Source organism: Gadus chalcogrammus, chromosome 3, assembly GCF_026213295.1.
Source record: "Gadus chalcogrammus isolate NIFS_2021 chromosome 3, NIFS_Gcha_1.0, whole genome shotgun sequence".
Classification (NCBI taxonomy): domain Eukaryota; kingdom Metazoa; phylum Chordata; class Actinopteri; order Gadiformes; family Gadidae; genus Gadus; species Gadus chalcogrammus.
The window spans coordinates 6038620-6110544 of NC_079414.1; the positions used below are offsets into that span (position 1 = coordinate 6038620).

General features: G+C 42.5%; 2 protein-coding genes and 5 long non-coding RNA genes across 13 annotated transcripts; 2 read left to right on the forward strand and 5 right to left on the reverse strand.

The window, feature by feature from the left end:
* Window positions 1–17615: 17615 nt before the first annotated feature.
* Window positions 17616–20569, forward strand: LOC130379053 (uncharacterized). Its single transcript, XR_008895082.1, has 4 exons — window positions 17616–17908; window positions 19018–19109; window positions 19473–19511; window positions 20042–20569. It is a non-coding gene; the product is annotated as an uncharacterized LOC130379053 (long non-coding RNA).
* An 848-nt stretch (window positions 20570–21417) lies between these two features.
* Window positions 21418–24217, forward strand: LOC130379054 (uncharacterized). Of its 2 annotated transcripts, XR_008895084.1 has the most exons (4): window positions 21418–22158; window positions 22267–22359; window positions 22518–22603; window positions 23965–24217. It is a non-coding gene; the product is annotated as an uncharacterized LOC130379054 (long non-coding RNA). The 2 variants fall into 2 exon arrangements; XR_008895083.1 differs by lacking the exon at window positions 23965–24217 and having other exon boundaries at window positions 22518–23654.
* A 1105-nt stretch (window positions 24218–25322) lies between these two features.
* On the reverse strand, window positions 25323–28574 carry LOC130379055 (uncharacterized). The gene is made up of 4 exons (XR_008895085.1): window positions 28226–28574; window positions 28025–28075; window positions 27562–27609; window positions 25323–26618 (listed from the first exon to the last, which is right to left on the reverse strand). It is a non-coding gene; the product is annotated as an uncharacterized LOC130379055 (long non-coding RNA).
* Window positions 28575–28837: 263 nt separating this feature from the next.
* On the reverse strand, window positions 28838–30536 carry LOC130378496 (uncharacterized). Its single transcript, XM_056585238.1, has 2 exons — window positions 29153–30536; window positions 28838–29058 (listed from the first exon to the last, which is right to left on the reverse strand). Exons 1-2 carry the CDS (start codon window positions 30531–30533, stop codon window positions 28838–28840), a joined length of 1602 nt encoding a protein of 533 aa, XP_056441213.1. The 5' UTR covers window positions 30534–30536.
* A 65-nt stretch (window positions 30537–30601) lies between these two features.
* On the reverse strand, window positions 30602–31545 carry LOC130379057 (uncharacterized). The gene is made up of 3 exons (XR_008895088.1): window positions 31489–31545; window positions 31335–31378; window positions 30602–31207 (listed from the first exon to the last, which is right to left on the reverse strand). It is a non-coding gene; the product is annotated as an uncharacterized LOC130379057 (long non-coding RNA).
* Window positions 31546–39560: 8015 nt separating this feature from the next.
* LOC130379056 (uncharacterized) lies at window positions 39561–44064 on the reverse strand. 2 transcript variants are annotated; one of them, XR_008895087.1, is made up of 3 exons: window positions 44009–44064; window positions 41996–43312; window positions 39561–39936 (listed from the first exon to the last, which is right to left on the reverse strand). It is a non-coding gene; the product is annotated as an uncharacterized LOC130379056 (long non-coding RNA). The 2 variants fall into 2 exon arrangements; XR_008895086.1 differs by lacking the exon at window positions 44009–44064 and having other exon boundaries at window positions 41996–42137; window positions 43193–43744.
* Window positions 44065–45565: 1501 nt separating this feature from the next.
* LOC130379052 (uncharacterized) lies at window positions 45566–57097 on the reverse strand. 5 transcript variants are annotated; one of them, XM_056585637.1, is made up of 9 exons: window positions 56132–57097; window positions 54138–54308; window positions 52979–53157; window positions 49975–52158; window positions 49789–49866; window positions 49426–49491; window positions 49017–49073; window positions 47687–47770; window positions 45566–47147 (listed from the first exon to the last, which is right to left on the reverse strand). In XM_056585637.1, the coding sequence occupies exons 4-9, from the start codon at window positions 51188–51190 to the stop codon at window positions 46924–46926; spliced, it is 1725 nt and encodes a 574-aa protein (XP_056441612.1). In that variant the 5' UTR covers window positions 51191–52158; window positions 52979–53157; window positions 54138–54308; window positions 56132–57097; the 3' UTR covers window positions 45566–46923. The 5 variants fall into 5 exon arrangements, with proteins under 5 accessions (XP_056441612.1, XP_056441611.1, XP_056441614.1 ...); XM_056585636.1 differs by having other exon boundaries at window positions 53083–54308; XM_056585639.1 differs by having other exon boundaries at window positions 50425–52158; window positions 52979–54308.
* Between the last annotated feature and the right edge of the window lie 14828 nt (window positions 57098–71925).

A 71925-nucleotide genomic window follows, 5' to 3' on the forward strand; every position in this document is an offset into this window, starting at 1 on the left:
CCGATCTACGCTCTTTGTAGACAGCATTCCTTTAAGCCCTCTGCTAAGCAAGACGGGTTGGGGAGCTGTGTGCCCTCTCTGTCAGTGGCGATTGACTCAGGTGGAGGGAAGGTGGCACCAGTGTGTCACTGTGGCCAATTCCGGCTTTTCTGCCAAAGGTTGTTAATAGGCAGTCCATCAATCAGGTTTTGGAGGTGGATGTGTTTCAGCCCGCCTCTGCCTCACAGGCAGAGCAGGAGAGGTTGCTCACTTTGTGCCCAGTGAGGGCCTTGAGAGCTTACCTGACCCATACACGGCCACTAAGGGGAGCACACTCCCAACTTTTCGTCTGCTTTGGGGCAGCAAAGAGAGGCTTACCTCTTTCGAAGCAGAGGCTGTCCCATTGGTTGGTAGAAGTTATTTCCCATGCCTACAGAGCAAGCGGGATGCAAGTCCCGCCTGGTATAAGGGCTCATTCAACCAGAAGTATGGCAACGTCCTGAGTTGCCCTCAGGGGAGTGCCAGCTGACGACATCTGTGCAGCGGCCTCATGGTCTATGCCATGCACGTTCACAAGGTTTTATAGGGTGGATGTAACTCGCCCGGCTTCGGTCGGCAATGCCGCCCTCATGTCCATGACTGAGCGAGGTTTTAAAATATTTCTTAAAATAATTTTAACAATACGTTCCTCACAACCATTTTGGTATTAGTCATCCCTTTTTAGACCGTAGTGACGGTCAGAGTGAGGTCGATACTGATCGTAAGTTACGGATGTAACTATGGATCTGTGAGACCGAGGGATGACAGTCACTATCTTCTGTTGCTTAGAACAGCCTGAGGCGATCAAGGTAGGAGGACGAACCGGTAGCAATCCATGCTATTTACAATCGCGGGAAGTTCTGCTTCTGGAGGTCATGGGCATGACGATTTTGACATATGGTGTCGGTGATAGGCAGAACGATGTACTCATTCCTTTTTAGACCGTAGTGATGTCATCCCTCGGTCTCACAGATCCATAGTTACATCCGTAACTTACGTTGTTATAGTTTGTTCATATATTTTGACCACCTTCTTGTTCATGTATTGAATAACGGATATATGAGTGCAAGTTACAGGAATAAAAATCTCCTATTCAGGGAGATTCTGAATGGCTCCACATGTTTGAAATACATATTGAGTCATTTTGGTTATTTCTTCAACAGAATATAGCCTACACTCATTCTAGTCTCTCAAAACCCCTATTAAGCATGAAAAATGCCACAAGCAGCTTATTTCAAAACAATGTTAATACTGCATTTACCACTAACAATCAAACTAATGTCTGCCATGTTTGATTTTCAGTGGTAGCAGAGTCCATATAAACCAAACTCTTTCGCGAGACCTGACAATTTTTGTAATAATTAAGAAACTAAATGTCACATACAATCCTCAAATACACAATCACAATCAAATACATTTTGGTGTGAGACTGGGTTGCATAAGCAAAGTGAGGAATAAATGAAAGACATGTATATGTAGAGAGAAGGGTTAGAGAAACTGAGTAGGAAACACTGAGTAAGATTTACCTTGATTTCATCCAATTCGCTCCTTCCAGCAGGGGACACCCTTTGTTCCACAGCGTCCCCCCCTTACCCCCGGGGAGCAGGGGCGCTTCATAGAAGACACACATGACACACAAGGATGAAGAAGAAAAAAGCACACACACACACACACACACACACACACACACACACACACACACACACACACACACACACACACACACACACACACACACACACACACACACACATCCTGTCAGAGAGTATGTTCATAAGTGCTGAATTATAAATCATGCTGCCACTGTGTGAGTTGTGCCTGGGATGGAGTTTCACAGTAAAACACTGAAACACTGGGAAACAGTTTCATCATGTGAACCAGAATACAGAGAGAGGAAGAGATAGTGGTATGATGTACTGATAGGACAGCCGTTCGACCTCGTAACGCCTCTCATTCAACACTGAGCACATGTACACGGGACCAGAGGAATTGAATAGCACATGTCTTATTTAATCTCTTGAGGAAAAAAGGAATTATGGACATAAATGTAACACTCTTAAATGAGATACAGAAAGGACATGATCAGCTGCCAAATTTGATGTTGCTACATTGAGAGAGCTGTCATTAGTTTAAGCTTGTACTTTTACTTATAATTTTGAGTTCATGAATAATAAAGAAATACATGTGTTAAGTTAATCTTTATTTTGTAAATACTAAGTGTCATTATACATGCTATGGTTTATTACAATGCTTTGTAATAAACCATAGTATGTATAGTGGGCAAGTATTTGCCCACGATTTAATTCTCCATTCAACATAATCTACAGCTGTTTGCCTAATCGACTCATCTAAATTTAGGAGGTTGACGCTATTATGTCATTACAATGAAATTATATCGATTAAACCAGTCTCGTCAGATAATTTTTCACTGGAGATGGTGGTGAAGGCAACGACTCCCATGACCCCACACTTCTACACTACAACGTCATCCAACCAACACTTTCCTTATTGGTTTGATTGGGAGACCCCTAGTGGCATAACAATTGCATTTTATTCCTTTCACACATTTGTATGATTATAATTTTGTAACTTATTGAATGTCCTGATGATGAGATAAATAATTACCGCCAGAAATGGAACGCTGTTACTACTACCATTCCACCACTACTACCAAGGCGACATAGCCTTCCATTATGTGTCATCATACCCCATACAGCATAGTTGTAACACTGTAGCAACTAGCCCTGCCAGTTGAAAATCTTAATCAAATCTATGCTGCTTTATAGTCAACAAGATGGTGATTCAAATGATATGCATTTGGCTTGACTTACACTGATAACACAGTCATGGATAGATATGATTGACTGTCAACTAGGTTAAATACTGATAACACGTTCTGGACAATAAAAAGCATTATTAAGTCCTCTTTACAATTCTCTCGTGACTTTCATCTCAACTGAAAAGCTCCCAAGTGTGCTAATCATAAACAAATGTGTGAATACGCTTATAATAGAGCATTGGAGGAAAAAGGGGGCTGTTTTGTCAGCTCTGTTGCTATCTGTGTGTAGACAGGTGACAAGTGTTTTAATTACATCATTGCAGAGTAGCTTTGTGGCTTTCAGCGTGTGCGTGTGTGTGTGTGTTTGAATATACACAAGACACTTTGTACTTACTTTTTTTTGTCAACTGCTGTATCCCTGCCAAAAATTAAAACAAAGTGGTCTTTATCCTCTGGCATGGTAGAGACCAGAGCTGGTGGCAGGATTTATTGAAAAAAAATAAAGAATTGGAGAAGGAGAGAGGGGGGCATTAGACAGGGCAGGGGAGGAGATGAGAGGGTGAGGGACTGAAGTGAGATGAATATGTTATTGTGTGGGGGGAGGGGGGGTGCATTGGTGGGTGGTGAGTGTGTAGAGGTTGAGTTGATGGAGAGAGTAAGCGAGAAAATGAGAAGACAGGAGAGATATGTGTGGAAATGGGTGGGGGGGGGCGGGTCGAAGGTGAGGAGGAGAGCTGCTGTCGTTGTGGGGAAAAGGCAATGAAAATTTCAGAATTGGAAGGTGGGAGAGCAAGGGGACCTCTAACTGCTACTATGGTTACAACTGTAATGTGAAAGATGAAAACAGAAAGTAAAAGTTTTGAGAGAGAGAGAGAGAGAGACCATTCATCCAGGCCCCTATGTAGAGGGACGCTAGCTGAATCCATGATGGCTCCATCAGAGAAGGTGACTCCAATTTGCCTAACACTTGTCTGACTCAGAAAATGACATGAAATACACACACACACACACACACACACACACACACACACACACACACACACACACACACACACACACATGTATGTATGTATGTATGTATGCATGTATGAAAACATATATCCAGCCTTGTTTGTTGCTAAAATGTCAGCTAATGGTATTAAAAAAAAAAGCATACACTTGCAGGTTTGCAGGGATCACAGAGGTGACATGCAGTTGAGGGCCACAGTTTCATAACTCAGTTTCATTGGGCTCTGGGTGTTCAGTGTTACTTAGAGAATCGTTGCATTTTACAAGGGCAACGATCCGTTGTATTATCAAACCACACACACAAACACACACACACACACAAACACACACCCACACACACACACACACACACAAAAACACACACACACACACACACACACACACACACACACACACACACACACACACACACACACATACACACACACACATAAAGAAATAAAGAAACATAATGTATGGGCCAGTCATAGAAAATAAAATCCCTGCTCTTCAACTCTGTAAGACAAGGCAGTGTAACTCTGAGGTATTTTGACCATTAATGCTGTCTGTGTGTGTTAATGTCTGAGGACATGCGTACCTATCTTTGGGTCGGTATTCCAGTGTGCACATGTGTGTGTGTGTTTGTGTGCATGTGCATGTGTGTGTGCACATCTGGGTGACCTTGTCAAGAGTGCTCCTATTTAATCATCTCGGGGATATCTCAAACGTTCCGTTAAAATTCAACATGAAAGGTAACCTTCTCTATTTTTGCTCCACATCCATCCGCAGAGACCGGGGGAAATTATCCACTCATTGTTCTGCACATTAGTTGAGGAGACAGAAAGAGAGAAGGAAAGAAGGAAATAGATAGACAAAATGAGAGATTGAAAAAGAGAGAGACAGGGATTAAAAAAATTTAGTGAGAGAAGATGAGACGATATGCGGGGGAGGAAGGAAGGTGAGACTGAGGGAATGAGTGTGAAGGCATAAGTACACTGTAAAAAAAAGTTGTAATATAACAGAATTTTACTGTTTTACAGATTTTGTCTGTATTTTTAAAATACCATTTAATTTACAAAAGGACTTTTATTTTACATGTCAAATGTAAACTAACATGAAATCACTGTAACTGTGAAAACACACAATATTCCTGTTCTTTTACAAAGAAAACCTATTAGAAATCCATATATTTATTGTTAAAATACGTTCACAAATATATCGTAATTTCACAAATATTTGTCTGTTATTTAAGGGAATAAACTCTAAAATTCAACTTTAAAACTCTAAAAAAGTAAAAAATCATTTAAAGTTACTGAGAAATTAAAAGTAAAATAACTATTTAATTAGTCATTTTACTATAATTTCTTCATTGAAAATAACAAAAATTACTGCAATTTCCTAGATGGTAACATTTATTAACATTATATTAACATTTATTTAAGGACATCTAAACAGACATAGGGAAAGTGAAGGAGGCCAATATCAGGATAAAACCACATCAACTACATGCTTTTCATCTGTTACCTTAACCTACCACTTAAAAGCATTACATTCTGCCAATGTTTTGGATGTATGGTTACTTGACCCAGGTTATGGAAACCTTTGATAGAGTATGGATTCATTTCAGTGAGGTTGAATGTAAGTTTGTAATCCATGTATGGTGACTTGACCAAGTTATGGATGCCTTGGATAGAAATGTTACTGTAAACAAACAGTAACATTTCGTCACCTTATCGTGGTGGAGAGGTTTGCGTGTCCCTGTGAACCTGAGAGCTGTGTTGTCTGGAGCCTTGTGCTCCTGGTAGGGTCTCTCATGGCAGAGTGGTCTTAGGTGAGGGGCCAGACTAAGAATGGTTCAAAAAACTCCAATGAAGAACAAAAAAAGAGGAGATGTGACCCGGCCCGGAGGAAGCCCGGGGCCCCCGTCTGGAGCTAGGCCCAGACGGAGGGCTCGATGGCGAGCGCCTGGTGGCCGGGTTTGCCACGGAGCCCGGTCGGGCACAGCCCGAACAAACTACGTGGCACCCCCCCTCTCTTCATCCCATGGGCCCACCACCTGTGGGAAGACCCGTTGGGGTCGGGTGCGCAGCCACATGGGTGGCAGCGAAGGTCAGGGGTCTCGACGGACCAGACCCGGGCGGCAGAAGCTGGCTCTGGGGACGTGGAACGTCACCTCGCTGTGGGGAAAGGAACCGGAGCTTGTGAGGGAGGTGGAGCGCTATCAGTTAGATCTGGTGGGGCTTACCTCCACGCACAGTCTCAGCTCTGGTACCGTACTCCTGGATAAGGGTTGGACTCTATTCTTCTCCGGAGTTGCCGAGGGCGTGAGGCGCCGGGCGGGTGTGGGGATACTCATAAATCCCCGGCTGAGCGCCGCGGTGTTGGAGTTTACCCCGGTAGACGAGAGGGTCGCCTCCCTGCGCCTAAGGGTTGTAGGGGGGAAAACTCTGACTGTTGTTTGTGCGTATGCACCAAACAGCAGCTCAGAGTACTCGGCCTTCTTGGAGACCCTGAATGGAGTCCTGTATGGGGCTCCAGTAGGGGACTCCGTAGTTCTGCTGGGAGACTTCAACGCCCACGTGGGCAACGATGGAGACACCTGGAGAGGCGTGGTGGGGAGGAACGGCCTCCCTGATCTAAACCCGAGCGGTCGTTTGTTATTGGACTTCTGTGCTAGTCATGGATTATCCATAACAAACACCATGTTCGAACATAAGGGTGCTCATAAGTGTACCTGGTACCAGAGTACCCTAGGCCGAAGATCGATGATCGATTTCGTGATCGTGTCATCTGATCTGAGGCCGCATGTTTTGGACACTCGGGTAAAGAGAGGGGCGGAACTGTCAACCGACCACCATCTGGTTGTGAGTTGGATCAGGGAATGGGGGAAATTTCCGGATAGACCTGGTAAGCCCAAACGAGTAGTGCGGGTGAACTGGGAACGTCTGGAGGAGGCCCCCGTCCTAGGTATCTTCAACTCACACCTCCGGCGGAGCTTTTCTGGCATTCCTGTGGAGGTTGGGGGCATTGAGCCGGAGTGGGCGGTGTTCAAAGCCTCCATTGCTGAAGCTGCGGTGGCTAGCTTTGGCCTCAGGGTCTTAGGCTCCTCAAGGGGCGGTAACCCTCGGACACCGTGGTGGACACCGGTGGTCAGGGAAGCCGTCCGACTGAAGAAGGAGGCCTTCCGGGATATGATATCCTGGAGGACTCCTGACTCGGTTGCAGGGTACCGACAGGCTCGAAGGGCTGCAGCGGCTGCCGTGTCGGAGGCTAAGCAGCGGGTGTGGGAGAAGTTCGGAGAGGCCATGGAGAAGGACTTTCGGTCGGCACCAAAGTGTTTCTGGAAGACTATCCGGCACCTCAGGAGGGGGAAACGGGGAACCATCCAAGCTGTGTACAGTAAGGATGGGACTCTGTTGACCTCAACTGAGGAGGTCGTCGGACGTTGGAAGGAACACTTTGAGGAACTCCTGAATCCGAATAACACGCCCTCTATGTTGGAGGCAGAGCTCGAGGTTGATGGTGTTTCGTCGTCAATTTCCCTGGTGGAGGTCACTGAGGTAGTCAAACATCTCCGCAGTGGCAAAGCCCCAGGGATTGATGAGATCCAGCCAGAAATGCTAAAGGCTCTGGGTGTTGAGGGGCTGTCATGGTTGACACGCCTATTCAACATCGCGTGGGAGTCGGGTACAGTGCCAAAGGAGTGGCAAACCGGGGTGGTGGTTCCCCTGTTCAAAAAGGGGGACCAGAGAGTGTGTGCCAATTACCGGGGTATCACACTTCTCAGCCTCCCTGGTAAAGTCTACTCCAAGGTGCTGGAAAGGAGGGTTCGGCCGATCGTCGAACCTCAGATTGAAGAGGAACAATGCGGTTTTCGCCCCGGACGTGGAACTACGGACCAGCTCTTCACTCTCGCAAGGATCCTGGAGGGGGCCTGGGAGTATGCCCATCCGGTCTACATGTGTTTTGTGGATCTGGAGAAGGCGTATGACCGGGTCCCCCGGGAGAAACTGTGGGAGGTGCTGCGGGAGTATGGGGTAAGGGGGTCTATCCTCAGGGCCATCCAATCTTTGTACTCCCAAAGCGAGAGCTGTGTTCGTGTTCTCGGCAGCCAGTCAGTTTCGTTCTCAGTGGGTGCTGGTCTCCGCCAGGGCTGCGCCTTGTCACCAATCCTGTTTGTGATATACATGGACAGGATATCGAGGCGTAGTCGTGGTGGGGAGGGGTTGCAGTTCGGTGGTCTGAGGATCTCGTCACTGCTTTTTGCAGATGATGTGGTCCTCATTGGATCATCGGCCTGTGACCTTCAGCACTCACTGGATCGGCTGGCGGCCGAGTGTGAAGCGGCTGGGATGAGGATCAGCACCGCTAAATCTGAGGCCATGACTCTTAGCAGGAAACCGGTGGATTGCTTACTCCGGGTAGGAAATGAGTCCTTAGCCCAAGTGAAGGAGTTCAAGTACCTCGGGGTCTTGTTCGCGAGTGAGGGTACTATGGAGCGTGAGATTGGCCGGAGAATCGGAGCAGCGGGGGCGGTATTGCGTTCGCTTTACCGCACCGTTGTAACGAAAAGAGAGCTGAGCCGCAAGGCAAAGCTCTCGATCTACCGGTCGATCTTCGTTCCTATCCTCACCTATGGTCATGAGGGCTGGGTGATGACCGAAAGGACGAGATCGCGGGTACAAGCGGCCGAGATGAGTTTTCTCAGAAGGGTGGCTGGCGTCTCCCTTAGGGATAGGGTGAGAAGCTCAGCCATCCGTGAGGAACTCGGATTAGAGCCGCTGCTCCTTTACTTAGAAAGGAGTCAGCTGAGGTGGTTCGGGCATCTGGTAAGGATGCCCACTGGGCGCCTTCCTTGGGAGGTGTTTCAGGCACGTCCAGTGGGGAGGAGACCTCGGGGAAGACCCAGGACTAGGTGGAGAGATTATATCTCAACACTGGCCTGGGAACGCCTCGGGATCCCCCCGTCAGAGCTGGTCAATGTGGCCCGGGAAAGGGAAGTCTGGGGCCCCCTGCTTGAGCTGCTCCCCCCGCGACCCGACCCCGGATAAGCGGATGAGGATGAGGATGAGGATGAGATGTAAACAAACAAACTGTATGCAAAACGTTTGATTTATGTTTCTCATCAAAACATATATAAATTGTGTAGAACTCTTACGCCTCGTGCCCACTACCTCCGTCCGTTGACTGATCCCCATTGACTTTGAATGGGGACGGACGCGCAATGCATTGTGGATCCGACCGTTCCGTTGGAGCCTTCGGCTCCGTCAAAAAGTTGAAAAATGTTCAACTTTTTCGGCAGCGACGGATCCGTCATCCAATCAGATCGCGTATGCAAATTTAAGCACTGTGACGCGACTCGGGCTCTGACGATACTGGAAAGCGGGAAAGCGGGTCATCTTGCATCGCAACAAGCAGGAAGAAGCGGGAAGAACCCGGCGAAGCGATTTGATTGGCTGACGGATGCCTCTGCAAAGACTACACCCCCATCCGTCAGCCACGCCTTCCCACGTCCGTTGACTGACGGTGCAGTGGGCATGTACGCCTCGTGCCCACTACCTCCGTCCGTTGACTGATCCCCATTGACTTCGAATGGGGACGGACGCGCAATGCATTGTGGATCCGTCCGTTCCGTTGGAGCCTTCGGCTCCGTCAAAAAGTTGAAAAATGTTAAACTTTTTCGGCAGCAACGGATCCGTCATCCAATCAGATCGCGTATGCAAATTTAAGCACTGTGACGCGACTCGGGCTCTGACGATACTGGAAAGCGGGAAAGCGGGTCATCTTGCATCGCAACAAGCAGGAAGAAGCGGGAAGAACCCGGCGAAGCGATTTGATTGGCTGACGGATGCCTCTGCAAAGACTACACCCCCATCCGTCAGCCACGCCTTCCCACGTCCGTTGACTGACGGTGCAGTGGGCATGTAGCGTTACGCCCCGTGCCCACTACATGCGTCCGTTGCGTGATCCCCATTGACTTTAATGGGGACGGACGCGCAATGCATTGTGGATCCGTACGTTCCGTTGGAGCCTTCGGCTCAGTCAAGAAGTTGAAATATGTTCAACTTTTTCGGCAGCGACGGATCCGTCATCCAATCAGATCGCGTCTGCAAATTTAAGCACTGTGGCGCGACTCGGGCTCTGACGATACTGGAAAGCGGGAAAGCGGGTCATCTTGCATCGCAACAAGCAGGAAGTAGCGGGAAGAACCCGGCGAAGCGATTTGATTGGCTGACGGATGCCTCTGCAAAGACTACTCCCCCATCAGTCAGCCTCGCCGGGTTCTTCCCGCTACTTCCTGCTACACCCCCATCCGTCACATCAACAAACCGTTGTGTGCCGACGCAGAAGTCTGAGGCAAAAGCCCGCTCTCTCTCAACTCTGTTAGCGAAATAAGCATCATGCCGAAGTGGGGGAAATATAAAAAACTTTATAGAAAGGAATGGGAGACCGACCCAGAATTAAAATCGTGGATCGCGCCTGCCCCAGCAGATGACAGCAAAGATCGTTGCAGGTATTGTAACGTTGAATTAAGAGCCCACCTCACCTGCAGTGTGTCTGCTTATAGGTCGAAATGAAGCGGCCACCGATTATTGACAGGATGGATACTTTATGAGCAAGGTACGTTTTATTACTCTGTTTTCTGGGAATAATTGACGCAAGCAGAAACCAGAAAACAAGCCGTTTTTTCGTTTTTTCGTTTTGACAAGAAAACGAAAATCTAAATTTCAGTTCGTTTATTCGTTTTTTGGTTCTTACTGAGCGAAACGAATTTACCACTCAATATCTGGTTTCCGCCGGTGGGCGGGTCCTCTTATTGGCTAGCGTGCTTCATTGCCCTGTGCTCTTCAGAATAAAAGTTCTTCCGTTTGATAATGTCGACAAAAATATTACTGTATTATATAGACTAGCAGACACAGAGGACCACACCACCCACAGTCAAGACTGACACGGCTTCAAATAACAATAATAGTTTAATCATTTGAAAATGAGAACTTGAAGTTATGATGACTTCAGTGCAGTTGATGTTTAGCCACAGTTAATACATGCCGAGCAGACCTGCGATCGCTGGCTGCTGATTTCCTCACAGCCTGAGAGCTATGAGGAATACAAGTGATTACAACACATTTCTGACAGCTGAACATTGCGCAGGGCTCTCCGTGAGACGCACGCAATTCAACCCATTCACACGCCACACAACTTGCGCCGCTATTTAACCAACCCAGTCTCACCAATATGCGTACAGATCACACGGTTTGACACTTTCAAAATACGTGCAGTACATACGCCAAATGACCATTTCGCGTGCATATGATACGCAAAACCCAGCATTAACTACTGTGGAGGGCGGATACGTCCATTTCGCGTGCATATGATACGCACAACCCAGCATTAACTGAACGGGAAATGCAATATTTTAGGACAGATTCACCATTAAACGTGTTTCTAATGACATTTCTAGCGAGAAATGTACTTTTTCCTTGAATAATCTTCAGTCAGTGAATGTGTATGATCTTTATTAATCTTTATTATCTGAATGGGAAATGCTATATTTTAGGACCGATTCACCGTTAAACGTGTTTCTAATAACATTTCTAGCGAGAAATATACTTTTTACTTGCATAATCTTCAGTCAGTGATTGTGTCTGATCTTTAGTTTTATAGTTATTAGGAAGATTTTATCGGCTCGCTCGCATGTTTCAACGACGTCAGGTTGTTAGGGACGCTGCTTTCGCTAAACTAGCAACTCACGTGTTTCCTGCGTTTGTGTTATGAAACCGTTACTTTATGTAACTTTTAATGATATCATCTTGTTAGAAACACCTATATCTGAGAGCCAACCCAGTCGCCAAAAGCATACGTTGACATTGTACGTTTTCGTGAACACTGGATTACGTCGCATTTCAACATAAAATAGCGTGTTATACACACACACACACACACACACACACACACACACACACACACACACACACACACACACACACACACACACACACACACACACACACACACACACACTGCATTTCGCTGCTAAATAAATAAATAAATACTAAGGCAGAATAAAGAATAAATTCATTCATTATCATTCAACTTCAACATGTGTTATTACAGTATAGTGGTGGAGGGATGATGGCCAACCCGGAAGTGAGCGTCGCCCTGGGTTCCCTTGACAAAAAGCCAACGGGTTTTTCCATTTGATTTTGGATTATTGCAGAAAAAATTGCATCTTTGAAGCACCTCCTCAAAAACTGAAAATAAATAAAAATAACTGCTCCAAAGAAAGAAATGTAAACCAATGCATTCCGAATGGGAGTGTTTCTCCGATTTTTCCATGCTACACAGAACGAAATGTAAACCCATGCAAATAAAGACTTCATGGTCATAATCATTTAAATATCATTAATCTCCTGAGGGTGGTATTCTATTTTTTTCAACGGGGCTGCATCCAGTCACTTGACCGTCATGGTTGCTATGGTGGTTGCTATTGACCAGCCCCTCTAATCCTTACATGGCTCTAAAAACCACGCGGCAAATGAGCTGCCGTAAATTGTGTTGTTTTTGTCGTAAACTAGGGGCCGATGGTTAAAAAATAGACAGATATTCCAAGGTATCCTTAAAAGGCAGCTTGGATGTTTTTATTTTCTGCAGTTTAGACTTCTTCCAGAACCTATTTTTGAAAGCAAAACACCAAGCTCATTGATTTAACGAGGCAGGGTTATTTGAAACAATTGATTAAATAAATATTTATGAGAGGTCATTCCTTCTCCTGAGTTTTCTTCCTATTTATGTCTAGTGTACAACCCTACTGTCCACAAGCATCACCCCCCCCTCCCCATATGGATTTGGAGAATTGTTGCCACGTCCCAGTGGTGGAGGTATCATATATATGAAAGAGGGCATTCAATTATACTACAATGATCAATTAGGAGGCCGAAGCCCTAAAGGCAGTGATGCAATAGGTGACTGGGTCGACAATATTTAAGTAAGCTTTACTTTGAGGTCTCTTATATATCAAAGGGGGTCTCAAAGGACGCATACGCTTCAACCTGTGGCTCCTGCCCTACAGGAAATGACTCAGCAAGTGCTCGCTTGCAAGATTTTGGCCTGAAGTTATTCCCAGACCTACACCGTAGCCATCCAACCTGCATATCTGAGAATCAGGCCTCTCTTTAATAATGACAAAAATGTATGAGAGAAATACACATTAATTTTTGTCTCATAAGCGGCGTGGTGCCGGCTCCTTTTGACCTTTTGACCCCAGACTTCTGGGGGAATAGCTGAATCAATTCATTAGTCAATCAGAAGCATGTAAATATCTTCCCGGGTAAGAGGGCGAACAAGGTGTCCTTCAACATCTACGCTTCAAGGCAATTGCAACGGTGCCCCACATGAGCATATTCGAACATGTTTATTGGTAGTAATTAGCTGTCGAAATTGGAGGCCTTAATCAATAATGAGCAGCTATTGATTTGCTTCCCGATAGAAATTTGTGACAAATGACATGTTATTTAGCATTTACACGTTGAGCTGAGTCCAATGACACCAAGCATGACACTCTAGAAAATGGTAACATGTATTTTACATGGTACACCTAGGTCTAGGACATGATCTCGGTGTAGCAAGAGGGCGAGCTTGATCTCATTGGACTCAGCTTAACTTGTAGATGCTAAATAACATGTAATTTGTCAAAAATCTCCATCGGGAAGCAAATCTATAGCTGGTCATTATTGATAAAGGCCTCCAAAATCGACAGCTAATTACTACCCCGAAACATATTCAAATATGATCATGTGTGGCACTGTTGCAATCGCCTCGAAACGTAGATGTCAAAGGACACCTTGTTTGCTCCGTTACGCCACCGGGAAGATATTTTCATACTTCTAATGGATTGATTTATATTTTAAGGTTCTCGGAGTGAGGCTTTAAGCGGCTGCAGCAGAAGTGTTGAGACGAAAGATGATATCAAGACATTTATAGAATATTCACATTCACATTATGATTCTTCGTCATAACATCCGACCAAACATCCTTTACAGTCACCGAGCGAGGATTATGAAAGTCCAGGCCCCCCCTTCCTGCACTCGGGGTCCGACTGGGCCAAGTTTCGGGCAGGAAGGGCACTCCCTTCCTGCCCTCGGGGTCCGACCGGGCCAAGTTTCGGTGCAGAGGTCCCAGTTAGGCCTTAGAATAAGGTATTCAAATTTCAGGGCGGTAGGACCTTCCTATCTCAAAAACTTTTTTTCCACCACATTCTGAACCATTAGGTCTTGCAGGTAACACTTCTGAGGGGCTTTGTCCAAATGACAGTCCATTTGGGAAAACTTTTTTCTCTAAGGGCTAGAACTCCAAATCTCGGATATGTCGTTCTCGGGGCCCCGGGAAATGTGTGTAAACATTTTAGCATCCCTAGCTATCTCGAAAAGGCCGGAAAAGGGGCGTGACCTCCAACAGTACAGTAAATGTACATAAGACAGAGGTTAGTTTCTAGTCCCCATTTTTTGTGGGATGGAGGTGTACATTTGTGGCTTAAGGTGTGTAGACACAGCTGGCCTGTGGCCACGTTTTTGAAGTCTGGGGTCAAAAGGTCAAAAGGAGCCGGCACCACGCCGCTTATGAGATAACAAAAAGTGAATGTGTATTTCTCTAATAACATTTTGTCATTATTAAAGAGAAGCCTGATTCTCAGATATGCGTGTTGGATGGCTAGGGTGTAGGTCTGGGAAGAACTTCAGGCCAAAATCTTGCAAGTGAGCCGCTGGGTGCAGGTGCAACGAGATGGAGCACTTGCTGAGTCATTTCCTGTAGGGCTGGAGCCACAGGTTGAAGCGTATGCGTCCTTTGAGACCCCCTTTGATATATATAAGAGACCTCAAAGTAAAGCTTACTTAAATGTTGTCGACCCAGTCACCTATTGCATCACTTCCTTTAGGGCTTCGGCCTCCTAATTGATCATTGTAGTAATTGAATGCCCTCTTTCATTTATATGATACCTCCCCCACTGGGACATGGCAACAATTCTCCAAATCCATATGGGGAGGGGGGGGGTGATGCTTGTGGACAGTAGGGTTGTACACTAGACATAAATAGGAAGAAAACTCAGGAGAAGGAATGACCTCTCATAAATATTTATATAATCAATTGTTTCAAATAACCCTGCCTCGTTAAATCAATGAGCTTGGTGTTTTGCTTTCAAAAATAGGTTATGGAAGAAGTCTAAACTGCAGAAAATAAAAACATCCAAGCTGCCTTTTAAGGATACCTTGGAATATCTGTCTATTTTTTAAACATCGGACCCTAGTTTACGACAAAAACAACACAGTTTACGGCAGCTCCTTTGTCGCGTGTTTTTTAGAGCCATGTAAGGATTAGAGGGGCTGGTCGATAGCAACCACCATAGCAACCATGACGGTCAAGTGACTGGATGCAGCCCCGTTGAAAAAAATAGAATACCACCCTCAGGAGATTAATGATATTTAAATGATTATGACCATGAAGTCTTTATTTGCATGGGTTTACATTTCGTTCTGTGTAGCATGGAAAAATCGGAGAAACACTCCCATTCGGAATGCATTGGTTTACATTTCTTTCTTTGGAGCAGAGTTATTTTTATTTATTTTCAGTTTTTGAGGAGGTGCTTCAAAGATGCTAATTTTTCTGCAATAATCCAAAATCAAATGGAAAAACCCGTTGGCTTTTTGTCAAGGGAACCCAGGGCGACGCTCACTTCCGGGTTGGCCAATATACGTCATCCCTCCACTATACTGTAACAACACATGTTGAAGTTGAATGATAATGAATGAATTTATTCTTTATTCTGCCTTAGTATTTATTTATTTATTTAGCAGCGAAATGCAGTGTGTGTGTGTGTGTGTGTGTGTGTGTGTGTGTGTGTGTGTGTGTGTGTGTGTGTGTGTGTGTGTGTGTGTGTGTGTGTGTGTGTGTGTGTGTGTGTGTGTGTGTGTGTGTGTATAACACGCTATTTTATGTTGAAATGCGACGTAATCCAGTGTTCACGACGTACACTGTCAACGTATGCTTTTGGCGACTGGGTTGGCTCTCAGATATACGTGTTTCTAACAAGATGATATCGTTAAAAGTTACATAAAGTAACGGTTTCATAACACAAACGCAGGAAACACGTGAGTTGCTAGTTTAGCGAAAGCAGCGTCCCTAACAACCTGACGTTGTTGAAACATGCGAGCGAGCCGATAAAATCTTCCTAATAAATATAAAACTAAAGATCAGACACAATCACTGACTGAAGATTATGCAAGTAAAAAGTATATTTCTCGCTAGAAATGTTATTAGAAACACGTTTAACGGTGAATCGGTCCTAAAATATTGCATTTCCCATTCAGATAATAAAGATTAATAAAGATCATACACATTCACTGACTGAAGATTATTCAAGGAAAAAGTACATTTCTCGCTAGAAATGTCATTAGAAACACGTTTAATGGTGAATCTGTCCTAAAATATTGCATTTCCCATTCAGTTAATGCTGGGTTTTTTTCAGTCATATGCACGCGAAATGGACGTATCCGCCCTCCACAGTAGTTAATGCTGGGTTTTGCGTATCATATGCACGCGAAATGGTCATTTGGCGTATGTACTGCACGCATTTTGAAAGTGTCAAACCGTGCGATTGGTGAGACTGGGTTGAGGCTATAGGACAACGCATAATACATCCTGGAATGAGTGAAGCTTGCCTGATGACACGTTAAAATGACTGTCACAATTGCCATGAGCAAAACCATTTGTACATAGTGTAGGCTACAGTAGCCTATTCGATATTGAATGAAGTAGGTTACTTTACACTCCCTGTCACTGTACAGAGTAGACAATATGATTTGCTTGTACAGCACCTTACAAACTCACTGTAGCCTATATTCATATAGGCACACCCAGCCTCGCTTTCAATATAACACACACTCGCATTCTGTAAACACCATCAGTAAATAATAATATGAAAACAATATAAAATATCTTTCAACAAGAAAAAATAATTTGTTTACTTTAAATGGATAAAGGTCAACAAATGCGCAATTTTCAGCTGTCAGAAATGTGTTGTGATCACTTGTATTCCTCATAGCTCTCAGGCTGTGAGGAAATCAGCAGCCAGCGATCGCAGGTCTGCTCGGCATGTATTAACTGTGGCTAAACATCAACTGCACTGAAGTCATCATAACTTCATAAGTTCTCATTTTCAAATGATTATGAATACTATTATTGTTATTTGAAGCCGTGTCAGTCTTGACTGTGGGTGGTGTGGTCCTCTGTGTCTGCTAGTGACTATAATACAGTAATATTTTTGTCGACATTATCAAACGGAAGAACTTTTATTATGAAGAGCACAGGGCAATGAAGCACGCTAGCCAATAAGAGGACCCGCCCACCGGCGGAAACCAGATATTGAGTGGTAAATTCGTTTCGCTCAGTAAGAACCAAAAAACGAATAAACGAACTGAAATTTAGATTTTCGTTTTCTTGTCAAAACGAAAAAACGAAAAAACGGCTTGTTTTCTGGTTTCTGCTTGCGTAAATTATTCCCAGAAAACAGAGTAATAAAACGTACCTTGCTCCGTTATTCTACCGGACTCGTTCGCTTCTTCACTAGACACACACGCTACCGCTCACTCTCCTCGCTCGTCCACTCACTCGCTGACGTCACTCACACACACACACACACACACACATACGTACACTGCCTTTCTCGCGCACACACATACGCTATTAGGACTGACGCAAAGGCAGGTGGTTATGGCAAGCCGAATTGTCATTTATTAACTAAGTTTGACTATCCGGAATTAACATTGTAGATAATCAACAATGTGGTTGATGTTACTGCTGTTAATTCTTGGGCCTGGCACTGGGATACAGGAAGTGCATTTTTCCACATTTTCTGTGACATGCACGGTCTGTGATAATAAATAGAACTTGCCATTTGGGCTTAATTGTTTAATACCGTAGCGTTACCGCGTAATCAGAAGTAAGAAATAAGTTATGTTTTGTCTGGAACACCGCCCACTATGAACGCTTCATCACCCACGTGATGAAGAAGAACGTTGCCATTTTGCACTTGTGTTGAAGGCGTGTGGACCTGAGGAGTTATCTTTCAAGGTAATTCAATCTTACCAAATATGTCACTGTTAGAGTCAGTCACTCTAAATACTTGTTTTAATTTGCTCGTAAGGTTGAGCAACATGTTTATGTCAAGGTATTTTTTGAAAATCCAGGCCTAATGTGATTATACTAATGTGTTAAAGTTCTCTGTGGTTACTATTCGCTGGCGTTAGCTAGGCCTAAACAACTTTAATTTAGCTCATGACTCATTCACGAAATTAGGGAATAAAGCATGTTTTTCTATCGTGTGAAAGCGTAGTTGACTTTCCTTAGAACTATGAAGTTAATTGGTGTAATTCGCTCGGGGCATACTAACTGCATGCTTAAGCAACTCCAAATGTTGGCTCATTTTTTGGGAAATATTCACTATACCACGGTGGGGAAAGTCGCTGATAATGTCTTTATTGTTTATGCTGCTATGCCTGGTAAAACGTAAAAACGTGTCAGTATATTAATTGGACCGGTGAGAATTTTGATGGTCCTGTCTGTAGCCGAGGGCTCTGTAGGCGTCACGTACACGCGGCAATGGCAGCTAGCGTTTAGCATTAGGCTAATATTAGCATCGCTGGGTAGCAAAGGCATTCATAGTTTAAGCGGTTTGGTCTTTACCAGCTTTACCTAGCCTTCCCCAGTCATTGTAACGGACTGGGTATAATGTAATGTTGTGTTATGTGTGTTCCTCTGTTAAAATAGTTTGTTTACGTCCATTTCACTGGGTTGAGTTGTTGGGATTCCAGAGAGTTAGTGGATATGTCATAGGCTGTAGGGTCGTGATTGGCTGAGAACCAGGAAACGTTATCATTGTTCTGGGGAGAGAGCTAGGCTAAAGTGCGATGCTGTGTATTAATTGGAAAATAAATCGCCAGAAAACCCCAGTTCCGTCTCGTGTCATTTTTACAGAGGGACGCTACAATATGTTATGTTTTCATTTCATTTTGTTGTGTTAAGAATGTATTATTTTTTAGGTCTTGATGTCTAATTACCTTGATAGAGCCTTATTAAAATGAGAAATGAGGGAGATTTTTATTTAACTGTTGTATGGAAATGTTTATTTAAGGGTAAACTTGTTCTGTTGAAACTATGTTTGAATAATATATTTGTTTTAGTTTTTTCTGTAGGTATAGGTAATTGGTGTTGAGACGGTTGGGTTGAGACGGGCTTCTGCTTCAAGCATTGTTCCTAAGGCTCTGTAGAAATGGTGAGTATTTAAATGCTTTATTTGATTGACTTGACTTATTTAAACTTAATAGTATTAGAATGTTGCTGTCAATTTATGAAAATTAATCTTAATATTTTGGTACTGTGTGATAACATTAGCCTGCAGGAATATACTTTCCTGTGTGATTTATTAGGTCCCCATTCAACAGTTTAAAAGCACCATGAACTCCATTTATTTTAACTAGGTGTAGCTAATAAACTAATTTGAGTTGCATTTAAATGAATTGCATTTAAACTACAATACAGAGTAACTTTGAAGCATGTTGACCGATTCTGTTAGGAAAGCTATATGGATGTATTTGGTGGGCTGGCCTCACATTTTTCCCTCTTTCTCTCTTTCCAGTGATGTGGCAGTGTAAGGGGTGTTCCGTTGCAGTAGCTAGTAGGTCTTTACTTCTTAATCATTATAAACTCAAGCATCCACATTTTGGGCACACCATCCATGTACATTTAAGACTTGGAATGCTTTAATTGTACACCAAAGTAGAGTTCATTCAACACAAGTTAGTCAGACTCAAAAAGAGTTGGCTACTTTCAGCTGTCACTTATGTAGATGCAAAAATCTATCTAATTAAAGGGAATACTTTATTAATATCAACATACATCTGAGGAGAAATTAAATTGTCTCTGACATGTTTGTTGGCTGTACTTTTCAAACCAATATTTATGGAACGTTTATGTCTCATAAGAGAAGCCGACACACACCTCATAACCTAACTGATTTTATTCCTGGTATTGTGTTAACAACTACATTACCATCACCATCATTACATGATTCTTCAGCTGATTGCCAGGATGAGGAGTTTGTGGAAGAGGAAGTTTATGTTACCATTACAGACCAATTTATGTATTTTAAATATAAGATCATTAGAAAATGAAGTAATCAAATGATTGTCTTATTTTTATTTTCAGATAAATGCAGAATTTAAGCGCTTTACCACCATGCCCCTGCAATCCAGATGTCTGTCACAGCTGGATGTACGATCTGACAAACTTCTTAAAGGTCCCATGACATGAAAATCTCACTTTGGGAGGTTTTCTAACATAAATATGAGTTCCCCTAGCCTGCCTATGGTCCCCCAGTGGCTAAAACTTGCGTTTGGTGTAAAACTAGCACTAGCTGTTCTGCTCGCCTTCGAAAAAACGGAGGCTCAAGCGCGCTGATTTGGAATGTCTGTGCTCATGACGTCATCAGGAATCTCAGCTCCTCCCCTTACTCTGCCTGGCTCGCCCAGAGACGTCGGCCCGCCAATGAGACTCGACCGTGCGAGCGCCACGTGTGTGTGTGAATACACACACTGTAACGCAAGTGTTTCTTGTCGGTTCTTTGACGTGTCTTGTATTTCCACAACGAGACTGTCGTGGGGGTTATCTGAGCCATGGTTGAGAAGGAATTGGGGGAAAGGAACTTTGGTTTGACTCGCTGAAGTACATGAACGGCGACATGCCGCCGGTTGCCGCGAGGCACCATCGCCCGGCAGCGGGCAGCCGGCAGCGCGCGGTTCAGTGGACTTCAGGTTGATGTGAAAGTGGAAGAACCAGAGACGTCGCAGAACCCGACAAAGTCGTTTGTGATTCATAATATCGTCTGGAGGCGCACACAATATGTTATATGTTATAGATATCTATGTATTATATGATATTATTTAGATATAGAGCTCCAGGACTGTAACGCAAGTGTTGTACACTTCCTTGTTATTTGGATAACCGTTCTGCTGTTGGTGTGATGGCGCATAACACGAATGAATGAATTGGGGGGAAGGAACTTTGGCTTTGACTCCCTCAAGAACATGAACCACGACATGGAGGAGAAAGGGATTGTTGGCGGCGAATGTCTCCCGCTTGAGCCCCGCTGAGGGACCACCGCCGGAGGCGGAGGTGCATAAGCGCTGCCCGGCAAAGATCCCTTTCTCCACCTTGGCGTGGTTCATGGTCTTGAGGGAGTCAACGACCAAAGTTCCTTCCCCCCAATTCATTCTCAACCTTGGCTGAGATAACCCCCAATACGAGTCTCGTTGTAGAAATACCAGACGAGAGTCCGACGTGTTATGCGCCATCACACCAACAGCAGAACGGTTATCCAAATAACAAGGAAGTGTACAACACTTGCGTTACAGTCCTGGAGCTCTACATCTAAATAATATCATATAATACATAGATATCTATATCATATAACATATTGTGTGCGCCTCCAGACGATATTATGAATCACAAACGACTGTCGGGTTCTGCGACGTCTCTGGTTCTTCCACTTTCACATCAACCTGAAGTCGACTGAACCACGCGCTGCCGGCTGCCCGCTGCCGGGCGATGGTGCCTCGCGGCAACCGGCGGCATGTCGCAGTTCATGTACTTCAGCGAGTCAAACCAAAGTTCCTTTCCCCCAATTCCTTCTCAACCATGGCTCAGATAACCCCCACGACAGTCTCGTTGTGGAAATACAAGACGCGTCAAAGAACCGACAAGAAACACTTGCGTTACAGTGTGTGTATTCACATTGATGTGGACGTTGAAGAACCAGGAACGTCGGAGAACCCAACGCGGTCGTTTGAGATTCATAATATCGGCTCACACAGCTTTTGGCTGTGATAATATATATTATATGATATAGATATCTGTGTAGGCTATATGATAATATTTAGATATAGAGCTCCAGGACTCCCGTGTGTTCTAGAATATTTACAGAACACGGCTAAAGGGTGTGCGCCTCGCCATTGCGATACATCCACTGTAAACAGAGCGCATGGTGGCTGGCTGCAAGCTGCTCAGGGCCACACCCCCACCCTCCTCCTTGACACGCCCACCGAAACAGCGCATTTGGGGGAAGCTCAATGTGCGACTGGCTCGGAGTGGCTGTAACTCTGCACCACGGCTGAATTTAGGGAACGTCTTTGAATACTGTGTTAGTTGCACACTAATACCTATATTAAAGAATACATAAAATAGCATGTCATGGGACCTTTAAGCTCTTCGAAAAACGAGGACAGATAGGCAAGCTTCTTGAGAGAACGTTGGCCCCCATGACTCAAGTAAGAATGAATTTTTGGGAAATAAAATACTGAATTTATAGAGAAATTTGAGGAAAAGAGAAAAAAAATCCAAACAAATGTCTTTCTCTTCTAATCCCCATGGCCTAGGACGATGACGTTGATGCAGGGCGGGAATGTGTTCTCAAGTGGCTGTGTGTGTACCTCAACGAAGACCCAGCAAATCTTGTCAGGGAGTTCGTGGTGAGTGAAGTTATTTTACCGATTTTGATATTTTGGTTGAACACCAAAATGCGTAGTTAAAGGCAGGGACGCGGGAAGTCGGTCCAAGTGGGGGGTGCTGAGAGAGAGTCTATATAATGACGTCATAATAAATGCTGCGCAACATCCAATTTTTACAGAGACTAGATGAAGGGTGACGTCACATTCAGGGCTCCGCTCTGATAAACACTCTTCTGGTGTGTAAAGACTCTACAGGTCGCGGGAGGTATGTATGCCACATGTATGTTTTTGCTCTGTGCATTTAGGGTTTTAGCCATTTTATTCAGGTGTAAATGATTTAAGATCAAAACTCAAATCAATGGTTGGAAAAAAATAACTTTTTTTGCTAAATCTATTCATTTGATGAGTAGGCTATAAGGATATAAGGATACAACCCGGTATAAGGACAACGCCCATACACTTTATTATACTTGCATTACATACACGGTATCACGCCAAGGCGTAAAATAGATACGTCTGTCCACATCGCAAGGCGTGTTCAGGGTCATGCTTTGCCTGACCAAAGCGTCACCCTGAACACGCATCCTTCATTCGAAATGAATGGGGGAATAGCACCAACAGCGATACGTTCTCCTAGCATTTGGTGAAATTGTTACGTAGCCATATTAGTCGTTATTATCTGAATGGGAAATGCAATATTTTAGGACAGATACACCATTAAACGTGTTTCTAATGACATTTCTAGCGAGAAATGTACATTTTCCTTGCATAATCTTCAGTCAGTGAATGTGTATGATCTTTATTAATCTTTATTATCTGAATGGGAAATGCAATATTTTAGGATCGATTCACCGTTAAACGTGTTTCTAGTAACATTTCTAGCGAGAAATATACTTTTTACTTGCATAATCTTCAGTCAGTGATTGTGTCTGATCTTTAGTTTTATAGTTATTAGGAAGATTTAATCGGCTCGCTCGCATTTTTCAACGACGTCAGGTTGCTAGGGACGCTGCTTTCGCTAAACTAGCAGCTCACGTGTTTCTTGCGTTTGTTATTAAACCGTTACTTTATGTAACTTTTAATGATATTGTAATAACCACAGGCGAGGTATTGAGCGAAGTAAGCTTGATAGCAGGTTTATTGGATTCCACAATCGGACAGGCAGGCACAGCTCCACCGGAAAACTACAACAACCAAAACTCCCGCCCGGAAAGAAACCCCCGGAACCCCCTCTCAGAAGGCCCGCCCCTTCCTCCCAAACCCTGATACGCTACAATATCATCTTGTTAGAAACCCGTTTATCTGAGAGCCAACCCAGTCGCCAAAAGCATACGTTGACAGTGTACGTTTTCGTGAACACTGGATTACGTCGCATTTCAACATAAAATAGCGTGCTAAGCACACATACACACACGCGCACACACGCGCACGCACGCACGCTAACACGCACGCACGCACGCTAACACGCACGCACGCACGCTAACACACACGCGCACGCACGCACGCTAACACACACACGCTAACACACACACACACACACACACACACACACACACACACACACACACACACACGCGCGCACACATACTGGTTGCTGTGGTTTAAAAGGACACTTTTCCCATACAGGCCCAGACATGGTTTACGGGGTCCCACCTTTCCCTTTGTCCCAGAGACATGCAAGAAACATGAATATGGTCCAAAAAAAATCAGAACATTTTCTGGCTATTTAAAATTGAATTACTGTTAAAGAATCTGAAGTTATGAAAACCTGACTTTTTAAGGACTATGAGGACGGGGGCGGGAGGAGGCGTTTCCTGACACAACAGTGATTTCTGAGGACCCCCCTGGTTTATCTGGTCATTACCCATACACACACACAATCAGGGCAAAACCCTTAATTATAAGGACCGCACTGGTTTATCTGGTCATTACCCATACACGCACACAATCAGGGCAAAACCCTTAACTATAAGGACCGCACTGGTTTATCTGGTCATTACCCATACACACACACAATCAGGGCAAAACCCTTAACTATAAGGACCGCACTGGTTTATCTGGTCATTACCCATACACACACACACAGACACACACACAATCAGGGCAAAACCCTTAACTATAAGGACCGCACTGGTTTATCTGGTCATTACCCATACACACACACACAGACACACACACAATCAGGGCAAAAACTTAATTATAAGGACCGCACTGGTTTATCTGGTCATTACCCATACACACACACAATCAGGGCAAAACCCTTAACTATAAGGACCGCACTGGTTATCTGGTCATTACCCATACACACACACAGACACACACACAATCAGGGCAAAAACCTTAATTATAAGGACCGCACTGGTTTATCTGGTCATTACCCATACACACACACAATCAGGGCAAAACCCTTAACTATAAGGACCGCACTGGTTTATCTGGTCATTACCCATACACACACACACAGACACACACACAATCAGGGCAAAACCCTTAATTATAAGGACCGCACTGGTTTATCTGGTCATTACCCATACACACACACAATCAGGGCAAAACCCTTAACTATAAGGACCGCACTGGTTTATCTGGTCATTACCCATACACAAACACACAGACACACACACAATCAGGGCAAAACCCTTAATTATAAGGACCGCACTGGTTTATCTGGTCATTACCCATACACACGCACACAATCAGGCCAAAACCCTTAACTATAAGGACCGCACTGGTTTATCTGGTCATTACACCCATACACTAGTGTTGTATGTCAATCCATCAAGAGTTTTGAGAATGGTCAATTACCTGGTATTTTGAAAGATTAACACTACTGAACTTTGACTAATGTGTAATACTCTATGCTATCTATACACAATAAACATGTTTATTTTCTCTTGAAATTTAAATCTCATCTATCCACCAGCAGCTAAAAGATTTGCCATTAAAATGACATGTCACTGTCATCTAGTGAATGGGAACCTTGAAAGGCGCTTTAAATAAAATGTAGTATTATTTTATATATCATATTATTTCTTAGCACTGAATGCTGTTTAACTTTTAAATAGTAATTTTGTAATTGTCTGCTGCTTTTATGGAACCTTGAGAAGGTTGTTCCTTTTATGTACCTTCATGTCCTGGAATTACAGTAATAATCTTTGAATCAGTTAATAAATAACACAATTTTTATTTATGTGTAAAAAATCCTTAACATTGAACTTGCGTTATATTGAACTCCACATATTGAACTCCACATAAACAAATCTGAATTATTTGAACATGAACATGAACTATGAACTATGACAGGCCTATTCAACTAGCGGCCCGTGGGCCAAATACGGCCCCTCTTAATTTTTTCTGGCCCGCAAGAGGTTGCATGCAAAAAATAAATAAAATAAAGGAGAAACATAGTTGCATGCAAATCAGGTTTCCGTGTGTAGCCGGTGATACTAGCCAGTAGCAGTACCCCACAATCAGGAACTGGCATCACTTATTCTGACAATGTTTGGCTCAACCGATACGTTGAGTCTAGCTTTTCTCATATGAATGCCATCAGAACATGGGCACGCTGCTCCATGACCTATGAGAAGCTGCATGAGTGTCTCAGGATGATTCAAACTAGGCAAAAAAGGCAGTGCAATCTTTCTCACTGACTCACTGGCTCAAAATGTCTCATATGTACAGTAGTTCTGTTTTGTGATGATTCAAACAACATTGTTGAATTCTAAATACGTGTCCAAAATATGTGAGAACAAAATATTTTCTAATGATACGATTAAAAGTGAAGAAGGAAGGAATGCGTCTGACAAGTTTATTCCATGTAGTAGTACTATATATATTAAGTTAACACTACTTTAAGTACGATTTATTTGCAGCGATTCATTGACATCGTTCTACTCTGTGTGGCCCATGAACCCCCAGTGGTTTTCCTTTTCGGCCCACTTGTTAAGGAGGTTGAATAGCCCTGAACTATGAACTATGAACTATGAACTAACATGAACTAACACAAACACGTAATAATGCTCTGAGGAACCTTTGAAACATATGTAAAAAAATAAAACAAGTTAGACCTTTCTTTTAAACATAAGGCCCCTGTTCCTAACAAAGTCTCTTATATTTTGAGGAGTTCTGTCGCTCAAAACAGGGTGCTCAGAAACCTTACACCGCTCACACTCTAACTTAGTTGCCAAGTGTCCCTTTGAAATGTGTCTTAAAATGTTTCATGACAGCACCAACTTCAGTCTTGCTCCATGGCCTTTTCACACATCTTCTTGATTTGAATTCTGTCAATGAAAAAAAAATTGTTAAGATAGTGAAGACAAGAACTGTTATAAGTTTAGTTTTGAGCTATAGGTAAATTATGTTATATACAAAAGTCACATATAGTAGCATTTGTTGAAAATTCTAGGCAAACTGCTAGGGCTGCCCCCTAATAGTTGAACTTTAATCGATGTTTTCATTGGTCCGTTGGTCGTAGGATTAAAAAAACAAAACAAAGCTTTTAATTTGAAATGACGGACACAGGAAGTGCCACTACTCGTCACTTGTAAACCTCAGTGTGAAACACACCTGGTCCCTGTGGTTATTAGACAGTTAATTATTATGAAGGGCTGGAAATATAGTGTGGATTATTTCAGAGGATAAAGGACCCATAGAAGGTGACATCATGCAACTCTGCAGGTAAACATGTCAACATCTAAAACACGCAAGTAATGTTAGCCTAGCATTAGCATGACGATAGCGTATTTTTCCGACTCTGGTAAAGACAAATCTAAAGTGATTAAAATGATATATAGTTATAAAGGTAAGAAGTTAGGCCATACTTGACTTTTACACCATTAAACTAGTTGGAAACATCAGGCTACATGATCATTTATAACAGCATGCTAGTTAAAACAATATGATATTAGCAAAAAATATATAATTAAATTAATATCAGAAAAGTATGACGATAAGTCGACTAATGACCTTAACTGGTCAACCAGGAAAATCTTTGGTCATTGACAGGCCTAAAAACTATAAATGTCACATTTGTCTGGCTGCCAGATTTCTGCATACCTTTTAGGCCAAAGATATACTTGCTTCTAACAACAGTGATGTGTACATAAGATGATGACACCATGTACTAAATTGAACTGTACTTAGTATTCTGTCAATATTTAATTATTTATTAATGTGTGCTGATTAAGCATATAAAAAATAAAGGAATGAAGGATTTAGTTTTACCTTTGGAGCTGGATGCCACACTCTGGGTCGCACACAGTTTGTTTCCCCCTGGAGAAGCAAGAAATTATTTTGTTAGAATAGCTAGTACAATATCCAAAGCACCTATGGAGAAGTTTACTTTTCACACAAAAAAATACAATTTGCTGAACTTCAGCTTGAACTTCAGGGTTCAATGTTAAGGATTTTTTTCACGGTCGGGCAAATTGGTCAGAAATCTACTTGCCTGAAGTTTGGATTTACTTGCCCTATGCAACCGTTTTAATGTGAAGTGCCATTTTAAAATGTCCTTGCTAGTCAGTGTGCCATAACAATTGTTGTAAATATGAACTTTATAATGACACAATATCAAAATGTATATCTCTAAGAACTGTACATTTACTTACAAATTCAGTGTGTTCACTAAACCTGATTTCTGGAACACCCAGACCATTACTACCATTTAAGACAAAAACAAAAACCTTACCTTTGTAACTCTTGGCCTCACCCTGGGTCAATTCCATACTTTTTCTTTTCCCTAAAATAAATATATAAAAAGAAGGTTCAGATTTAAGAAGTTCAGAAGTTATAACAGCTTTGCATTTTGTCTGCTTTCTCCACGTCAGAACACATGCAGCACAGTAGTACTGCCTACAATATAGCAAATTATGACTTTCCCGCACATTACCTGAGGAGCTGGTGGGCTCTTCAGGCATCTTCATTTCTTGATTTTCTGGTGAAATGAATACAAAAATGGCCTTCAGCATCAATTGACGTTAAGTGATCAATGCACTACTTTGGTAGTCGCAATAGTGATTAGATGTGTCTGGTCTAAGTTTTATGAGTATGTTCTTGTTTCCTGTATGTGTACATAATTATAGTACACGACTACCTTTAAATGCGGCTCCATGGACTTGACCCTGATGGCCACATTTAGCTCATTGTTAGGTCAATTTATTGTGCCATATGCATGAACTCAGACAAAATTATCATAAAATGAAATGTGAAAAGCACGCATGCATAAGGGTCCCAGAGGTTAAAACATTAAAGTTAAAGTCAACTTTAAATTGAATATTATTATTAAATGATTTGAAATAGTTTTTTGAAAGCAATAGTGTTTGTTGTGAATTTCTATTTCGGAAAAGAGCTGTCCCTTGCATACCTTATGGTTTACCAGGCCATTTTAAGTTGGGGAGAAGTTGAACAAACATAAACCCATGATAACTTCAGTGTTAAAGCAAAGGGAACTTGAACATGGTTCTTAATCCACAAAATACCACAAATGTACACTGGAAGATATTCAAGACATACCTCTTAGTCCAAGGGGACAATCTGACTCTTCACCACCGCCTCCATCGTCGCCTCTGTCATCACCTCCGTCGTCACCTCCGTCGTCAACTTCGCCGCCTCCGTCGTCACCTCCGCAGCCTCCGTCGTCACCTTCGCAGCCTTCGTCGTCGTCGCCTTCGTCGTCTCCATCGCCTTCATCATCTCCATCTTCCAGCTCTGGGTCCAATTCAGCTAAAGAAAAGCACGATTGATGCAAAAATAAAAATCATTGTTGTTTCAAGTTTGTACACCTCACATTATTAAGAGTGTTGATACCACCACTTACCTTCAACCTCAATCTCGTCAAGAGACATTCCCTGGAATTTTGCAAGAGTTCCTTTTTCCATTGCAAGTAGAAGCTTTGTGATTTTTGCCATTTCTATAGTTGCCTCCGGAAGACGATAAAAGTCTCTGTGGACCCGAATGTCGTGGCCCAAGAAATTGGCAAGTTGGTCCAGCTCATTATTTTTGAGATTGAGAATTTGGGACAATGTTGCAATGTGCTTGCGAAGTTGCGTAGACCTCAGATTATCAGGATTCTTTGCACCACACGCGTGTGCAAAAATTCGTATGCAGTCCTGTCCCCTGTAGTAGCTCGTGGGTGGGCACTGTGGACGTCCAAAGAGGAAGGGGTTATCCTTATGGACGTTACATGCGTCTCTTTTGTGTGATAGAAGTGTTGTTGCACTGACAACTTCCGGGTTTAATAGAACAGCAACTTTCCTCCCTCTTTTGCCCATAATTTCAACCCTGCTGAAGTGCTGGGCTAGCTTTTGTTCAAACGGTGACAAGCTAGCAGCTATGTCACTATGGAGCTCAGTCTGGTCTCTTTTTTTGAAGGACTCAAGTGTCATTTTTGAGACTTCTCCTGCACGGCGTCTATTAAAGACGATTATCTGAGTGAGTGTCACCCTAGCAAGTTCAGCATACGCCTGTGCAGAATCATGGTCTTTTAGGTTTTCAATGGCGTCTGCTGATTTGTCCTCCAGGTACTTGTGCAAGAGCTGCACATCCTCTGTGAATGGTATGGTGGATGGTTTGTTAAATTTTGCCTTGCTCAAAGTAGCCAGTGCAGTGTGGGAGACCTGTGTTGCCCACTGTTTTGTGCAGAGTTGTGTGAATCGTTCTGCTGCTTTAATCAAATCTTCATCCTCTGCTGTGATGGCCCTGCAGAGAATAATGTCACCGATCTTCTTGAGCGAGTGTCCCAATTTCAGGGCAAGGCTTGGTGTGCAATAGGAGTGTTTCTCTTCATCATATCCTGCAACTGCTCTGACAGCTCCAATGATCTTGTAAAAATGATTTGGCTTTACAGCTTCTTCAAAGCTAAATATAGAATATTTCTTTCTTAAGGTCAACAACAGTCTGCCCATTTCCCGGACCTTGGCTCTGATATACTCAAACTTTGTTGAATGACTCCCATGCTTGTTGAAGAGAGACTGGCCCAGTTGCAGAATGAGGAAGTCATTTCGTACAACAGATGCAATCTCATCTTGCCTCATATTTCTAAGGATTTTCCACAGTCCAGCGCAAATTGCTTGGCAGAATGTTGTCTCCGAGATATCAGCCACAACTAAGACTCTAATCTTCCCAACAGCCTCACTCTCGGAGACCGTCTTTGATGGGCATCTACGCAAGTGGCGCCACAGCTCCTTACGAATGAACATGCCCTTACAATATGCACAGTGCACATGCGTTTGGGTTGTCAGAGATTTTTGATCGTGTTGGTCTTCTTCTTAATTTCAGTTGTCCTTCATGATTCCTCAAAACTTCCTGGTTGTGTTCGTAATTACCTCTGTTCCGCAACTTCTCAAGTAGTCTTTTTCTCTCTTTTGATTTCTTAGGAAACGAGAATGCTTCAGCAATATCAAGCTCTCCTTTTTCATGTTTTTTAAGATGACGGGATATTTTCGATTGAGGTGTTTTGCAAACATAGCAGTAATTTCTTGGAGTGCAAGGAGAGACTTCTGGCACCACTGCAGCCTCATTAGAAGAAGCCTCTTTTGTACTTGATAGAAGAGTCTGGGTATTGCTTGTTGTAGGATCATCATCACAACAGGGTTCACTATCAGGTATGTGGTCATCATCAATGTCGAATTTTACAGAGTTGGAAGAATCCTTGTCTTCCTGTTCCATGCAGGACAGGTTGTGGCACTCTCTCTGTCCTTTCCTGAGAATAAAGTGATTTAACTGGTCCACCCTTGCGATGTGGTAGGTTTACCCACTGTGGATCCTCACTATCACTATTTCCATCACAACTTGATTCAGTGTCAATGTGAAAGAGATCACCGGAGGAAGTGCCGTGACTACTTGCAGAGTCGGAAACATGCTCATCAACATCCTATGCAGCAAAAAAAAAGAAGCTTTGTTTAAAATAAACCCCCAAAATGTATTACTGTATAAATCACAACCCAACACGAAACATTTTAAAGTCAAATTTAAAATGGAATAGAAGACAATGAACATACCTGCAACGGATTCATGCAGGATTTGTGCCACGACCTTGAACACACTAAAAGCACATTTAAATGAAAAGTTAGCAAGTCTGGCTTTTATTTTAGTTTAACATAACTGCACCAAAGACAACAACAACTACTGTGTTGGTGTGATGTAAATACGAACATTTGCATGTGTAACCAAGCCATCTTAGAGCGGAGACGGGTCCATTGCAAGCTTCACAATGGTCCAAAGCGTTGACAAATGCGCTGGTAAGTATATGGTGGCACTGAGGAAGCAATAATGTATATCAGTAAAAATAAAATTGAGAAAATTTGTAAATATGCAATATAAACATTTACCCACAGGCTGCACTGGATTAAGTATGATATGGATTTGCTCATACCCCACGTGTTAAACTTGACGTTAAATCTTCAAAATTGTATGTATTAATTTTTATTTTACATGATATGAAAGTAGATAGTGATGCTCCGATTGCAAGCAATCCGATCGGGCGATATGGAGCCTAAATTTGTGATAAATGCTTTTAGATCCGCTGATCACACAAGCCGATTGATCAAGCCATTCCGCCAATCGATGACATATGACGCGCACAGGGCTCCAGAGTGCGACCTATTAGGTCGCATATGCGACCTAATTTCTTAAGGTGCGAGTTAAAATTGAATGAGGTCGCTCCGGTGCTACTTGCAGGAGGACGATAAACACGTTTTATGTTTTATTTTTCTCTCTCGCCACTCCCGCGGTTGTGGTTGATAATAAAATCGTACTTTCTGGCTCATTCCTGCAAGTCTACTACTCTCTCTCGCTCCCTGTCTCTGCCTGCCCGTCTGTCTGCACCTTTTACAGTCTATGGTCTGCACACTACACGTGCACAGTATTGTTGTGTACGCAGCACGCACAAAAAAGTAAACAAAGCAGATACAATATGAAACGGCCGATAGTGGATTATTTTAAGAAAAATTGCCAGAGGAAAAAAATTAGGCTATTTTTTAGTGGTGCAACGGTTCACGGGTTTCCCGTGATCCGTACGGATCAACCCTCACGGTTCGGGACGCAAGTGATCCGCGGATCGGCTGATAAAAAAGAAGTTGTTTTGAACCGGAAACCGGAACCGGAAGCGGTCATATTTATGTTTGGTTGTAGTCTTTTCGCTCGGTTCTCCGTATCAACAGTAGGGCTAGAACCGAGCGAAATGACCCTTGCAATGAGCAATGAGTCTTCCAACCGAAATCAATGGATTTACAAAATGCCAAATAAAACACGACAGAAACTGTATTTCGCTACCATACTTGATGAAAAAAAAGAAGAAGATGAGGATGTCTGCATTGTCTTGGGAGAGTGTAGACTCTAAACTCTCCCCAGGCAATGCAGACATCCTGAATTTAAAGATGTAAATCCAGGGTTAGGGATTATTTACTATCCATGATAAAAAGAAGAAGGAATAATGGCTCAGATTGCAATTTTTTTAAATATAGACTATGCTTAAAGGAAGCAGGATTATTACCTATTTTTCACTTTATTTAGTTTTTTACACATTTGAAGATTTATTTAAAGTCACATTAGTCTGGTTATCTTTTTTGCTGTTGTTGATCTGAAAATGATCCGACCCGTGACTCAAAAACCGTGACACGATCCGAACCGTGGGTTTTGTGATCCATTGCACCCCTACTGTTGTTGTTGGTGGTGGAGAAGGGTTAGCAGAGGAAGCGACAAGTTGGCGAAAAAGGCAGGGGGTAGTGGGGAGAAAAGAAAAAAGTACAGTTTTCAACAACAATGGCTGGTGCAGTTCCCGTGGTCACGATATGAGGGACAAGCCATGGTGTGTGTGTACTGCAGGACATGTGGCCCGTCCGTTGCAGGCAGGAGGAAACATTTTGTAAATTGATCTACACAATTCAAAGTTCAGTCATTAAAATTACACAACAAAAGCCATCACTAAAGAGGAACTCCCGTTCACAAAAAAAAAAATATGGTGCTACCTAATTTGTTTTGGTGCTACTAAATGACAAGCTAGGTGGCACCAGTGATACCTGTGAAAAAGTTAGTCTGGAGCCCTGGACGCGCATGTTAAAACTAGGGCTATTAAAGTTAACACGATAATGCATTAACGACCAAGAGACACAGCATTCACACAAGAGGAAAAAACAGCACAGATGTCGCTGTCTCCCCTTGCGTGATGCGAATACAGTGTTTTACGCCAATGCTTCAGCAAAGCATCTTTCACTCCCAGTCAGCCCCTCCCCCCTCCACTGTAAGCGCGCAAACACATGCACACTGGTGTATGGTGGACCCTGCCCTAATAACAATGCTATACACATACACTGTAGGCTATATTTATAATTGAATAACTTGATCGGAGCATCCCTAAAAGTAAATGTTCATACCTACAGAATAAGTCATCACTTGTAAAAAATTGGGTTGATACTTTTCAACCTATGGCTTATTAAACATAGTAGAAACACAAATCCTCATCCTCCAATTTTTCAGTTTCTAAGCTATGCAGCTGCAAGGAGGCATTCAAGAAGGGAATTCATGAAAAACGTGGTCCTCATAATTACACTTACAGTGGCGTCTTTTGATGTTGCGGGAGTTGAACTAACCGCTGCCATCATATCAACCCCATCACAGACGTCCTGTGAATGAGTCAATGACAGAAACAGAGTTGACATTTGAACATGAACCAATTCATTTTCATTTCACAAACATCGTGTCACGACACCAGCCATGTGTATGGCAGAAATGTTAGTTAATAGTCAGCAGAAAGAAGGAAGACAGGAGTAATGAACCCAAACTATTTGATATTCTATGACTTTTTCAGGTTTCCTATAACCGTAGTGGTTTCCTATGACCATGGGAATCCTTAACATAACACATAACCAACTTGTGAAACGTATTGTGTGAAGAAATGCAGAATTGAATTCATGAAAAACTGGGTCCTCATAATTCAGGTCTGAGAAGTGCCCATCCGACACACAAATCTCAGTTTGAATGTTTAACAGGTTTGCTTCTGTCCTTACAACACACTGTCCCTATAATCCTGTCAGGACAGTGTGTGTGTGTGTGTGTGGACTCTTGAGCACCATCATAACATCAAACTAAACAGTATTATGCCTGGATTAGGGATGCACCGATCCAACTTTTTCAGTTCCGATGCCGATACCGATGCTGGGGCCTTGCGTATCGTTCGATACCGATATCGATCCGATATCAGTCAGCACGTTTACATCATCATAATAGTAATAGTAATAGTACAATAGTAATAATACATAATAATAGTCATAATCGGGTAACTAAACAAATAAGATCTCAAAAGGATTTGTAAAATGCATGTAAACACCTTTATCCAATCTACTTCGCACAAAAATCGGCACGTGAACGGACAAGCTAAATCGAATAATAAATAAATAATAAAAACGAGAAACGGCATTTTATTAAAAGGTGGCGAAGAAGATGAAGGAAGCCGGTGAATGTAGCCCCCATTTATAAGAAGCGTATCCCTGGCCGCGGGAGCGCGCATGGCATGCATTCATTAAAGGTGGAAGCACACAGACGCTTCGATTTCACCCAATGCTGAATTAAAAGTACATGTTTTCCTAAACGTGGGTCATCAATGAGGTTGTTAAGTAGTAACTTAGGGCACATCTGTCAAAATAAACGTTTATTTCTTCCGACGTCTTTATGATCTTTATTCATTCATTGCGCCACGGCCGAACTGACGTTATTGATATTATGAATCTAAGACCGCGTCGGGTTCTCCGACTCTCGGGTATCCTACATCCACAACAAGTAAAGACTCGTAGTGTGGTTTATCTTGACCATGGGGGAGAATGAATTGGGGAATGCCGTACACGGACGGGCGGCGGAGGGGCTGCTACGGTGGTAGAAAGATGTTTTCAGCAGACAGCTGTCAACTCACTTCGGGTCGGCGATTTATTTAAAAAGCTGGCGCAGAAGATGGAGGAAGCCGATGTCGTGGCAATGTAGTTACCCCCTATAATAAGTGTATAATCATCAACATGCATTCAGTACACACTACGCTTCGATTTCACCCAATGCTGAATTAAAAGTACATGTTTTTCTAAATGTTGCTCATCAACGAGGTTGTAAAGTAGTAACTACGATCTTTATTCCTTCATTGCGCCGCGGCCGAACTGACGGGGGTATTCTCTGATATTATGAAACGCGACATGGAGGAGAAAGCAATGTTTTCAGTAGACAGCTGTCAGTTCACTTCGGGTCCATATCATTTCTCCGACGCTCCATTGTGCCGACCTCTCGATCGTATGCCGACTTCTCCGCCAGCAGAGCCAGCTCCTCGGGCTGGACTCCGCATACGACCGAGGCAACGCTCGCTTTACACGCATTGCAAACAGCCTTGGAGCTAGTTGGTGTGGTGAGGCTGAAATATCTCCAAATCACAGACCCCTTCCTGCAACCCATGCTGTCTGTCGCAGCAACTCCACTCAATGCTCGCGCATTGCGGCATGCATGACGTAGCCCGTGTCGCGTAATATGTTTTAAAATATTACTTAAAAAGGCACGGATCGGTCTTACGGATCGGTTTGCTTTTACAGATACCCAATCCAGCTAAAATGTTGATATCGGGGCCGATATCCGATCCTAATATCGGATCGGTGCATCCCTAGCCTGGATGTAAAATCATATTACAGGAATACTGTCAACTTACAGTGTCGTCTTTGGATGTTGCGGGAGTTGAACTAACCGCTGCCATCATATCAACCCCATCACAGATGTCCTGTGAATGAGTCAATGACAGAAACAGAGTTGACATTTGAACATGAACCAATTCATTTTCATTTCACAAACATTGTGTCACAACACCAGCAATGTGTATGGCAGAAATGTTAGTTACTAGTCAGCAGAAAGAAGGAAGGCAGGAGTAATGAGCCCAAACTATTTGATATTCTATGACTTTTTCAGGTTTCCTATAACCGTAGTGGTTTCCTATGACCATGGGAATCCTTAACATAACACATAACCAACTTGTGAAACCTATTGTGTGAAGAAATGCAGAATTGAATTCATGAAAAACGGGGTCCTCATAATTCAGGTCTGAGAAGTGCCCATCCGACACAAATCTCAGTTTGAATGTTTAACAGGTTTGCTTCTGTCCTTACAACACACTGTCCCTATAATCCTGTCAGGACAGTGTGTGTGTGTGTGGACTCTTGAGCACCATCATAACTTCAAACTTACCAGTATTATGAAAAACTGGGTCCTCATAATTCAGGTCTGAGAAGTGCCCATCCGACACACAAATCTCAGTTTGAATGTTTAACAGGTTTGCTTCTGTCCTTACAACACACTGTGTCCCTATAATCCTGTCAGGACAGTGTGTGTGTGTGTGTGTGGACTCTTGAGCACCATCATAACATCAAACTAAACAGTATTATGCCTGGATTAGGGATGCACCGATCCAACTTTTTCAGTTCCGATGCCGATACCGATGCTGGGGCCTTGCGTATCGGTCGATACCGATATCGATCCGATATCAGTCAGCACGTTTACATCATCATAATAGTAATAGTAATAGTACAATAGTAATAATACATAATAATAGTCATAATCGGGTAACTAAACAAATAAGATCTCAAAATGATTTGTAAAATGCATGTAAACACCTTTATCCAATCTACTTCGCACAAAAATCGGCACGTGAACGGACAAGCTAAATCGAATAATAAATAAATAATAAAAACGAGAAACGGCGATTTATTAAAAGGTGGCGAAGAAGATGGAGGAAGCCGGTTAATGTAGCCCCCATTTATAAGAAGCGTATCCCTGGCCGCGGGAGCACGCATGGCATGCATTCATTAAAGGTGGAAGCACACAGACGCTACGCTTCGACTTCACCCAATGCTGAATTAAAGTACATGTTTTCCTAAACGTGGGTCATCAATGAGGTTGTTAAGTAGTAACTTAGGGCACATCTGTCAAAATAAACGTTTATTTCTTCCGACGTCTTTATGATCTTTATTCATTCATTGCGCCGCGGCCGAACTGACGTTATTGATATTATGAATCTAAGACCGCGTCGGGTTCTCCGACTCTCGGGTATCCTACATCCACAACAAGTAAAGACTCGTAGTGTGGTTTATCTTGACCATGGGGGAGAATGAATTGGGGAATGCCGTATACGGACGGGCGGCGGAGGGGCTGCTCTGGTGGGAGAAAGATGTTTTCAGCAGACAGCTGTCAACTCACTTCGGGTCGGCGATTTATTTAAAAAGCTGGCGCAGAAGATGGAGGAAGCCGATGTCGTGGCAATGTAGTTACCCCCTATAATAAGTGTATAATCATCAACATGCATTCAGTACAAACTACGCTTCGATTTCACCCAATGCTGAATTAAAAGTACATGTTTTTCTAAATGTTGCTCATCAACGAGGTTGTAAAGTAGTAACTACGATCTTTATTCCTTCATTGCGCCGCGGCCGAACTGACGGGGGTATTCTCTGATATTATGAAACGCGACATGGAGGAGAAAGCAATGTTTTCAGTAGACAGCTGTCAGTTCACTTCGGGTCCATATCATTTCTCCGACGCTCTATTGTGCCGACCTCTCGGTCGTATGCCGACTTCTCCGCCAGCAGAGCCAGCTCCTCGGGCTGGACTCCGCATACGACCGAGGCAACGCTCGCTTTACACGCATTGCAAGCAGCCTTGGAGCTAGTTGGTGTGGTGAGGCTGAAATATCTCCAAATCACAGACCCCTTCCTGCGACCCATGCTGTCTGTCGCAGCAACTCCACTCAATGCTCGCGCGTTGCGGCATGCATGACGTAGCCCGTGTTGCGTAATATGTTTTAAAATATTACTTAAAAAGGCACGGATCGGTCTTACGGATCGGTTTGCTTTTACAGATACCCAATCCAGCTAAAATGTTGATATCGGGGCCGATATCCGATCCTAATATCGGATCGGTGCATCCCTAGCCTGGATGTAAAATCATATTACAGGAATACTGTCAACTTACAGTGTCGTCTTTGGATGTTGCGGGAGTTGAACTAACCGATGCCATCATATCAACCCCATCACAGATGTCCTGTGAATGAGTCAATGACAGAAACAGAGTTGACATTTGAACATGAACCAATTTTCATTTCACAAACATTGTGTCACGACACCAGCCATGTGTATGGCAGAAATGTTAGTTAATAGTCAGCAGAAAGAAGGAAGACAGGAGTAATGAGCCCAAACTATTTGATATTCTATGACTTTTTCAGGTTTCCTATAACCGTAGTGGTTTCCTATGACCATGGGAATCCTTAACATAACGTGAAACCTATTGTGTGAAGAAATGCAGAATTGAATTCATGAAAAACGGGGTCCTCATAATTCAGGTCTGAGAAGTGCCCATCCGACACACAAATCTCAGTTTGAATGTTTAACAGGTTTGCTTCTGTCCTTACAACACACTGTGTCCCTATAATCCTGTCAGGACAGTGTGTGTGTGTGTGTGGACTCTTGAGCACCATCATAACTTCAAACTTACCAGTATTATGCCTGGATGTAAAATCATATTACAGGAATACTGTCAACTTACAGTGTCGTCTTTGGATGTTGCGGGAGTTGAACTAACCGTTGCCATCATATCAACCCCATCACAGACGTCCTGTGAATGAGTCAATGACAGAAACAGAGTTGACATTTGAACATGAACCAATTCATTTTCATTTCACAAACATCGTGTCACGACACCAGCCATGTGTATGGCAGAAATGTTAGTTAATAGTCAGCAGAAAGAAGGAAGACCGGAGTAATGAGCCTGTCATATAGACTTTGAAGGACCAGAACCATTTATAACGTATTGAAGGTGATACAGCAAGTGACAGTGGTGGTGCAAATCACAACTTGCCTTTTCTGAGACTGGCTGACTTTTCGTCAAGTTTGGGTCAGATGGTTCTTCACAGGGTGCCCGAAATAGTACAGAGGAAATTTACTAGTCACTTGTCTGGCAGCGTTTTCACTTAGTAGTCATTAAGAAAAAGAAGATGGGAGTAATGAGTCATGTAGCATAAAATGTGTAGGTCTACAACCAATTTCTACAATCTCAACGTTTTCACAGTTATGCAGATGTACACATTCTCATGAATGATTAATTTAAGTGCACACTGTCCTTTATAAACTAAATAAAGAAATAAAACAACATCTACAATGACCCAGCTGACCTTCTACCTCACCTAATGCTGTGAACCTGTTCAAATATTTGTTAATTAAGCAATATCACACTCGTGCTCTTGCTCTTTGCCAGTGGCCTCATCTCTACAACCAAATCGCAGCTGGGCTGATATTCAGGACAATAACAGGTCCACTAATGCCATTTATTGGTTAACAGTAATAAAAATAACATACTATGATTTGTTAATTTTATAAGAGACCCCGTGGACCTTAACTCACCACTGAGAGCCATGGCCAAGAGGAATCACCATAGTTAAATGTTATCTCCTCGCCTGGAAAGATTTCCTTGATGGAAAATTGACACAAGTGTGGCCTTCCTTTGACCATTATCCTCTTGACTTTGCAGTTGGGATGTATGTGATCATCATTCACTAGTCGTCCCAGTGTTCCGTCCTCTTTTGAAGCATCTATGCTGTGAGAAATAGAAAATTTTAGTACAAAAATAAAGGTTTGATTTGGTTATATTTCTCTGTTTTTTGTGCTTCTACTGTGGGTAAGTAGGCGGTAGTCTGCACATAGCCGAGTGTTTTATTTTTGAAAATTGACCGGATGCTTTGTGCCTTTCCTGTGTCTGACTTCCTGCCAGTTAAAAAAGGCTTGTCCATCTGTCATCTAGGAAAGCACACGTTCTTTGATTTTATTTATTTTTTAAAAATAAACAAGAAACACACTGGTTTCAGATGAGAGTGGTTGCTGTCTAAACAGCAAGATTAATAAAGCCTGCCTGGTCGGGAGCAGGCTAGCTGCACAGAACAAATCTCCATAGTACCTTACGTGCCTTTGCTTTCATGAAACTGAAACACAGCTAAATTCATCCAGGATAACCAGAGAATCCCAGCTTAAACCCTTATCTTAGTTTTGTGAAATATCCCACTGGTAGTATTCGTCGGTTAGTTATTGGTGAGCAGAGGGATGACATCAGGAAGTCGCACATTCTATCTGCTCTATTAACATTCATATTATCCAGGAAAACCTAAGCATTTTGGACATGTAAACAGTTTGTAGTGCATAAAGTTGTTGATCAAAGTTTATAATTAAGTTCACTTGTCTGTAATTGCCTATCCCTGTATATCTAATTCAACACTGGGTGTAGGTTGATAGCTTTGAACCACCACTGACGATAGTATGTAACAGGTCAGATTAATAAGACTTGATTGATAAATTTAATCCAGGGTTTCAGAAATTCAAATATGAAACCACAGACCAACCCATAAATTAAATAATCATACAATTTAAATCTCTCTGTAAAGCACCTTTGGTCCAGCTTTGTTGTTATTGAATGTACCCTACAAAAAAACCACAACTTCTCTTTGAACAAGTAAGACTAGGGATGCAAATTATCGAGTAATTCATTAATCGATAGTTGTTTCATCTTATCGATCGATGATCGATTAATTGATAAGCGGCAATTCTTCTGAGAAGCTGAATTTCCTTCTGAATGTGACACATTTAGGTGGTAATTCAACAAAGTTGTTTAGTTGTTGTACTTTAAAATACATTTACATTTAGGGCATTTAGCAGACGCTTTTATCCAAAGTGACTTACAATAAGTACATTTGTCAAGATACTTCCACATATTGTGCATTTGGCGTCTTTGTCGTCATTAACCAACTTAAAGTGGCTCCATACTGCACTCCGTTTTGCCCTCTTCCTCGTGTCACTAGCTGTGTTCGAAATCATTCCCTATACACTCATTCCCTATTCCCTATAGTGTACATGATATAGTGCACTATATAGGGAATAGGGAACGAGAATTCGGACACTACGCTGAACATTTGCGTCAGTAAATGCACCGGGTATTTGTGTGACGCAGACAGATGCGCCCACATCAAGTAAACAAACCGGGCACTCACGACGAAAGCTGGAGGTTGTATTGATGTTGAATGTTACATCTCCTTGTTTAATTAATTTTGAATGTTTAATATTCTATGTTAAATCCCAAATAAATTGTTGACATTTCTAAACGAAAGCCGGAGACTCCATCATTAAATGTATTCGTTTTCGCGGTTATTCGGCTTCTTCTTCTCCCCTGGAAAAATACAACCGCATTGCATTGTGGTATACGGGAGTAACATGTAGGGAACATCGTATGTACCCTATTTTAAGTCCACTATATAGTGCCCTATATAGTGGACCACTGAGAATTCGAACACCCTAGAAAATGGCGTGCACCCTATTTAGTGCACTACATCCATGATAGGGAACGATTTCGAACACAGCTAGTAGTGTCCCGCTTTTCGTTTGTCTTGTTCTGCTTCGCTTGTGATCCCGCTTGTGTTCCCGCGTGTGCGTCAAGTACGTCTGGCGTCAAGCGCGCCCTCACGTGGACGGTTGGGGAATTACGGGTTAAAAATGCGATTAATTGCAAGTAATTTATTTTAATCGAGTAATCTCTTATCGACAATTAATCGATAATCGATTAATTGTTTGCATCCCTAAGTAAGACGTTGATGAACAAGCAGCAATCTTACCAATAGTGCTTCCCATTCCACATGAACTCAAATGCATATTTGCTGTTTTTGTCATCTGCACTGTCGCTCAGAGACAAAACTCCACGATACTCCACCACAAAACTTTTTGGTTCAATGTAGTCTTGTGTAAGCACACCTCTCCCTGAAGAAAATAAAGAAAACAGCAACATCAGCTCCTGTTAGATAACCAACTTCATTTATGGCTGTATTTTCAAAGAGATATTCAAGGAATAGTTCACTTTAAATGAAATTTCATTCATGCTGATGAGAAGTCTGGTATAGTTTTTTAATCCGTAAAACACTGACTGAAGGGAAGAAAAAAGTTTGCAGTATTTTTCCAAACAGTGACCAGTTGTAAAACGTAATAAAACAACCCCTAATAACCTTTAAATGCTTCCAAACTGCTTGTGGACCTTCATCCAAGTCTCCTGAAGCTGCCACATGCAATGACTTGAAAAAATGTAATTAATGCCATGTTATTAATCTTAATACTCACTGTTGAAGGAGAGATAAAGTCTTGCAAACATGCACCGTCTGAACTGGTGTGTGGGGAACATGCAATGTTTGCTAGGCTTTAGCTCTCCTGTAATGGTGAGGATTTAGATTAATCACATGCCGTAAATTACATTTTTTACTAGAAGATTAAAAAACTACACTTCTCATCGACATGAGGGTGAGTAGATAATGAGAGGAAGACCGACAACAATTAAGTGCTGTGCAATACAAAAATAATTAAACAAAATGCAAACAAATGCAATCCAGAACTTAAATATAAAGATACATATAATTAAAAGTTATGACAATTACAGTCAGTTCATATAATATAAGTCATACAATGAAAAGAGTTAGAGGAAGACAATGCTTGTAAAAAATATGGCATGTAGGTGGCAAGTTGGTATACACCAGTGGTGCCCAACCCTACTCCTGGAGGGCTACTGCTCATTTTCTTCTGGCGTTTTAACTACATCCGTTTATACATTTTTCTCAAGCACAGATGGAAAAAACAAACCAGATGAATCGATAGACATTCACTGAAGAAATTAATTATGTTATGAGTAAGAAATTAGTATTCAGTTAACTCCAGAAATCAGATAATGATGAGTTTATTTGCGTGCATCTAAACCCCATAGTGAACTACAGCTACTGTAAGGTGACTACACTAGAAACAAACATAAATATACTGGATGAAAAACGTACCTTTATGTGTGTTAATAAATCTTCCTTCCAGGAAAGATTTGTCTTCTCCAATGGTAATGTGGTCAATAGCATCCTGATCAGGAGTTTTTCTCCTCCCTCTCCTTCTCTCTGTCATCTTTGCTGTAAAAATGCCCAGACAATAACATTACATTTCAAACTACCTGTCACATCACATGTAACCTATATTTCATGCCAAATCACGTTAGATATTCTGTCTCAACATTTAACATGGGTTTCACTGAATGACCCGTAAACTGAAAAAACTGGTGTCACGTCTCTTCTTCAGTGTTGGATCCTCTGAGACCAGTGGTGAGCGCGTTACTTTTCGCCACATCAAATCGTCGGTAACGGCGTGGAAACAATTAGATTATCCGTCAATGAAAAAATAACGCCCTTAGCAACGCCGTTTTATTTTAACGCCGTTAGTCACATCACTGGTTGAGACGCACAGCACAGGTTATAAACAGGCTATAAACACAGCTGGCAATGCGCGCGGCGCCGCCGTCACACGCCGCCTCGGTGCTCACCGAGGCCGCGGCCCCTTCACACGCCGTCTCGTTGAGCACCGAGTCGGCGTGTGTCAACACCACGTTGTCACTGTCAAAAATATCGGATAACGCTAACGTTACCGTCTAAACAACTAACTCTCGTCGACTACATTAACTCGGCGACTACATTAACTCGGCGACGACATTAACTAACGTTACCATTAGCTGCAGCAGACCGAAGCCCTGAATGTGTCCTCTATTTGTCACAGAAATGGCTTTGAGTATTTAAAACCTAACCTAAACTAAGGTTTTTAAAAGTGTTTCTTACCTGTTCATGAATTGCTTAATCCGCTTCACCTCGTTGCCGCAGTTTTATGAGATTTCCCGCGAAACGTATAGACTGATCGCTGCAGCCAATCACTGATCAGAACCTGCTTGATTGACATCACTGCAGGCGAATCACTGATCAGAACCATGACTGACGTCTGACTGCAGCCAATCACAGACGAGGGATTTTTAGCCAATGAATTACGCTCATTCAGTGTGTGGAATGGCGGGGAAATGTGTGTCGGCACGGAAAATAACCACACACTGGCGACGACACACACACACACACACAAAAAAGTTGGGTTTGTGCTTATCGGGACTTTTTGAGAAAATTTGAGAGCAGCTTGATGACAGCCTCCTGAGTGCCGCTACACTGTTTGAATTATGAGGACACCAGAGGTGTCCTCATAATCCGGTGGTGTCCTCATAGAGTAAGTAGGTATCCGACAAAATGTCCCTTTAAACCACAGGAACAAACACACACACACACACACACACATACTCGTTTATCTGGCCCGGTGGGGACAGTGGACAAAAAGGTGTCTGCTGGGGACCACCCTTTCTAAATGAGATACAGACATGGTTCCAAGTCCCATTTTTTTTTTTTGATTTTAGATTTTCATGTATCACTTAAAATGTTAAGATTTCACATTTCAAATTATTGCATAGGACATTTACCAACACGATGGGGACTTAAGAAGAGGGTTGGTACCGGGTGCCGCCAATAGGGGGGGACAAATGTGTAATGAAATGTCTGTCACATTTTATTTTGAACAGCAGGCAACAGCTGCATAACAAGTGCTTACTCTTTTTACTTGCTACTCTGTCTGTTGCAGTGCATTTTTGCCTGCATGGAACTTTAATATAAAAATAATTAATTAACCCTAACTGTCCGTCCACACCAGAAGCGAATTGAGCGACCAAATCGCCGGAAGTCATTCACTTTCTATGGGCAAGAGCGACCAAAGCGACCAACGCTACCAGCGGCCAAAGTTGAGCAGTTGACCAGAGCGTCAAAAAGAAGTTGAAAACTTTTTAACTTTATGCAAATGACTATTATTCGCTTCAGCGACCAAACACTGACAGCCAATCGGAATGTAGACGCTCTTCGCTTGCGTGGATCCCAGGGAACATCGGCAGGCACTTTGGTTCCTACCTACCTTTATTCACTCACTGAACAAAATGTCGGCTGAAGTATTAATCGCGGCTGTAACTGGGCACCCGGTGTTGTACGAACCCACCCTTTTTCAGTTCAGAGATCGAAACGCCATAGTGGTTTGGATATCAAGTGATGATAAGCGGGAGTATTTATAGGCTACATCTAGAACGTTCGTATTTAAGCGGGAATCATTATAATTTGCTCTACATGCCACCAATCTAACCAACCAATCGCGTGTAGCATGCTTTAAACAAAACCAAAAAAGTTTTTGAAATCGTCACATAAACAAACTAATCGACAAGACGAGGCTCACACCTCAGGCTCCGTGAATAGTGGGGAATAGAGGGATAAAAGACAAGAGATATATCCCTTGTCATTTATCCCTCTATTCCCCACTATTCACGGAGCCTGCGGTGAATAATTTTTAATTAAATAGTCTAGATAGATAGATAGTCAAGTCTTTATTAATACCAAACGACACAAATCGTCGGGAATCCATTTAGGTGGTTCGTCCCACACAGGACAGTAGCCTACAAGACCACACAGAACCACACAGAAGTCTGACTGGACATACACACAATACATCACATTAAAACTAGACACGCGTTGATAGATAGATAGACAGAAAGGCCTAGATAGATAGATATGTTCCATTATTTGCCTTGCGGAGCCAACCAGTCCTGTGCACGTAGGCCTATGCAAATTAGCCATGTGCGCTAATGTCTATTTGTTTTGAATGCGACGAATGAGTGCAGATCATGATTTGCAGATCCAGATCAGTGAAACATATTTTAACTACTACAGCACGCAGGGTTTTTTGTTCTCGGTTGTAATTAGCCTACATTTTAGGATTTTTTGTATATTGGGGGGAATCACTGTCCTACTTGTTGTCGAAGCACTTTATCGAACAAGCAAAACCGTCTCGGCAATATGGCCAAGGTGTATGGGAGAGTTCACTATTTGATATGGCTGTCTGTAGGGCCTACTAAACGCATACGGCTCCTTTAAATGCGTCTGCATAATTGAATTGTACGTCATGAGCGACCAAAGCGAACAGAAAAATTTGCAGCGAAACTTTGTGAGCGACCAAAGCGTCTTTGACGCTATGGTCGCTCCTGGTGTGGACGTACAGTTACACTGATAGTCTAGTAGGAAGAGGGGTATCATGCACCCCTCGGAAATATACTTCTAAATCAGTGTTTCTAGAAAATGATGAGCTATGTTAAATAGTTCTCGGGATGTTCCACATATTTCTATGCAAATAAGTGCCGCCATTATCGAAACAAATCTAATTTCACTATATCTCAACCAATATTGCAGATAGCTTAACAAATAAGGTGTCTAGACCCATGTTCTGAGGGTCAGAGATCATAGTGAAACTATTCATAAAATGTTGGTGGCATGCTAGTAAGCAACCCTAACTCTTTTACCAATTATGAGACGCCAATATGGGAGATGCCAAATAAGATGTCTAGAAACAGGTTGTTGTGTGTTTAACCAAGGTTTATCTCTTTTGTTGTACAAGGATCAAACATAATATAACTCTTCTTGATGTAACCACTCTTCTCTTTCCCATGCAAGATAAACAGTCAAGTAAATGGTTATAGTACACAAACATGGTAATAACATTTTTAAATTTAGCACAACCGATAGAAATTGTACCTCTTAAAATAAATAAAAAATTATGACTCAGATCAAACGATGGTCACTGTTAGAACTGCCTCTTTCGAACACAAAAGAGCAAGAACAACTTGCAGTTAGTGTGACATTGACTGCCGCTTCCAAGCGTCTATTCTGTTTTTCACGTAGTACTTGACAGCATCCCAGGTCCTACCTTTAAGTGCCTCTGGAAATGCACGGATACATTCAAGACACTGTGCTTTACCAGGAACCTTGCCAGTCTTAATGCTGTGCATCAGCTCCTGTTCCACAGCTTGGACTTCTTCTTTGCTCCACATCTTCCTCTTCTTTCTTGATGAATCTATGAAAAATAAAATAAGATAAAAGAAAGGTTGGTGGGAGTGATTACTATAGATGTGTGTGTGTGCGCGCTATAGACAGTCCGGAGGCTGCACTGCCCTCGGAGCTGTGTTCTGCTTTTTTCGTTCCGTCAACATCACATCCCTGGGAATCGATAAGAGGAATCGATAAGCTCTGAGAAATATGATGTTGATGGATTGAGCCAGTTCTCAACTGGAACTGGTTCTCAATTCCCATCCCTAAATTTGATGAAATTAGTAAGCGAACATAAGGAAAAGGCAACATGACTTGTTCACTCCTTATAAGCCTATTATTGTAAATGCTATAAGAAAAATAAATATGCATATTGTCAGTCTTTACTGTCTGTAAGCACTGTAAGAAAATAATGCCTTATTTTAGTTCATGACTGAGTTGTGTGCGAGTTGAGTTTCATCACACCCCCAAGTACCAGTAATTGTAGGAATAGTGGACATCCTGAAACCATCATAGTCTGTATGAGACTAGAAAATAACTCACTGAAACAGGTTATTGGTAAAATACCGTTTTTCTTTCTTTCTTCTGGCTGTGATGTATCAGACTCCTGGTCCTCTGTAGGTGTCCTCTTTTTCACAGATCTTGACCCTCCTTGAAAACGGACATACAATGGTAGAAAAGTTAACTTAAAGGTACGGTGGATGATGTTTTCCTGCAGCATTTTTTAAAATCTCCTTCACACACAGATTGAAACCAATGAATTAAATGATATGACACATACACCGAAAAAATCTGTGGGATGGGCAGGACTGAAAAAACTCCATCCAATCATGAGCGTCACATTCAAGATGTTTGGATGGTGACTTGTCTTATCAAACTCAACTGCCATTTGTCCCTCCCCCCTCTGCGCGTACTCCTTTCGGGCACGAACGAATCGCGCGCCCTCAGAGGCTTGGCTACTGGCAGGTTAGCTGCATATCAGATAGCACGGGCTGTTGAACGAAAACTAATGATATAGTTATAAGTAAAATAAGCAAGTGTAGCACTCATGAACCCTCGGGAACAAGCGCTGCGCGTTCCTGTACTCTGGAGTAGGGATCGACCGATATGGATTTTTTAGTGCCGATACCGATTTTTTTTCATCAGCCTTAGCCGATGACCGATATGGGCTGCCGATTTTCTTAAGCCGATATTTGGAGCCGATACTGCTTTTACTCCCTCAATTTACATCATAAAAATGACACAATGATGATAACAAATGTTACAAGTCCCAATTTAAAAGGGAACATTTATTGAACTTTAAAAAGCAATATTGACAAATAGTAAAATGCTGGGAAAAAAACTATCGGCGAACTCGGCAGCCGCTTATCGGCCGATGCCGATACACTTAAAAACCGCAAATATCGGCCCGATATATCGGCCGGCCGATATATCGGTCGATCCCTACTCTGGAGGCGTGGCTTCGGGGGGGAGGCCGAGGAAAGGTTTTTTTTTTTTTTCTTAATGCTGTGTGCTCAAACCGTTTTTCCAACATCCTCCACCCTACCTTTAAAGCACTGCAAGACTTTACGAAAACCACATTTTCAAATACATGTTCAATATTCAAGTTTTTTCTCCAGGTATGATGTATGATAGGTATATAGGTATGATATTGATTTGTGTATCTTGCATCAAATTATATATGAACACAACAAAATTACAGAAACTGTCCCTGGTGCAGACATTGAAGAAGGAAAGTTGAGGTAAAAGTTAAATAGTAAAGTTAGAGCACAGCTTAAAAAACAATAAATTACATAGTAAAAGTACTCTGATATTAAAAGAAGTTTATAATTAAAAAATATGAATTGTGTATTAAGTGGATTGTTACACCCACTGAGACAGGTTATTGGTAAAATACCTTTTCTCGGATGTGATGAGGCAGACTCATGGTCCTTTGTCCAGGTCCTTGATCTACCTGTAGGCAAACAGATGGAAAATATGTTTTGAAAAGAGTGCCGCGGGGAGAACATCCCACAGCATTTATCGATGGGTGGTGATGGTATCAGTCACAAAAAAGGCCCATAAAACTACCCCAAAACTTTGTAAAATTCCTTCATACTGCTTGTCCTCTGCAATCCAAGTGTCTCAAAGCCATGACATGCACAGTTGACTTAAAACATAATTCAGTACATTTTTATAGCCTAAATATTAACTGTAGCCTGTTCGCCTGTAGAGGATTAAAAAACTACACTGGATTTCTCATCAGGATGAGGGTGAGTAGATAATGATTGAACATTGACTTGGGATGAACCATTCCTTTAAAATACCTCTGATTAGCTGTGATTCAGACTCCTGGTCCTCCTCTGTAGTTGTCCTCTCAACTGGTCTTAGACCTTCAAGGAAAAACAAAAAGATGCAATGTTAGAAAAGCTCACTTGAAGCACTGAATGTACTAAATCGTCCTCTCCATGGAGGATGAGAACACAAGCCATGCCAACATCGACCTGTTTTGTTTTTAACTATAGTAGGGTTGATACCCCACCTAAGGACCCCAAAACTGACACAAATAAGACTTCAGACTCCCATTAGATAAAAGCCTTTTACAAGTGAAAACAAATTATTCCTTCTTGCTGGAAACCCCTGGGAGTGTCCAGACCCCACTTCGAGAACCACTGGTTCAGTGAATGTACCTGATGAGTTGGAGGATAAACTCGACATCACACCTTCATCTTCACTTCCAGATAGAGAGCCGTCTTCAGGTACTTCCTCTGAATAAACAGCAACAAATGTTGTGAACCAGCATGACAAACCTATGACACATTTAAACCATCACAAATTAAAATGATAAAAATAGTGTGTGCAAGGTGAGGTTTTACCAGTTGGATCAATGCTGATCTCGTCCAATGTCATGCCTTTAAATTGTGATAGCTCGCCTCTCTCACAGGCCATAAGCAACTTTGCAACTTTGGCAACTTGTAATGTCCCTTCAGGGAGCCGATAATATTGTCGATGGACCCTGATGTTGTGACCCATAAAACCTGCGAGGCAGTCCTCCTCATTGTCTTTCAAGTTCAGAACTTGTGACATTGTTGCCATTTGTTTCCTTAATCTTGTCGATGTCAATGTTTGAGGGTCCTTCACCCCGCATTCATGTGCAAAGGCACGGATGGCATCAGATCCTCTGACGTGACTTTCTGCCTCAGGTCTACCAAACAAATACACATTCTCAGGTGGCACAGCACATCGTCCTCGATAAGTCACCAGCATCTGTATGGAGGACACCATGTCTGGGCTGAGTAAGACGGGGACCTTTTTGTCCCGCTTACCTTTGATTTCCACACGCTCAAAGTATTTGCAGAGCTTCTTTTCCACGTCAGTCAAGGCAAGGTCAAGATCTGGATTACTGGCAAAGGTGTTTCTCAACAGGAAGTCAGTCAGGAACATCTTTGAAACTTCTCCCTCTCTCCTACGATTGAAGACGATTACTTCACAAAGCGTTAGTTTAGCAAGACTTAACCAGTTCCTCTTATTTGGTGCAGTTTCAAGATTGGATCGATACTTGGGCCTTTCTGTGTCAATATGGTTGTGCAGTCTCACAACATCTTCACAGTAGGGGATAAGAAGAGGTTTATTCCATTTCGACTCTCTGAGGTTCCTCAGTGCATGCGAAGACACCCACTCATCCCATTTCTTCTCTTTCAATGTCCTGAACGTCACCACATTTTCAAGGGCCTTCTTGTTCTCTGACATCCTTGCTTCAAACTCTGCAATATCTGATATTTTAGTTAGACTATGGCCTAGTTTGAGCGCCAAGGATGGAATCTTGAAACTGCTGGTATCTTCACTCCATCCACAGACCACCTTCACAGCTTTCACGACACGGCAGAAGTTTGCTGGCAGAAAGAAGTCATGTATTGTTTTCAGCTTGCCAAGTGTCTTTGCTAGGAGAACTAATCTTCCCATCTCCCGCATTTTTTGTCTGATGTATTGGTGTTGGCTTTTGTCTGTGCCTTTTTTGTTATAGAAGTGTTCTCCTAACTTCAGAATATATTTTTCTTGCCGAATCATGTCCGTTATGTTGTCTTGATTCATGCCATTTACTAGGCCCCAGACTTTGTCATTTATCTATTTTGGGACAGGCTGTCCAGCAGCACAAAGTGACTGCACTCTAGTTCTGCCTGGCTTTATGCTTTTCTTTGCCAGTTTGTATTTTCTCATGTGCCGCCACATCACCTTCCTTTTGAGTAATGCCTCACAGTATGTGCAGTGCAAATAGTCTTTTACATTCACTGGTCCAATGCTTTGCTGAGAGGGAACCATCACCCCTTTACCCTGCTCCAGGACCTCGAAGTTGTGGCGACGATTGCCTTTATTTTGAATTAGAGTTGTCTGCAGCTTTCTCTCCGCTGATCCTTTTGGATAACTGAACGCTTGTGCTACCGCCTGCACGTCGCTGTGTTTATTATCCAAATGCCGTGCAAGTTTGGCATATGGTTTAAAACAGTACAAACAGTAGTGCCTCTTATTGTATACTCTACCACCATTGGTTTTCTTTTTCAGCCTCAAGACATCTATGTCACTGGAGGATTTTGACAACTCACAATCTGCCATGGATTGGGAAGAGGAAGATGTGCCCTGTCTGCATTTAACAGGCTTAGCACGACCTTTCTTCAAGCGTAGAACATCAGAGTTATTTAATGAACTGTAGTTTCTTGGAGACTGGAGCAGTTTGAGTTCTTCCTCCGATACGTCTGATTCTGGTGTAGAACTAGGCACATACTCATCCTCACTTATTTCACTGCTTGTCATTGATTTATAGTCAGAGTTCCCAAGCATTTCCTTTGTAAGCTAGAAAATGAAAGTCAGATGGGACTCAATTCGTTTTTAAAGAATATTTCCCACTTAAATTTCCCATTTACGCCTTTCCCATCAACAATAATATAGTTCATAATTTTGTCAACCGATATCAAGATTCACATTGGTTTGTATGCAAACTTACAAAGACACTCAGTTCTCTTCAGTTTAGGAACATCTGGGTCTGAAGGGTACTGGTCCGTTTCCTGAAAGTTACCAAAAACACTCTCAAATACAATTTCCAATTAAAGAATAATCCATTTTTACATTGTGATAAGATCTATAGCTTATAAATACAATAACAACTATTAATAAAAATTGAGCCTTCGCCGTTACAAAGAAAAATAAACTAGAGTAAGTAAGAAATGGAGAACCAGCTGTGTAACAACCAAAAAGCCTGTGAAAGTATTTAGACCCTCTTCCATTTTCACTATTTCTTATATTTCAGCCTTGTGTCAAAGTAAAAAAAAATGTCAATGACATTTTTTTTGGCCTGGCCTCGTGAGGTACTGAGTGGAGATTCTCCACTCAGTACCTCACGAGGCCAGGCCAAACCCAGAATTTTAGATTTTTTTGCAAAATTAATTAATAAAGAAAATCTGAAATATCAACACATAAGTATTCAGACCCTTTGCTGTCACACTCATGTAGGTCATTTAGGTGCCGTCCATTTAGTTTGAAAAATGTAAGAGCGTCTGAATATTTTCATTAGATTTTTTTTTGTCAAAAATCCTAACTATCCCTTTAATAATTTTTAAATAATTTCAAACACAAATAAATGCTCTCTCTCCCTCGCTATCAGCTGGCTCCTTTCTCAACACTGTTCATTTCTCATGTTTAAACACACAAGAACCAATGTAATTGTCATTCAATGTGACAATATGGCACTGAATTTCTGATCAATATCAAATGAATTTCACATAATAATGTGACACAATTGAACATGTTTAACTGTCCAACCGGGTGTGCTACTACATTTTTTTAACTTGCTAGCTCCAGCAGTATAACTTAAATAAGTAAGCGTACATTAGTGTTCACCGCCAAATACGTTTTCTCTCTTTCTGTCCCAATTTGAGTACCTGCTTGCATCTGTGGCATCACTCTTTATGTGCAACATCCCCTGCACTTACCTCCTCTCGTATGTCTGGCTCGTCCGTCGTCTCTCCCTCCTCCTGATCTTCTGACTTTTCAGGGGGGGTCTGGCCCTGCAAATGAGGTCAGCACATGCAAAATACCAGTCAACCCTGACATAATTAAGCATGTATGTCTGAAAAATATCTCGTGCTCAGACTCAGGTTAGCCAGAATATGCCAGGTTTTGGCCATCAAGTGTAATTAACAGGCATATGAATCAATGGCCAAAATGTCCAGCAGGAAATATGCCAAATAAATAAATAACAATGTATTAATAGTAGCCGATGTTAAATAGCCCAATATTGTGTGAGCTGTAAGATATGTTGCAAATATTAAAGGTTTTACCAAACGATCCATCAATCTGACCACACATTTAACAGCAGGAAAGTGCGATGAAACAGCACTGTGATTATGGTAGCGTATTTACAGTCTGAAGCCCAGTGTATTTACAGCTAGTCTGAAGTGCTCCTGTATATTAATTCAACCAAGTAATATGAACTCAGAGGCACAATGTTTTCGTCGCATACTGGTAAGTATTTTCTCAATAATGGCTGAATATTTAGATGATTTTGAGGATACGGTAGATGACTTCGAATACGGTGGTCAGCCATGTGACTGACACATGTGACTGCTACTTTTACAAACATGTCTGCTTCCTTGAAGTAAACAAACCCATCAGTGTAAGTTTGAATAGCCATCTGAAGTTGTCTGTGAGATGTAAATAGCCTAAACAGCCTAAGATCCGTCCACTCCCACTAAAAGCAGCAGTGGCAATGCGGGGACAGAGGGAACTACTGCATAATGGGAGCAATTAAAAAAAAATCTTCAGATTCATTCATTTAAACCTTGAATTAAAAAAAAAGGCTACTTGTTATATATTGTTGGCTAACTAAGGTCGCAAAGTTCATTCTGCTGAATATTTTTAATAAAATAGCCTACATTTGTTGGATCATAGCATTTGTGTTTTCGTTATATTACTGTTTAAAGACTATTAAATTGCTATTTAAAATATGACTTGTAGGTACTGGAATATTTGCAGGCCTCCATCTCACCTCATTGTTATTCTCCTTGGCAATGTGCAGGTCCATATTAATGGTGGTAGTGGTAGTCTCCTCTGGGTAAGGGTCAGGGTCAGGGTTAGGCAAATCCACCTTGAGATGCCGAGACAGACCAGGGGCTGTGGACCCCAGCCTGTGCTGCTTATGGTTGTCCACAGCATCCATCTAGATGAAAGAGTGGAAGAGGAGAGGATGACAGGAGGAGAGGAAGCAAGGAGAGGAGACAAGTGAGCAGTCATACTGGAGATAAACCCTTTAGTTCAGTTTGTGGAAATTAGTTAATTAGTTAATTTAGTTATTAATAAAAAATATATTTTAATACCTTTAATACCTTAGCTAATTGGACTCAATCACTACATAGAGTAAATGTCTGCTTTGAGTCTGTTCATAACAGTTAATTATCTGTATAATAAGTTCTGTATTGTTTGAACAATTGCTCGTACTTCATCTCAATTACAGATTTTGTTGCACTTATGACAGCAAGGAGCTGTACTTGACGAGAGAAACGTGAAACCTAAAGTCCGTTTCATCCCGTCAGCTGTTGTATGTGTGGAGCTCAGCCTCACCTCCTACAGACAGAATAGAGGAGAGGAGAGACGGAGCTCGCAGCAAAACTCCCATTTTAGTTCGCATAGAATCATTTTTAATAGCATCAGTCTAGTCTCTTCTATAGTTATTACCTAAAACACGCAGGGATTGCTCTGTAAATAAATTGAAAATATAACTAATGGTCCATATAAAGTGTTAACTAGGGCTGCCACCTAATAGTCGTCTTAGTCGAATACGTTTTCATTAGTCGAGCAAAAAGTAAAACATAAAAATAAGAAGGCATGAGCACCGCAAACCGAATACATCAGAGGTCGCAACAAGCCCTGATTTAACTTATCGCTGCAGAAATACTGACCAATACACCTGGGCAGGTAGACACCTGGGGCCGGTTGCACCAACTGGGCGTAAGCCTGGTCTTAACTACGCCTGGTCGTAACTTTGCGTTCTAAGTCCGACCTAACCGTTACGCTGGTTGCACCAACTGGGCTTAGCGTTCTTTTCACTAAGACCAGGGCGTAAATCCTACGCCTGGTCAGGGGGAGGCGTAGAGTCGAAATTTCTGCTGTTTCCGTAGCAATTCCATTCAACCCATCCAGCGCGACCATGGCACGTTTAATACATAGATAGGCTGTACAACGAGCGGGCATTTTTCATTCATTCATTCAACCTTTATTTATTCTCGGAGGGTCATTGAGGGAAGCCCTCATTTTCAATGAAGCCGAGATTACAGAAACAATGAAGTAACAAGATGTAAAAAGAGAGACGGGACGTTTAGACGGGAAAGAGTAATTAGGGACATAAGCAATCCATTGGACATTTATAATGACGAGGAGCTGATTGAGAGGTTTCGATTCTGTAGGAGAGATCTGTTTGAATTAATAGAACTGTCACCGGATTTACTGTTCGTGTCGGACCGCAATGCAGCGCTACCACCAGCTTACAACTGCTTATTGCGCTTTGTTTCTTCGCAAACGTTTTTTTTTTGTTCGTATTGCTTTTTTTTGTTCGTATTTACATTGGACTGCTTGGCAGTCAGTGTGTTCTTGTTGTCACTGTACAACTCAATTATTTTTTTTTATTTCAAGGTCAGTAAAGTTGCTTTTCCTCTTTCGGTTTTCCTCCATCATATCGGATGTTAAGTAAAATAGTAAATAGCTGTTGGCACGAGGTATCCTAGCAACGCGGTGATATGCGCATTCCATGGAACATTCACATGGCCGCGCACGGCTAAGACCGGGCGTAGTTAAGACCAGGCGTAAGTCCCGTTGGTGCAACCGGCGTTAGTTCCATTCTAACGCCAGGTCTTAACTAAGACCTACTTAGCAGTTACGACCAGACGTAGTTAAGACCAGTTAGTGCAACCGGCCCCAGGGCAGGTAGACACCTGGGCAGGTAGACACCTGGGCAGGTAGACACCGCTAGAAACACGGGACTCATACCGGTGATCGCGGCTGTAGTTCGCCGTGTCTGATCGCTGTAATTCGGAGCGTGAATATCCGTTGAATATCTAATATCTTTCTAACTTTAAAAAACACTTTAGTATTTTTTAAAACAATAGTCGCACATCACTCGTAACTACGCCGTGAAGGTGAACCCTCCCGGACTCCGCTATAGGCCTTTTTCACAGAAGACATTTTGACTCGTCATCGTAGGAAAAGCACAGGTGTAAATAATCAAATGAATGATGGCTGAACTCCATTTAGCTGCTTTAGTTTCAGGGTGCTGCGTTGTGCATGATGGCTCACTGTCACAGCTTACTGGGACAGAGCCATCGTTAATGTTATTAGTAACAGACATAATATACGTAGACGCCTCATAGCCTGACGCTGCCTGTTGGAGCTGACGTATCAGTCCGGCCGCCATCTTGGATGGGTGATTAGTAACACGTGCTTTTCCCACTATGACAAGTCAAAATGTCTGCTGTGAAAAAGGCCTATTAACATGAACCGCTCCGCCGAAGTTGCCGCACATCCACACGCACCGGACAACAAAATATAACATGTTTTCCATGTGCTTGCTTTTAAATAAAGTTGTGTTATACGTTATAAGTTATACGGTTTAATACGATTATTAAAAGTGGTCCAGAACCGCTTGGTCCATGCCGTTAATAGACGGCCCGCTTCGTGCGTGTGCTTGTAAAAATGATATTTAACGCCATAATTTGACACCCCTAAAAATAATATTTTTTAAGTGGAAACACATTTATGTAAAGGCCGGTCCGTGAAAATATTGTCTAACATTAAACCGGTCCGTGGCGCAAAAAAGGTTGAGGACCTCTGAATAAAACACCTGTAGTTCACTGTATTAGCCGACAGCAATGCGAGGCACTTAGCTAACGCTAACTGGCTTATATGCTAACTACTCCATTCACGAGTAACATCGCTGTTTATCATAACCTATCGATTAAAAATCATGACATATTAAAGCAAAATAAGAGAACGTAAATCCTTACCAGCTGCTGATGCTGGAGCCGTTGTCATGTCTTTAACAAGTCGTCTTCTTTTGAAACGCTCTCTTCTTGCTGCTGCTGCCATGTGCCACTGCCGTGACGTCGCGTTGCGCGCTAGCCGCGGGGCGAGGGGAGTAGTGGGGGAGGGGTGCACTACGCAGCTCGGCAGAGGACCACACAATATTTCTCCACTTCTCAACTGTGACTCACAGGCAGGGATGGACTGGCCCAAAAATTTGGCCCGGGACTTTGGGATGGAGAGGCCTTTTATGAGACCGCGGGAATAGCGCGCGTAGAATTTTGCCACGGTGTAAAATAATAAAAACTAGTCCTTATCCGTGGATATGTGCATTGCAACGGCATGTCAATGTTGGGATGTGCATGTGTTTAGAATATTGTGAAGATCACTGGGAAATATTTTATAAGCAATCTTGTCCATGTACAAAATATTAGAAATTGCATGTGCCTAGAAAGGTAAATCAAGGCTGAAAATTATCTAAATAGTGCAAGATAGGGCTGCTCGATTATGGGAAAAATCATAATCACGATTATTTTGGTCAATATTGATATCACGATTATTCAAACGATTATTTTTGAGTTTGAAAACATGCATTTATTGACACAATCAATTATGACATAGAAACACGTGTAAGTATCCAAAATAAAACCTTTTTCGTGTGTAAGTGTACTGTCTGCCACAACATTCTGAATCTAACATTTGATTTTTATAAAACATTTCATGAATACAATATATTCAGCCAAATGCACTGACGAATGACTCGACTGAAATAATACATTCCCTATTTAATGTCTAGAGAACAACGGTCCCAGCATTTCTCCATAGCAAAGTTAAAAGTCACAAAGCCATAACAAACACATGGCTAATAAAAATCATATTGTTAAACAGAAATACACAAGATGTACTTGGCAGTTCTGCCTTAAAGAACCCTTAGTTAAAGTCTGCTATAGGAGCTTGTTATCGTTCATCAAACTGTAACGTTACTGAAACTTTAATATTCCACACGGTAGGTCTACTCCAACATGTCTGTCAACAGTCGATGCTGCTGATTGGCGGTTCACTGGCATGTCCCGCCTCCTGCCAACGGCATACTTCCTGATGCAGCACGCCTGTTAGATTGTACTCCCTCTCGCCGCGTTGAATGCTTTCGCATGCGCGTCTCTTTCATAAACTTTCATAAACTCTCTAGGCCTACTGTAAAACGGAAAATGTCAAATTAATCGTTTCAACTCGATTATACGAGTTTGGAGATCGTTTGACCCCAAAATCGATATCGCGATCGAAATTCGATTAATTGCACAGCCCTAGTGCAAGATACAATTATTTTAGTGGAAAAAAATTGTCACACACATACACAGGGTTTGGGAGATGGGGGCGGGCCGGGGTTTGTTGTGCGTTGCTGTGGTTACTGGTGTTGAAGTGTTCCAATGGTTTATTAGCGGTGGTATCTAATAAATCGCTCTCTAATCAATACTTCATTCACTGCCTCTTCCGTGGGCATTACAATATTATGAATTGTTCTCCGACGTCTCTGGTACTTCCATAATTAGTTCAAGTCATTTTTATATTGCCAAACATGCTCGCTAGTGCACCTGTCATAGCTATACTATTGTGTCCTGTTCCCGCCGAACCATTGGTCTCGCTGACATGGGCGTCGCCGTCAACCTTGGCTTTTCCACGGAAAAGGTCGGTTAATTTAGCACATTTGGCTGCGTCTTGCTCTAACATTTTTTTCCTTTTCAACCTCAACTTCTGAGCGCCACCCAATTCTTTTGCCTCTTCACCACCTTTTTTCCTTTTTGATATTTTCGTATTTCTGTGTAACTTCAGTGAGATCAACGAGAAGTACCGGGTAAGTGACCCGGCCGTGTGTCAGGCTGAGTCAATCAGAAATGACAGACCGCGGAGCAGTCCAAGTTGGGTGGGGCCGTTCGGCTGCTCTGCTGCTTTGGCCGCTCGCTTTGCCCCCATACACTGTGGGGGTGCTCCCCCCTCTAAATTGACAGTAATACATCGGCCCCGTTTCACCGTCAGGCAAGAGCTCCGTTTCGCGCTGTAAGTAAGAATATCCGGTAGCAGGCCACCCCAAATCACGGCTTACTTAACTTTTTCATTTTTTTTTACATCTTTTACAACAAAAAAAAATATATACATTTATAATAAAAAAAAAAAGAATTACGGCCGGCCGGCTCGGCCTGAAATCGTCCGGCCGTTCGGGAAATCTCCCGAACCTCCCGATGGCCAGTCCGCCCCTGCTCACAGGGTAGTTTTACAGACTAGTGTTGCAAATAACTGATGTTTCACATTTAACGCTAAAGTAAACCCCGCAAAATAGAAAATTGTTAACTTTAAAGTCTCTCTCCTTAAACCAAAGTTTCACTATACTAGTGGTGGACACTAACTAAGTACTTTTACTTTAGTATTTTGGTGTACTTTTAGCCTACTTTACTAGTATTTCCATTTTATGCTTTATCTTTATACTTACAATCCACTACATTTTAGAGGGAAATACTGTACTTTCTAAACCTTTGCTTTTTATTGACAAATCATCTAGATGCAGTGTAATTACTAGTTTGGCTGTACAAGATATTTGATATATTTAATAGATTGAATAGGCCTATATCAAATATCTAGTACCCTCAAGTTGTTGACTAAATTAATAGTAGCCTATAATTAAAATAATTCATTTTCCCATTGGACACAAGCCAGCCCAGGCATAGTTTCAGAGAGCACTTTGGAGGCCCAGTTTATAAAATGAAGCTTTTTGTTTATTTGTTGTTTTTAGTGGTAATAGTGACCAAAATGAGTCACCCTCAGACAATACCGCTGAGAACCTAGGGCATATGCTTGGAGGAAGGCCTGAAGAGTGTGGGTTAGGGTTAAGTTAAAATGCAGCTCTTTAAAAAGAGCACAACACAGTCTCACTCCCAGAACATCAAATAGCGACTGTCGGTAAGGGCACTTTAGCGTACCCTTCCACGTAGTCTGCAGACGGAGAGGGGGTTCAATTCACTACAATGTGATGACGTCTCAGGCGATATTTGACGTTCAGAGCGGGTGCTCCAGCAGCCCATCCACTCCTGTATTAACACGACCACGGCTCTAATGGACGATGTGGGCATCCATCCTATTGGTTAGTTATTACTCCTGTATCAGAGCTATAGAGTAAACAACTCTATAAACAACTATGTTTACTCTATAGCTCTGATTCCTGCACCAATTTTCAATGACGTCAGGTTGGGCAACGGCTGAAAGACGCCGTGACCATAGACATATATACTTTTTATATATATATATATATATGGCCGTGACCACCTGTCCCATTGGGAGGACCAGCCGGAAGTACTGTCCTTACTGTACTATTGTTTATGTTGTAATGTCATAAGTGTTGACAATAAAGTTTGTTAAAAAAACTAAAAAAAATACTATTATTGTCCCACACCACAATGTATGTCCCACAATGTTAACTCAATTCATGTTTGTCCAATTCATGGACAAATAAAGCAGCTGGAAACACGTAAAATGTAGCCTATATTTATATGTTTACAACATCAATCTCCCTATAATATGAACAAAATATGATCAGGTTATACTTTCTCTCTTGAAAACGGGCAAAACGCTAACGCTAACCCTAACCCGGAAAATGAATTAAAAAAACTACAAACGTTCGGAAAATGCAATACACTTAAGTGTGCGGCGCCATGTTTTCTGTAGTTCTAAAGCCCTTTGCATGTTACTATGGCACAGGCCTACTTTCTTTCAAAAGCTCATATCTTGGTCAATTAAAAACAACTGTGTATTATATACTATTGGTTCATCCAGGGCAATCCTGTCAGCCATGGAGAAGGGAACACAATGGCTATAAATGGTCATATATAGCCAGTAGGCCTAATATGGAAATATTGATATGAAACATTAAGTAGTTTAAGGGGTAAATGGGGTCTAAACTGCTCCAAATTGAAAAGCATGACTAAGGATAAGGTCACCATCAATATGTTGAACACATTTTGCCACTAAATATCCCTTAAAATATGTTTTAGTGATTTTATCCATCTTGGCTCTATGTAGGCTGTGAGAAAGTACACATCAGTAAGTGCCTTGGCAGTGAGCAAGATAAAAATGAATCTTTGTCGTAGGATGACAATGAAGACATCGTTGGAAAGGTCTTGATCTGCGGAGTACAAATATGCCACTGTGGACATTCTGGGTGGTTCCTGCTCCTCAGGAATGCCCTTTGAACCTTGAACCTAAGGCTCTTTTAAAGGCTTACAGAAAAGCAACACAATGTGATACATACATGGGGAAAACATTTTTGGAAAGCTCTTGACTTCTTCTATCATGGCCTTTGGCCTCATGGCCAAACCATCAAGGGGCGCTACTGGGTAGGGTCAAAACCAGATTTCACCCAAATTAACAATAGTAAAAATGAAATCTGACCAAATAAATGTGCTCCCCAGTCCCTAAAACATATAATACACTTGCGAAGTTCCTTGACACATTTTGACATAATGGAAAACGTTAATTAAACATTTTAGAACTACAAAAAACATGGCGCAGCACACTTAAGTGTATTGCATTTTCCGAACATTTGTAGTTTTTTTAATTCATTTTCCGGGTTAGGGTTAGCGTTAGCGTTTTGCCCGTTTTCAAGAGAGAAAGTCTAACCTGAACATATTTTGTTCATATTATAGGGAGATTGATGTTGAAAAAATATAAATATAGGCTCAGGGCGCAATCTATGTGCGCGCACGAGCGCGCCCTGAAAAAAAAAAAAAAAACTAAACTCAAAACAAAACTCGCCAGTTGTCTAGACTACCGCTCATTTCCATGTCAGGTTAGTGGAGTGGGCGCTGGGGCGCCCTCATTGTCACGTCAACTTGCTGGACAGTAGTCAAGTTGTAAATAAACAACCCGGTCTCACGAAAATTCGTGACACTGTCATGTTATTTTAATCTATTTATTGTGATCAGGGTCACGTATTTTCTACATTTACGTGTTGAGGAGCACAATTATCCAACTCATGTATTTAAATTGGAAGTATTTGTCGTGTCACTAAGCACGACTTCCAAACTAAGGTTCTGTCCGGCAGCGTTCTCCCAAATCTCCGTACAGAACATTGATTGTTATATTGTTATATTGAAATTGTGGACGAGCGGACAACGTCCGAGCGGACGTTGCCATGACATCTAGAAATCATACCGTATTTAATGGGTTTAATGGGTTATCAATAAAATGGCTGTGTAGGGGTTGATTATAACTCGTGAATAATAGGCTATTGTTTATACCACGGCCAGGGGGAATACTCGTATTCCACGACGCGGGGGTCCGTCAGATAGATGTTATACCTTGTTATCTGAATGGGAAATGCAATATTTTAGGACAGATACACCATTAATCGTGTTTCTAATGACATTTCTAGCGAGAAATATAGCCTGCCTTTTCCTTAGATAATCTTCAGCCAGTGATTGTGTCTGATCTTTAGTTTATGGTTATTAGGACGATTTTATCCACTCGCTCGCATGTTTCAACAACACAGTCTCACTCCGAGAACGTCAAATACCGACTGTTGGCAAAGGCACTTTAGCGTCGGTAACTGACGGGAAAGGTAGGCCTATCCTTTGCCGTCGGTCGGTGACGGGAAAGGTACCCTTCGGCGTCTCCTGCAGACGGAATGGGGAGTCACCTTTGATTCTGAGAAATTGTGACAATTCACGGATATATTAAATGCAGGTGCGCTGCTCTGTAGGCAAACCGCGATGGAAAAAGGGTAGATGCTTCATCTGTTCTTTTTAGAATTGTATGCCTTTTATCTAGCCATCTATTGTCTTGTTTTTGAATATGTGAATGAAAGTCTGCGTCGATGCCTCGCAAGTCCAGTGTCGCGAGCGGACGTTGCCATGACATCTAGAAATCATACCGTATTTAATGGGTTATTATCATTAATATTGATGTGTAGGGGTTGATTATAGCTCGTGAATAATGTTGTTTCTACCACGGCAGCAGGGCGTGCATTAACTCCTGATATAGCAACACATTCTCACTCCGAGCGCGTCGATTTTTGACGAACGGTCAGTGACTTTGGCTTCAGCGTCTGACGCAAAAGGGTACCCTTTTGCTTCTTTTAATATATGAAGCTATTCATCCCATTGGCTAACGGAAGACCCGTTGGCTGCACATTAACGGCGATTTTACAGTGAAATCTGTGACATTACTCAACACAACTACACCAACGTGTCCTTGTTAATTACACAACATGTATTGTTAAGGCTATGGACATCAGTTGTCCTGTTTTGTGCTTTGATTGAGAGAAACAATAATTTTTTTGATCAGTGTTGGGTAGCTGACGTTGTTGCTATGGAGACCACGTCCGGCCGCTATGTTTGACAACTGACAGAGCAACCCTATCTCGTCGAAATTAGGTTCCCAGAGAACTATTCGGCATTCTCAATTACGTTTGTCTGAAAAACGTATTTTGTCCGTGATTACGTTTTATTGAACATATCGCAAATATGAATTCGTTCTCAGGCTATTTTTTGCCATTTATTTACCGTGTTACTATGGCAGAATAAAGGATAAATTCATGCATTATCATTCAACTTGAACATGTGTTTTTACAGTACAGCGTGGCGGAGGGATGACATATGTTGGCCAACCCGGAAGTGAGCGTCGCCCTGGGTTTCCTTGACAACAAGCCAACGGGTTTTTCCATTGGATTTTGGATTGTTGCAGAAAATTTTGCATTTTTGAAGCACCTTCTCAAAAACTGAAAATAAATAAATAAATAAATATAAATAACCGTGCTCCAAAGAACGAAATGTAAACCAATGCATCCTGAATGGGAGTGTTTCTCCGATTTTTCCTGGACGCTATTTCCCCGACGTCACTTGTCTGTCATGGTTGCTATGTTGGTGGCTATCGACCGCCCCCTCTAATCCTTACATGGCTCTAAAAACCACGCGGCAAAGGAGCTGCCGTCAATTGTGTTGTTTTTGTCGTAAACTAGGGTCCGAGGGTTAAAAAATAGACAGATATTCCAAGGTATCCTAAAAGGCAGTTTGGATGTTTTTATTTTCTGCAGTTTAGACTTCTTCTGTAACCTATTTTTGAAAGCAAAACACCAAGTTCATTGATTTAACGAGGCAGGGTTATTTGAAACAATTTATTAAATAAATATTTGTGAGAGGTCATTCCTTCTCCTGTGTTTGCTTCCTATTTATGTCTAGTGTACGCCCCTGGCTACTTTCCACAAGCACCCCCCCACCCCATATGGATTTGGAGAATTGTTGCCACGTCCCAGTGGTGGTGGTATCATATATGAAAGAAGGCATTTAATTATACTTCAATGATCAATTAGGAGGCCAAAGCCCTAAAGGAAGTGATGCAATAGGTGACTGAGTCGAAAACAGTTACAAGTAAGCTGTACCTTGGGGTCTCTTATATGTCAAAGGGGGTCTCAAAGGACGCATACGCATCAACCTGTGGCTTCAGCCCTACAGGAAATGACTCAGCAAGTGCTCCACCTCGTTGCACCTCACCCAGCGGCTCGCTTGCAAGATTTTGGCCTGAAGTTCTTCCGAGACCTACACCTTAGCCATCCAACATGCATATCTGAGAATCAGGCCTCTCTTTAATAATGACAAAAAGTTATGAGAGAAATACACATGAACTTTTTGTTATCTCATAAGCGGCGTCGTGCCGGCTCCTTTTGACCTTTTGACCCCAGACTTCAAAAACGTAGCCACAGGCCAGCTGTGTCTACACACCTTAAGCCACAAGTGTACACCTCCATCCTACAAAAAATGGGGACTAGAAACTAACCTCTGTCTTATGTACATTTACTGTACTGTTGGAGGTCACGCCCCTTTTCCGGCCTTTACGAGATAACTAGGGATGCAAAAATGTTAACACACATTTCCCGGGGTCCCGAGAACGACATATCCGAGATTTGGAGTTCTAGTCCTTAGAGAAAAAAAGTTTTCCCAAATGAACTGTCATTTGGACAAAGCCCCTCAGAAGTGTTGCCTGCAAGCCCTGATGGTTCAGAATGTGGTGGAAAAACAGTTTTTGAGATAGGAAGGTCCTACCGCCCTATCTAATTTTAATACATTATTCTAGGGCCTAACTGGGACCCCCCCACCGAAATTTGGCCCGGTCGGACCCCGAGGGCAGGAATTCTAGGGCCTAACTGGGGCCCCCGCAACGAAACTTGGCCCGGCCCCCTTCCTGCCCTCGGGGTCCGACCGGGCCAAGTTTCGGTGCGGAGGTCCCAGTTAGGCCCTAGAATAAGGTATTAAAATTTCAGGGCGGTAGGACCTTCCTATCTCAAAAACTTTTTCCACCACATTCTGAACCATTAGGTCTTGCAGGCTACACTTCTGAGGGGCTTTGTCCAAATGACACTCCATTTGGGAAAACTTTTTTTCTCTAAGGGCTAGAACTCCAAATCTCGGATATGTCGTTCACGGGGCCCCGGGAAATGTGTGTAAACATTTTAGCATCCCTAGCTATCTCGAAAAGGTCGGCAAAGGGGCGTGACCTCCAACAGTACAGTAAATGTACATAAGACAGAGGTTAGTTTCTAGTCCCCATTTTTTGTGGGATGGAGGTGTACATTTGTGGCTAAAGGTGTGTAGACACAGCTGGCCTGTGGCCACGTTTTTGAAGTCGGGGGTCAAAAGGTCAAAAGGAGCCGGCACCACGCCGCTTATGAGATAACAAAAAGTTAATGTGTGTTTCTCTCATAACTTTTTGTCATTATTAAAGAGAGGCCTGATTCTCAGATATGCATGTTGGATGGCTAGGGTGTAGGTCTGGGAAGAACTTCAGGCCAAAATCTTGCAAGCGAGCCGCTGGGTGAGTTGCAACGAGATGGAGCACTTGCTGAGTCATTTCCTGTAGTGCTGGAGCCACAGGTTGAAGCGTATGCGTCCTTTGAGACCCTCTTTGATGTATAAGAGACCCTATACATATACAGCTTACTTAAATGTTGTCAACTCAGTCACCTATTGTATCACTTCCTTTAAGGCTTCGGCCTCCTAATTGATCATTGTAGGCTATAATTGAATGCCCTCTTTCCTATATATATGATACCTCCACCACTGGGACGTGGCAACAATTCTCCAAATCCATATGGGGAGGGGGGGGATGCTTGTGGACAGTAGGGGTTTACCCTAGACATAAATAGGAAGTAAAATCAGGAGAAGGAATGACCTGTCACAAATATTTATTCAATAAATTGTTTCAAATAACCCTCCCTCGTTAAATCAATGAGCTTGGTGTTTTGCTTTCAAAAATTAGTTATAGAAAAAGTCTAAACTGCAGAAAATAAACACATCCAAGCTGCCTTTTAAGGATACCTTGGAATATCTGTCTATTTTTCAACCATCGGACCCTAGTTTACGACAAAAACAACCCAATTGACGGCAGCTCCTTTGCCGCGTGAGCCACGAGTATTACCCTGCGTTCACACCAAAAGATGCAAAAAGTTGACGCGCGTCGTGATCCCATTCAAAGTGAATGTAGAGACGCTTTGCTGCCGCAGCATTTGCTGCCGAGAAAACGGGCAGCAAAACTTGATTTGAGGCGCGTCAAAATCTGATTTGCGGCGCGGCACGGGCGAAGGGCGCTTTCACGTATTTTGCAGCGCGTCAAATGCTGCTCGAGTTGAAATATTTCTACTTTTGACGCGCGTCAAGAGTTTGACGCGCCGCAAAACTTGATTTGACGCGCCACAAAACTCAGGCGTCAACGCGTTCGGGCAGCAAATGCATCTTTTGGTGTGAACGCAGGGTTAGAGGGGGCGGTCGATAGCAACCACCATAGCAACCATGACGGTCAAGTGACTGGATTCAGCCCCGTTGAAAAAAATAGAATAGCCTACCTCCCTACACACTCAGTAGTAGATTAATGATATTTAAATTATTATGACCATGAAGTCTTTATTTGCATGGGTTTACATCTCGTTGTGTAGCATGGAAAATTCGGAGAAACACTCCCATTCAGAATGCATTGGTTTACACTTCGTTCTTTGGAGCACGGTTATTTTTATTTATTTATTTATTTTCCGTTTTTGAGGAGTTGAGGATTTTTCTGCAATAATCCAAAATCCGTTGGAAAACCCGTTGGCTTTTTGTCAAGGGAACCGAGGGCGACGCTCACTTCCGGGTTTGCCAACATACGTCATCCCTCTCCACCACTCTGTACTGTAAAAACACATGTTCAAGATGAATGGTAATGCATTAATTTATTCTTTATTCTGCCATAGTAACACGGTAAATAAATGGCAAAAATAGGCTGAGAACGAAGTTGTATTTACGATATTGTAGCGACCCTGGGACAGTTAAATAGTTTGTGTGTTATGTGTTGCATTGTATTTCGTTGTCCGTTATGCCAGTTGTTCTGTGTGCATGTATTGTAATGTTCTTCTTGTCAATCAGTGTGGGGGCGAATCATTAGGTCAGCTGGGGGAGGGCCTTGGAAGAACACGAGGGTGGGGGCCTGCACATGAGTGAGACCGTGTTGGGGGTTGCCGGGGTAACCAGGGTTTGTTTTGGGTGGGATTTCTGCCGTTGGTTACGGGTTTCAGTGACCTGGTTTTGGTTCATTAAAAGTTCCTTCAATTGCTAATGACTCGACATCGTTATGTCACCGGCCTGGTCATTACAATATGTTCAATAAAACGTAATCACGGACAAAATACGTTTTTTAGACAAACGTAATTGAGAATGCCGAATAGTTCTCTGGGAACGTAATTTTGATGAGAAAGGGTTGCAACGTCAGTTGTCAAAAAAAGCGCACGGACGTGGCCTCTATAGCAACGACCTCAGCTTCAGAAACTGGCCGCATTCGACGCATGGGGTTTTCAGCAGCCATCGGGTCCCCCGTCAAAGGGTTATTGTAACTAGTTGAAAACCCCATGCGTCTAAAAAAGCAGCGCCAGGGTACCCTTTTGCGTCAGAAACTGAAGCAAAAGTCACTGACCGTTCGTCAGAAATCGACGCGCTCGGAATGAGAATGTGCATCAGCCCTTCCTCCTCCGCCTCTTCTATTCTTCTAATTATTATCCTTATTATTATCCTTCTTATTATTATCCTTCTTATTATTATCCTTCTTCTTCTTATTATTATCCTTCTTATTATTATCCTTCTTCTTATTATTAGGGGTCCAAGCCAACAGGTTGGATCCCTATTGTTTTTGTAAGGATTATTATACTTACTGGCTTGAAAGTGGGACCACAGCCCAAACCGTAAATGGTGCACACGCGCCAATTGCATGACTAGATCCAGGTACGGCACCGCTACTCAGATAACCAAATCCAGACACGCCGGCCACTAGGTGGCGCTATACCAAGGAATACGCGTTTGGGGCTATAACTCCCACACCGAACCTCCCAGAGTCCAAAAACTTGTACACACAGATGCACTGGAGTCTGCTGCATCTTTTGGCCTAGGCCACGCCCATTTGCGTCTATGAATATTTTTCGCTAAATCGCGAAAACCGCTAAACTGTTTTTTCGCTACTCCTCACACATTTCTTGACTGATTGACACCAAACTTTGCACACGACATCTTCAGACACACACGAAATCAAATCGTTAGAAACAATTTTGATCCGACCGTCGACGACGAAACGGTAGCGTTTTGAATATTGGTTTATGAGCTAAATTAGACGTGGAAAATCAAAAATCCAAAGAAATCCAAAATTAGAAATCGGATCGAGTCCAAATTTTACACACATGTTGGTGCTAACCTTAACGGCGTTCGATAAAAAATTCGGAAAATTACGCCCTCAGGGGGCGCAATAAACGAGGAAATTGTATATCTTCTACAAAATTTCGCCGCGAAAACGCTACACTGACATCTCGCTACTCCTACCACAGTCAAATCCTTTGTATCCACAGGTTCAGGGTGGCGAAATGCACATTTCTTGGACCCCTGCATAACTGCTTGCAGTTCTAGTTATCCTTCTTCTTCTTCTCCTTCTCCTTCTCCTTCTCCTTCTCCTCCTCCTCCTTCTTCTTCTTCTTCTTCTTCTTCTTCTTCTCTTCCTCCTCTGTGATAGTGTGTGAACTGGTTGAACTGAGTGTGTCTCAGGGCCAAATGGTGAGACTTGGCAGCTCTGTCAGTTGTGAAACAAAACGGACGGACGTGGTCTCTATAGCAACGACCTCAGCTACCCAACACTGATCAAAAAAACGATTGTTTCTCTCAATCAAAGGACCAAACAGGACAACTGATGCCCAGAGCCTTAACCCATACATGTTGTGTAATTAACAAGGACACGTTGGTGTAGTTGTTTTGAGGAATGTCACAGATGTCACTGTAAAATCGCCGTTATTGTGCAGCCATCGGCTCTTCCGTTAGCCAATGGGATGAATGCTTATAGCTTCATATATTGCCGTGGAGGGATTACTTTGTAATGAGTGGAAAAACCCCTGCGTCGAAAAAAGAAGCACAAGGTCCTCCGTTAGCCAATGGGATGAATGCTCATAGCGTCTCTATGTGCAGCCATCGGCTCTTCCGTTAGCCAATGAAATGAATGCTCATAGCTTCATATATTGCCGTGGAGGGATTACATTGCAATGAGTGGAAAACCCCCTGCGTAGAAAAAAGAAGCGCAAGGTCCTCCGTTAGCCAATGGGATATGAATGCTCATAGCGTCTCTGTGCAGCCATCGGGTCCCCCGTCAAAGGGTTACATTGTAACTAGTTGAAAACCCCATGCGTCTAAAAAAGCAGCGCAAGGGTACCCTTTTGCGTCAGAAACTGAAGCAAAAGTCACTGACCGTTCGTCAGAAATCAACGCGCTCGGAGTGAGAATGTGTTGCTATTTTATGTTGAAATGCGACGTAATCCAGTGTTCACGAAAATATACACTGTCAACGTATGCTTTTGGCGACTGGGTTGGCTCTCAGATAAACGTCAGGGTGTCCGCGGAGGTCTTAAAAGTCTTAAAAAGTCTTAAATTCATTTTTCTAAATTTAAGGCCTTAAAAAGTCTTAAATTCGTCAAAAATGTCATATGCTGGTCTTAAATTTATAACTCAGAGGTCTTAAATTTGTCGGGGCAGGGTTATTTTATTTATTTATTTTCTCGCGGGACTTTTCGGGAAGGAGATGTACGAGGGGCTACTTTCTTGCTAGCTGCATATATAAACGGATGTCTGCGCGCTTGCTAGCTAGTCTGCAACAATGGGTAAATGCAAGTTCAACGTCAGTTGGCTGGAAGACGTCCGTTTCCGAGGTTGGCTAGCGTCCGTTGCCAACCCAGAACAGGCCAGATGCATTCCGTGCAAAAGTAGCCTACATTCAAGCACCATGGGGATTAAGGCTGTCGTCAGCCATATGCAGAGCCAAAAACATAAAACCTCTGCCTGGAGCCACACACAGACCCCAGCCATTTCTACGTTTTCCATCTCTGCCCCGGCGCCACCGCCGCAGACGGTCCGCGCTGCTAGCACTGACCTGAGGGTAGCATTTGGTGCGACACCTACACTGAAAGCGGAGGTGTTGTGGATTCTAAACACAGTGGTCAAGCACCAGTCCTACAACTCGAATGAGGGGATAGGAGATCTCTTCGGTTTGATGTTCCCTGACTCTCAAATCGCGAGCACCTTTACTGCTGGAAGGGACAAAACGGCGTATATAACTCGCTTCGGACCAGCGCCTTTCATCCGAAATGAGCTAATCTGCAGCGTCAACAAGGCTGATTTTGTTTTGATATTTGAGACGTTGAACCACGCCACTAAAAGCAAGCAACTTGACGTGCACGTCCGATATTGGGTCGGAGATCGAGTGCATTCCCGGTACTTGGGCTCGCAATTCATGGGGCCCCACATATATGGGGGTAAAAGGGATGATGATACATAATATTTTTTAGACAATATGCTGAATCTTTTCACTTACGAATTAACACGGTCGGCTATTTTTGCCAGCACGCCACCCTAGCCATATTATGGGCAACCGTGTTCCCCTTGGCTGTGATTTGAACTTTGAATTCCTCGTAGGAGTTCATAATAATACATTGCTCGCCTTGGATGAAATACACCGCTCTTGCGCGATTTATTTTGCATAAGGGTGAGTCAAATGACGCGAGAAACGCCCCTTTTATGTGAACGCGCATTGAACCTAAAGCGGAAAACCTGGTTCTACTAATTGAATCTAAAGTGAGCGTCGTGGTACCATTTAACTGTGATTGCGAGTTGCGGCTCTGTCGAGCCAGGTTTTCCTAAGAAAGCCTGGGTATGTTCAACGAGGTTCGTGGTATACCCCCCAGGTCTTACTGAAGGCATTTATTTAATGGTGAAAATAAAATTAATCAGTGGCGTAAATATCGACGGTGCAACCGGTGCAGCTGCCCGGGGGCCCAGACGCTGTCACCCCCCTCTCAACAACTCACAACTTGGGTGCACCATAAATACGTGCTGGTGCACCCAAATTAAAAATTTTGGCGCACCAGTGCACCCAAGGAAAAAGTTAGTCTGGAGCCCTGGAGTATCACTTTATGTTCAATAAACAGACAGAAAGTAAACTTGAATGAGTCTCATTGAGTGACACGCATGCTATGCTTGGGTTGTAATACAGCGGGATCCCCCCCACCATCGCCGGTTTAAGGTCTTAAATTTCATTCAAGGTGGTATTAAAAAGGTCTTAAAAAGTCTTAAATTTGACTTGCTGAAACCTGCAGATACCCTGAACGTGTTTCACGTCACAGGGTTTGGGAGGAAGGGGCGGGCCTTCTGAGAGGGGGTTCCGGGGGTTTCCTTCCG

Bases quoted from the DNA above. Each gene is read 5' to 3' on its own strand.
- LOC130378496 (XM_056585238.1), bottom strand. From the start codon at position 30,533: ATGTTCATTCGTAAGGAGCTGTGGCGCCACTTGCGTAGATGCCCATCA. The intron at 29,059-29,152 runs GTAAGTGGTGGT...GCTTTTCTTTAG, and splicing joins TGACGAGATTGAGGTTGAAG to CTGAATTGGACCCAGAGCTG.
- LOC130379052 (XM_056585637.1), bottom strand. From the start codon at position 51,190: ATGAATCAAGACAACATAACGGACATGATTCGGCAAGAAAAATATATT. The intron at 49,492-49,788 runs GTACATTCACTG...TTTTCCTTGAAG, and splicing joins TTTATCCTCCAACTCATCAG to GTCTAAGACCAGTTGAGAGG. The intron at 47,771-49,016 runs GTATTTTACCAA...TCCGTTTTCAAG, and splicing joins CTCATCACATCCGAGAAAAG to GAGGGTCAAGATCTGTGAAA.